The 72,089-nt window shown below is 36.4% G+C and overlaps 2 protein-coding genes and 1 long non-coding RNA gene across 4 annotated transcripts; 2 read left to right on the plus strand and 1 right to left on the minus strand.

Annotated features, from left to right (window-relative positions):
• Positions 1-10,537: 10,537 nt before the first annotated feature.
• LOC126820742 (uncharacterized) lies at positions 10,538-20,533 on the plus strand. The gene is made up of 5 exons (XR_007680119.2): positions 10,538-10,701; positions 11,660-11,764; positions 13,616-13,728; positions 14,981-15,056; positions 19,353-20,533. It is a non-coding gene; the product is annotated as an uncharacterized LOC126820742 (long non-coding RNA).
• Positions 20,534-22,054: 1,521 nt separating this feature from the next.
• LOC126820709 (uncharacterized) lies at positions 22,055-41,239 on the minus strand. 2 transcript variants are annotated; one of them, XM_050548815.2, is made up of 14 exons: positions 40,926-41,239; positions 37,034-37,101; positions 36,030-36,083; positions 35,758-35,864; positions 35,249-35,416; positions 34,672-34,783; positions 34,382-34,465; positions 33,821-33,858; positions 32,762-32,803; positions 29,716-29,902; positions 28,770-28,842; positions 28,242-28,290; positions 26,594-26,684; positions 22,055-24,376 (listed from the first exon to the last, which is right to left on the minus strand). In XM_050548815.2, the coding sequence occupies exons 2-14, from the start codon at positions 37,070-37,072 to the stop codon at positions 24,161-24,163; spliced, it is 1,260 nt and encodes a 419-aa protein (XP_050404772.1). In that variant the 5' UTR covers positions 37,073-37,101; positions 40,926-41,239; the 3' UTR covers positions 22,055-24,160. The 2 variants fall into 2 exon arrangements, with proteins under 2 accessions (XP_050404772.1, XP_055956113.1); XM_056100138.1 differs by lacking the exon at positions 40,926-41,239 and adding an exon at positions 37,940-37,987.
• Positions 41,240-41,289: 50 nt separating this feature from the next.
• Positions 41,290-55,992, plus strand: LOC126820668 (leucine-rich repeat-containing protein 63). Its single transcript, XM_050548799.2, has 11 exons — positions 41,290-41,346; positions 43,324-44,029; positions 44,477-44,711; positions 46,009-46,097; positions 47,010-47,095; positions 48,497-48,580; positions 49,559-49,710; positions 49,987-50,070; positions 50,312-50,456; positions 51,102-51,196; positions 54,493-55,992. The coding sequence occupies exons 1-11, from the start codon at positions 41,308-41,310 to the stop codon at positions 54,677-54,679; spliced, it is 1,902 nt and encodes a 633-aa protein (XP_050404756.1). The 5' UTR covers positions 41,290-41,307; the 3' UTR covers positions 54,680-55,992.
• The last annotated feature ends 16,097 nt before the right edge of the window (positions 55,993-72,089 follow it).

Here is a 72,089-nt window from a genome sequence, read left to right on the forward strand (position 1 = left end):
AAAAACCAAAAAAAAAACCCAACAACAAATAAAGCCCAAGAAAAAAAAACCCCAAGTTGAACATGTATTTACAGATGTACACTTTTGGCACATAAAAGGTGCAACATGGCTTTAAAGAAGATTGACTGTGACAAGTTCATAATTAATACATGCTACAATGTATATACTATATAGATTGTATGAATATAAGGTTAATCAAATCGGATGAAAGACGGTATAATTAATTTTCATTTAGATATTTAATTCGTTGAGCTCGGAAGGCGTTGCCGGATTTCAAGTGTTCGAGAAAACATGGTAATGTGTTCCATAGGCGCGATCCACAGAATTTAATACTATTTTTGACTACATTAAGATTTGGTCTTAGTACAATCAGTCGTTTATTAATGTTAGAGTAAGGAGTGGAATTATATACTATTCAAAAAAAGTAGGGGATATTTGATTTTTAAGTGTTATTAAAGTCACCTAATGAAACTGACGAAGAAACAAATGACAAAATGAAATGAAGTTCACATTCATCGATTTATTCCAAATGATCGTTAGACTAAGTAAGGCACAGACTGACCATTATAAGGGTAAAATGATACCCGGGGTCAAACAGCAAAGTTACCACAGCATCACAACCAAGTCAGTAACGGGTAAATCCTCCTCTGTTTGCCAAACAAGCATTGATCCGACGTGGCATACTCCTAATGAGACGTCTAAGGTCATTTTGGTCCAGATTGTCCCATTCCTGTTGCAACGCAGCAGCAAGTTCTTGGACATTGGCAGGATGTTGTTGACGTTGACGTAACCTCTGTCCAAGCATGTCCCAGACATGCTCGATGGGGGAGAGGTCGGGACTCAGTGCTGGCCAAGGTAATGTGGTGATGTTCTGTTGTTGGAGGTAACCTGTAACGATCCTGGCCCTGTGACATCTTGCGTTGTCATCCTGGAAGATGAAACGGCGGCCATGACGTCGTGCGAACGGCACAACATGGACTGCCAAGATGTTGTCCCGGTAGTACTGGCCTGTAACACGCCCTGCAACAACATGTAAAGCCGTTCTTCCAGCAACAGTGATGCCTCCCCACACCATAACAGAACCACCCCCAAATCGATCATGTCTGATGACGTTAACGTCTTGGAAGCGCTCGTTTCGACGACGCCACACCCTCCTACGTCTGTCCAAAAAATCAACAGTGAACCTTGACTCATCTGAAAACATCACATTGCTCCAGCGTCGATTATCCCAGTGTTGACGATCCCTACACCAACGACGTCTTGCCTGAATGTGATGATCTCTCAAACAAGGGATCACGCGATGACGTCGGGCGCGAAGGTGACCCCTATGCAGTCGATTCCGAATCGTCTGGCCACTCACTCTCACACCAGTGTCTGTTTGAAGACGAGCGCTGATCTGATTTGCTGTGATGACACGATTTCTCAAGGCCAAAGTACGGATAAATCGATCCTGGGCTTGAGTTGTCGCCCTTGGTCGACCTGAGCGTGGTCTGTCCTGTACAGATTGTGTATCACGGTATCTGGACCATAGCCTGCTTATGACAGACTGAGAAACATTCATCGTCCGCGCCACAACCGCCTGTGTTGTGCCGATCTGTAGCATGCCAAGGGCACGTAACCTTTCATTTTGGGTAAGCCGACGCATATCAAAATTTGTTTTCTGGTCACTAAAACAATTAAACTGATGTTTCCACCCTGGAATTCAATGCCACAATGACTGTAACATTCAAAGTCAGAGTCGTGCAAATCTTGGGTTGGACCCCCATGATGATCCCAAGCATCACCTGCATTCCATGCGGTAGCTATTGGTGCGTTTGGGCGTCACATGTAACTGGAAATGTTTCTTCTGTTAGGTTCTATAGTGACTTTTTTCGTAGTCATTTGCATATTTTAGTATTATGCCCCCAAAATCAAATATCCCCTACTTTTTTTGAATAGTATATAACAGTGTTTCAGCGAGGTAGTTTGGGCATTGCTGGTTTGTAATTCTGTGCAAGAACACGACGTATTTATTTAATAGATGCCTGTTTTTCACATTCAAAACATTTATACTGTTATTATTGGCTGCATGAAAAGTTTCGACAGTGTGTCGAACATCGAGAATAAGTTTAAGAGCTGAATTTTGCTGGTGTTGAGTAAGTCTGAAAATTGTTTATCAGAGCTGTCACATATATGTGAACAGTAATCAAAATAGAGTTGAATATTTGATTTGTAAAACATAGACCGAAATTTAATAGGTAGAAGTTGTTTTAATTTGCAAAGTTGAAATAATTCTTGGTTAATGATTTTTGAAACATATTTAACATGTTCATTCCACTGAAGATGGTTATCCATGATTACGCCTAGTAGTTTGAAGTTTGAGACATTTTCTATAATAGAATTATTGATAATTATTGACAAGTTAGGCTGAATCTGTTTTCTTTTCCGTTTAGTAGTAATTACCATACATTTAGCTTTTTGTTCATTTACAAGCATAAGGTTAATTTGGCACCATTTGAATAGGGAATCGGTATCTAGTTGTAATTTAAATTGTAGATCAGATATGTTATTTGCCTCAGTGTAAACCGTAGTGTCATGGGCAAATAGGTCACAGGAGGCTTTGAGTTGGAGGGGTAGATCATTTATAAAAATGTTGAACAGTAAAGGACCTAGGATGGACCCCTGCGGGATTCCATGTATGACGGGCTGAAACGTAGATGTATTTCCATATAGCAAATGTACTCTGGCACCGTTGATGTAAATAAGAGCTAATGAAATTAATAGCATTGACTGAAAGTTGGTACAAATTACATTTATCTAAGAGAATATTGTGGTTAACATCTAAAATCGAAAAATATTACACCAATAAGATTATGTCGCTTCATAAAAGTTTTCAGTCATATTGGTAAGGGCAGTCAAACAAGAATGTTTATTTCTGAATCCGGATTGATAGGTATCAAATTATGGTTATTCAGATAAAGGTAAAGATTATGATGAATATGTCTTTCAAGTATCTTTGAAATTGTTGGAAATATTGATATCGGCCGATAATTATCTGGATCAGTTTTTTGGTCCAATTTTATGAACCGGCAACACAAGTTAGTTGGATGGCTGAATGGTTAGCGTATGCGCGCTGTATCATAAAGTCTGTCGTTGAGTCAACTGGCGTGGTTTCGAATCCCCTGTTGTACGTGATAACGAGTAGGGTTGCCTGTTCAACCTCGTGGGGTTTCTCCGGGGCCTCCGGTTTCCGCCCACTGCTAAAATACCCCTACGCGCAAGTGAATTATTGAAATAGAATTAAACCATACTTTAGTCCCGAAATGACCTAGTTTGTGTCGAGTGGACGTTAAACCCCATTTCTCTCTATATATATATACACAAGTTAAATATATATGTTAAACTATTTGACAGATAATATGATCCTACCTTGAGGAAACGGGGATTTACCATGTCGACACCTACCGACTTAGTAATGTCTACTGAATCTTAGGCCTTGCATACTTCATTAATTTTTTTTAAAGGAATGTCAAATTCGGTAGTTTGAGGTAATTTTGATTTGATGAAGTTTTGGAGATGACAGTCGGTATTAGATTTGTACTTGTTGATATTATCCTTTATAAGTTTGTCAGCTATATTTGAAAAGTGATTGTTGAAGAGTTCGGGATCAATCGGGAGAGACTGGGTCATATTATTATTGCTGTTGGCAGAGGTTTTAATTGCATTCCAAATTTGTTTAGAGTTCCGACTGTCGAAAACAAGGCTTTTTTAAATATACAGATTTTGAATATTGGATCATGGATTTTAGGCGGTTTCTACATTTTTTGAACATGGCTATATTTCCATTCTTCTTGTGATAATCCCTATTGCGCATAATTTCCAATATTTCATTGGTTAACCAGGGTGGTTTAATGGCAGTTTTGACACGTCTAATTTTGAGAGGAGCATGCTTATTTATAATTGGGTTTAGAATTTTATACCATAAATCAAGACACTCATCCGGATTATTGGAGTGAAGTATATTAGCAAAGGCTGCGGAGGCAAAGTCATTCAGGTTATTGGCTTCGTTGAAATTTTTTAATGATCTATAACTGATATAAATGTGTCTTGTTTTGGGGATTTTGATACCTTTTTTGCGCCAAGTAAAGCAGATTGGAAAGTGGTCGGAAATAGAGTATGTGGTGACAACAGATTCAATAATATTATTGGGAGAAGAAACAATGGCATGATCAGTCAATGTAGAAGACCTATTCAATACACGTGTTGGACTTGTAATGATTTGTTTTAGATGGTAATTATCGAGAATATCAGTTCAGTATTTATTGACAGGATTGAGCAGATCATGTTTATATCCCCAAAGACTATGACTTCGTAATTTTTATACGCCCACATTTTTATGTGGATGTATATTGTCGTCGCCTCTCTCCGCCCGTCCGTCCGCCCACAATTGTTTGTGAACACTCTACAGGTCACAATTTTTATTCGATTTCAATAAAACTTGAAATATTAGTTTATCACCCTAAGATCTCGGTTCCTTTTGATATAGGCATGTATCGGACTGTAACTTCATGGATTGTGGCCCTTGATTGTACGAAAAATCACGTTTTTAGCTTGTGAACACTGTAGAGGTCACAATTTTTATCTGATTTGGTTTGAACTTGAAATGTATGTTTATAACCCACAGATCTCGGTTCCTTAGAAATTCGCGCATACCGGACTATAAATTCCCGAATTATGGCCCCTATCGGATTGCAACTTCCTAAATTATGGCCTGTAATTGTACGCAATTTCGCATTTTTAGCTTGTGGTCCTCTAGAGGTCACAATTATTATTCGATTTAAAAAACGTTCGAATATATGACCGTTACACCGTAATGTTTGTTGAGTTCGAATTTCGTGAAAATCAGGCCAAAACTGCCGGACAAAATGGCCGCCCCTTGTTCGCAAATAGTGGAAACATCTGGTAAATCAAGGTTGTGGACCCTCTTGAGGTTACAATTTTGATCCGATTTCGATGAAACTTGAAATACATGTTTATAACCCAAAGATATTGGTTCCTGTCGATATTCGCGCATATCAGATGTAAACTTCCTGAATTATGGCCCTTGATTGAACACAAAAATCACATTTTTAGCTTGCGGTCCATGTAGAGGTCACAATTTTTATCCGATTTAAAAAAAAAACGTGTGAATATATCACCAATACACACTAAGATCTTGGTTCCTTAACTTAACTTCCTGGATTATGGCCCCTGATTGTTCGAAAAATCGCATTTTTAGCTTGCGGATTCTCTAGAGGTCACAATTTTTTTCCGATTTTAAAAACCGTTTAAATTTATCACCATTCCACCCATCCTCGGTTACCCAGTGTACCCATTCCGTTCTACTCCACTATACCCTGGGTTTATCCATAGGGTTTCCACGATTTCAAATTATCTTCCCTGGCCTAGAATGTAGTTACAGTCTACGAACCAACCAGAAAACAGTTTACAAACCAATCGTTTCGCCTTCGTTTTTATAAGGGTAGATAACGATATTCATGTCCATTTACTGAATGATTTATGTAAATAATGTATATATTTATAATTTATTTATATTTAATTGTATTATCAAAATCTGTAGTATGTGTTGTTGATTTCAAGTATGTATAACATCTATATGTTTGACTTTTGTTATTATTATTACTATTCGTTCTTTGTCTGAAATGTTTTATTCTGTTATGTTTATTATTATTGAACTTATACTTGGCAATTTGTTTCACAATAACTTGTCTACGATATCACGTGGACATCAAATTCCGGGAAGGAACGAACGATTCTAAAAATAAAACTATTTTATGAACGTCTGGTCTTCATTAACATAATATATACTCAGCCAAATTAAAAACTTGACACTCGGGATTTTTGGGACTAGATTTTTAATACATGTATTTGGTTTAAGGCAACTATTTTAGTGTTATGTTGTGCACAGACGACCTTGACATCAACAGAAAGCAAGAATACGTCTCGCCGAAAGTCCTTGACATTGATAACGTTCCTGATGTCACAGTACCCCCCAAAATGAAATTCATAGACTTGGAGAACAATCGGAATAAAGTGTTTAGTAACGGTTGTGGCCTCCTCTAGCGTCTCGTACTGCCACACAACGTCTTCTCATGGATCTCAGAACATTAGTAAACATTACCCGAGGAAGACGTCGCCACTGCTCAGCAAGAGCATGTTGAAGGTCCTGCAACGTCAGTGGTGGATTCACTTGCTGACGACACGTCGAATCGTCCCAGATGTGTTCAATAGGATTAAGGTTGGGGCTAAGCGACGGCCAATCCAGGACTTGGACACCGGCATTTTTTAAAAAATTCTGGGTAGCAATTGTTGTATGGGGTCGAGCATTGTCTTGTTGAAACGTTAGTCGAGGCACATGTCTCTGCATAAACGGAAGAAGAACAGGTTGCAAAATCTGATCCCTGTACTGGACAGCATTTAAGTTCCCTTTGACAACAACAAGAGGAGAACGTCCATGTGCACAAAAAGAACCCCAAACCATGACGCTGCCGCCACCAAATCGGTCAACTTCTCTGACGCATACTTGAGCGTAACGTTCACCTCGTCTGCGGTACACTCGGAACCTGCCATCGGCAAATCTCAAAGTGAATCGAGATTCGTCACTAAAGACAACCGAATTCCCCTATCTTTGAGTAAATTATATGTGTCTTGTGGCCCACACAAGTCGGTTACGGCGATGAAGAGGTGTCAATATTGGTCCATTATAGGGCCTCCGAGCTCAAAGATCAGCAGCCTGCAAGCGATTTCGAACAATTTGTGCATTTACACTTCCACCAAACATCTCTCTACTTGTGGAGGTTGCAGTGACAAATCTGTTTCTAAGATGACGTAATCGTATTGCTTGATCTTCCTGGAGTGACGTCACACGTGGCGCTCCCGCCCTTGGGCGGTCGGCAATAGTTCCAGTTTGAAGCACTCTCATTCGAAGATTAATTATTGTCTGGCGTGAACAATTAAAGGCTCTTGCAACAGTGACCACAGACTGGCCAGCATAGAGCCTACATATAGCACGTAGACGTTCTACATTTGAAAGGCGCGGCATTGTCTAACAAAGATGAAAATAACAATTTTAATTTGTTTTTCCAGTTCAAGTTACGTGTGCGTGTTCAGTTTAAGCAAACATGCATCGATTGACCTCACGAGTTTGTGTTTGCACGTGTTTTTCAGGTTTTTCATCCTTATATGCTCAAAAGTCACGTGATCCACGCGACTTTACAATTTTATGAAATTAAAGGCTTCTTACTACTTACTATCGTTAGAAACACTTTAAAATTTATTTGACTTACCAGAAAAAATTTTTTTGTTCAAATTCATCAGTGTCAAGTTTTTAATTTGGCCGAGTATATAATTGGTTGTTAATAATTACGCATTTAGAATAGGACAACTCCTAACATTGTCCGATGAGAGTTACTTACCTTTGCCAACTTCCTTTTCAAATAACAATTTATGGGATTGGTCGATAAAAATAGCACAATCATCAATGGTGGATAACTTGAAAACGTGTCTCCCCCATAGATTAACCCAGGGTATAGTGGAGAAGAACGGAATGAGTACACTGGGTAACCGAGGATGCATTCCACCATACTGAAGGTTGAATTCGTATTGGTGCTTTGGTCATTTTTAACAGAATTATATCATTCATGTTTGAAACTTTTAAAGTTGCATTTTCACTTCTGATGTCATCAACAACAATCTTTAAATCATAATTTAGTTCTTCAAGAAGTTTTATTTCTCCACACAGTAAGGCATTCTCGGTCTGGGTGTTATGGAGACATGAGGTGATTTATTTTAATTCCAATCTCAAATCGGCTACTGTAGATTCGAGAGCGGTTAATTCGTTTGATGATTAGTTAGACGGCTACGTGTACCGCTTTCGATCAATCTATTTATATTTGGCGATCTTTCCGGGACAGTAGACGACTTGGTCTGTTCTGTTTGATTGTTACTGGATTTTCAGTACCGATACCTTGACTTTTAGCATTCGTTTCAGTAGATGAAGGAAGTTCCCAAGAAATATTCCGCAGACTTGCTTCATATACGGAGGTAGTAGAATTAAGTGTCCGGGAGATCAGGCGTACTTAAAGGAGCTAAATCGCTAATACTTGGGGCCTAGAAATTGACCCAAATGGGTCGCAACGCATATAATAATGTAATCTGATTGTATATAAACTGATTTACATTCAATTGTTTCCGTTTTGACTCTAATTTCAAATCAGTTATGTCAAGCGAAATAAGGCAATTTCTAGCGTCTGGTTATTCAAGTCTATTCAGCAGGCTCTCCAGTTGAATATGTCTAGCCTCGTTCTTTCTGGTCACTTGTTGCAAATGACGCTAAAACGCACTATGGTACACGATTCGTGTACCAATGGTAAAATATTTATTTTGTCTTAAATATTGTATATCAGAAGCCTGCCTTTTCCTGGTAAGATCACAACATCAATGTTGATTTGAATTGACAAATAATTCGCATTTTCAACGCGTAAGACTTCGGATGATATTGAGTTAGAGACTTAGCTACTTTAAATCTTGGTTTTCATATGGACTGCCTGGGAAACTTTCCTCTGACTTTTCACTAGCTTGGTCAATTTGATGGCTCAAATTGGAGCTGTAATGCAGTGACTCTTTCACTATCTTACTTAAATCTTCAGCTCTTTCATTACTAATGAGGTCAACGATTTCGGGAAAGTGGTCGGTCTCCGGAGCCATTCACAAGGACAGTGGACGTGGTATTATAGTAATTGATAACATACTTGTAAGGTCTCTTACTTTCAAGCGAGATAATAGTCGTAACTGTATAACTGCAACTATTCTGTTTGTCTACCACAATCGTGGTATTTAAAGAGTGAGAAATGTGGTTTAATTTGGGTCATATCAGGACTTGCCAATAATATGGTGTATCTTTATTTCAATAATTTGATAGTGTGTATGGGTCTCTGGCAGTTGGGTCTCTAGCAGTTGATAAAAAACGGGACTCCATTCCTCGTCAAGTACAGTCCTGGGATCTAAACAACGACCTTGTCCACATTTACAGACCTTGTTTGAGTATTTAACGGAGTCGGCCTACAAATTACTTCATCCCTACAGTTTTTCTATCTGATTAAAATACAGATCTATATTTCGTTTCGTTTCTTTTATACTTTCGATGGCCTACACTACATGAAGATCTGTCTAGTTGTAGAGGAAGGCCCGTGAGGTTCGAGCGACCTTTGACCTTATGATATCAGACATTGATTAATCAATCAGCGTTCGCGTTTCTAGTGGTTTACTCAAAGTCACGTGCACTTCACGCCAAAACCTCTCCGTAACAGACCGTTTCATTGGCTAATTCCCCATATCATCCAGAAAGACCAGAACGCGGGTTATATAACAACTCTTCCAGGTCCTAATGTAGTAAAGACAAGTTAAACGAAACTTTGGACTATAAAAAACGAAACGAAATAGGATCTGTGTTTTAATCAGATTGAAATTCACATCTACCCTGGTCATCGGCGATAATATCATATCATATTCCCATCACCAAATCGTATTTTTGAAGTGGGACGGTCTTGTTAGACAGTACAATGATCCTGGAGAACATAGGCGAACGTTTGCCTCTGACTTTGATAATCTAGCTTAATCTTAGTTTTGAAAGAGATTTTCCATGTAACAAGCACCCGTGATTGACACCAACCAAGGAGCTTACAGGGAAAGTGTGTCAGAATTGACCCATTTGAAATTCAAAATGATTTGCCCCATTCCTTTAGAATGCTGTCGTCGGAAGTCGGGAATAGCGTAATGTCTAAAGTGCCCCCTTTGATCGAAAACGGAAAAGCGATTCGCCCGAATCTACGAATGTTTAATGTCTCTTTAGCATAATATATGTAATTGCAGGGTAGTTTAACGAATCTGAAGCACTGGGGCATATGGACGTCCGGAAAGGTTGTTCCACCCCGACGCGAGGAAATATTTGAATTTAAGGATACTTTAAGCCTAGCTCACAACCCGCCGTACGTGTTTTGACACGTACGCGTGGTGTTTGGTAGCTCGTAGGCCAGCCGCAAGAAATCAGGTGAAAATTTTGTATGTACAGGACCAAAAGTCTCTACGGCTAGTCCGAGATCTACGTTGTCTCACTTAGGCAAGCGACGCACAAGTCTTACACACGGGTTTACTAAAATTTCCCCCGTTGTAGCACGTACGGCGGGTTATGAGCTAGGATTTAGATGAGATTATAGATGTGAACGCCCTGGACTTTCTGTTAAAAGTTGATGTTTACCAAAATATACTACTTTGCATCTCTCAAATATTTCTAGGAAGGAGATTATTGTCCCGACAACGGCCTTTCTGTCTACTCTTCACCGAGCTTCGGCTGTCAGTGGTTCTTTTATGTGCACGACGGGTGCAATACGCATATACCAATACGCAAACAAGACGCAGCCGCAGACTCACCCACTCGACTCACACGGCAGAAAGGTATCAACGAAGTTGTCCGAGTTTGAAAAGAGATCATGTGATGCGTAAACTCGCCTTTCCTTTGTAAGTAAGTTGAGTTACCATCGGACGCTGGAAGTGCACGGATCGAGTATGTGGACAGCTATCTGACAACACGATTGGCACTGATTGAAGCCAGGGAAGGAGTTTAAAATAAACAGTAATAATTCAGCAGTATTAAAATATAATAGGGTATGCTATGTACATTTGTTTTTAAATCCCTAATGGTCGGATAAGCCTCACTTTTAAATCTATTGGTTAGCAAGTAGTGATTGCCAATCGACTGACTAAAACCCAGTTGTGACATTGATAGGTATTGTAAACAAACGATTGGTGAACATGCTCAAACAGTCGTCTAAACTAACGACGTAATTGTCATCATAAGCCCAACAACATGACAGACTTCTAGCACGGGAAAGATGTTAATGTACTGTAGACGTAGTACATGTTTTGATGTTATTTTAAAAAACCGAAGAGACTTTAGAATAAACGGGGCAAGACACTATATCATAATTTTAATTTTTAATCGCTGATCAGTCAATCGTATCCAGGAGACAGACCAAACCATATAAATTTATAAAACGTTTATTTTAAAATACTATTTGGCGTAAGAATCTGCCCATCACTCAAGTCAGGTATACTTTGTGGACAGATACTGATATGGACCTAACTTAGTTTACAAAAAGACAAAAGTCAATATTTTTCATCTCACTTAAATGAAACACACCATTTGTCTTTATATCTGTGAGATCTCGGGTTCGTGGATCTTATTCACAAGAGTTATTGCACTTGACAAAACAGTTTGTGAGATAACGTGTAAGGATATACATGTAGCGTGAAAATTTATTACAGAATAATAGCTCCAAGCTTTATAATTTGCATAGATGTAGCAAGAATATTTCCACAGATAATCGTCAGCAATTCTGAACACAGAGAACTATCCGCTTTGAGAATGTGATCTCAAACAGAGCTAATTGTATGCAGGCAGAGTAAGTTTCGTATATCTGTTGGACTCGATCTATTAAACATTTATTTCCAAAAGGGTTCCTTAACGGTAAAAGTTTTACCATTTTTGTAAATAAATGCAAGCTACGCTAATACTCTTAAGCATTGATACAGGAATGATAATGGGTTGTATTTTTTTTTCTAGATGGCTGCTCCACCTCCCTACCCCGGTTATCACCCTCCTGCAGCATATCCCCAGCCACATCCCGGCTATGCACCTCAACCCTATATGCAACCGATGCCAATGATGGTGAGTCTATCTTAATGCTAAATGAAGTTCTTTTGTCTTATATAATACGTTGTCACAGTTACACAGGGTATCTGTTTATAAAAATGGTTGTATTTAATAGGGTGACACGTGCAGTGAAAATTTTCCCTACAGAAAGTTGGACTCACACGACGAATGTGCACGCTTCAGTGGCTTGTCTCGAAGTGATTTCTGGCTAACCACGCAGTATGATAATAATCAGCGCTAGAGTCTATGAGACTATAAATAGCCATCGCACGTGCAATTCTCTACACATCTATCAACTATCACAGCCGTAAAAAAATCTATTTTTGACGATTCTGAATAGCAGTAATATTTAGCTTTTTGGTTGTTACTGCAGCTTTAGAAATTACGCTCTTTTTATTTTTTAAATTGCTTTATCATTAACTGTACCGTTATGAGTGGCATCTTTTGGTTTAGTACAAACAATATCTCTGAAACACTCGGGTTAGGCAAGAACATGATACTAGCAGTAGCTTCATTTTACTTTTACAAGGTTTTGAAAACAATTGAGTTGCCTAACGTGCGTGTTTCTAAATCAATTTCTTGTTCCAGCTTTCTGTTATGTTTCGTAAGTAGTCTTGATTATCCCGGCCTGTCAACCAAACGTAGAATGGTCGGTAAACTGGTTAATTTCAAAACAAGGGCACGAAACCTATTTTTTACTCACAAGTGCCCGGATGTTATGGCCGACTCTCGTAACCATCTTTCAGTGTATTGTTTATGGATGGTTAAATGGTCATAGCTTATTAAGTACAACATGACCGTTGATTTAGTGACTATAAATGTGCGAAACCGATTTAAAGCTTGGTATATATATAAATATTGTGGTCTAATTGTCGAGATATTTGGAGATATTTATTTATGGCAGGTCACCCTACAGATGTGTAGACCTGACTATCCAGGCACTTGGGTGTGGCGTGGAAAATATCATTTTCTGAGAAATACGGAGCTTCCGATATTCATACAGGACTAGATAACAATATGGACTGTGTTATGATCGTGTCCCATTGTATGTTTGCTGGATTATATATATGTTGTTCGGACGATTAATTAAACATTTATGATTATCTTTAACTCATCACTCTGTATAAGAACAACCATGTTAAACATCGCGCCATTCCCGAGTCTATTTACAGATGTTATCTTGATCAAAATTTACCTGGATTAATGGTATTTTCGAAAGAAAAAACTATGTCGTAAGTTTGAGCATTTATGCTTTTACTTACAGATTGATGTCGCTAATACTATAAACTAGCAAACACATTATGGACTCTTTTGAACGAGTATTGCTCTGTGGGTTGTTGAGTGGTCTATAACGTGTGTCTTCCAGGTCTGTCATCAATGCACTTTCTGTGGTTTTGATCCCCTGCGTGTCGAGGAGTAGTCGCCTGCCAAACCTCGTACTTTTGCTATCGCCTCTCTTGTTTCTGTGGCGTTTTGGGTAAGGCGGTGACTCGCTAACCTGTAGGTCGTGTGTTCTATTCCAGTGTTGGTCGCGAAAGTTCCTAGGCATTCTCGGCGTTGTTTCTCCATATCAGTGGTGCAGGTAGGAGGGCCTGGCAAGGAACAGCGCCCAGTCATTCGGATGAGACCGAAAATCGAGGTCTCGTGTACCCATGTCGTGCACGTAAAAAGAAAATATGCCCGTCTTAATTATCACGGTTGGAGCAGAAAAGTATGAAGTTAAATCCCCTTTAATTTATAAAGACCTATCATGCAAGCAATGGGTGTTTTCACTAGAAATTATGCAATTGTCTTTGTGCGAGTTCAAACTTCTGCTGAGTGGACTTAAACCCCATTTTCACCCTTATTTGCCATACTTTATTTTAGCAGCAACAACAACAACAGCAGCAGCAGCAACAGTCGTCACAACAGAGTACAAGTAACGTTGTTGTTGTCAATTCTGGTCAGCCACAACCCACGAACACTATTATCGTCAATAGGTAGGTTTTAGGAATAACTGCCCCGATACAACGATGCAGTAATGGATCGGGCAGAATATCACATTTTTAGAAAATTCAAACAATGTACAACCATTACGCTGCTTTGTCAACATTCTACTTATCCATAACTTTATCCGTGTTTATGAAATCATTTAAATTTTGGATATGATATGTATAGTGCAACATATCTTTCCTTGTCGTTCACGCTATGCAATAGTTTTGCGTGCTACTGACAAATAAAAGCTCTTGTCAGTGATTAGTAGGACCGAAATATTTTTAGCCAAATGCTAAAATGCAATCTTTATAACCCATTTTATTCAAGGATCAATGTGGGTTGAAGAAATTAGCTTAAGTGAAGGTAAGATTGATACAAGTAACCATTGGTATTTTCTCGGACGATAGAAACATTCTTCATTGATTTATTCGGGTGTTTCTCTTCCCATTCAATTTCGCACAAAGACCCATTTCATTATGCAGTAGTTCGGTGGAGGACCCAATGATAATCTTTCAAGCCCCAAAGCTTGCTAGAATCTAGTTTGGAATTAACATCTGTCAAAAGATGATGACCATCCTGGCGCTGAAGTGACACGGCTTTGCCTTTCATCCAGAGCGACTTTTAACAACTATATGATACGTTAATCATAGAGGCTTTATTATGGCTAGAGACTAATTATCCATAAAAAAAACTTGCATAAAAGCTTTGCGTATTCAACCGGATTCAAACTGTACTGCAATCATGCAATCAATGTTGTCCTATGAATTATAACTCAGATTGAGAAAAACCCACGGAACTGATATTAGTCCCGGTATACCCTCTTGGCTGGGGTAACTAGGACATTGTGTCTAGTTGTTTGGGTGACACAAATTTAATATTGATATGCAAATTCATAGGACATACTATGATCTCTAATAGTTTAAATTTGACGAACAGTCGGCGGGTAAATGTTTCTTCCATGCATGGCACACGTAACCATAGAAAAGACATTAGTGTTGGTAAATGATACAGTTTTCGGGTGGTCATTTAATTAACACAAATGAATTCAAATTTCAATCGATATTAGCCTTGTTTAATCAACAATATGAAAAATGCTTAATCTGGTTAATCATTAACGGAATGTTCTAAAAAAAACCCATAACGCATATAACACGCGAGTCGAAAGGAGTGAAGGGTTAGTTGTGGAGACGTTAAACCCCATTTCATATGAAAAGGGGTCTTCTAATTTCAACTGTTTTTTTTTTTTGTATTATATAGGAGAGGTGTAAATCATTGTCTACATTGTTGTATAACTTTATTCTTCTTCCCATGGGTCATAGTGTGGATAGTATTGGTAAATATAGCTTTTATCTTCTATTATATAGGAGAATCACAACCGTTGCCATGCTGTCCGTCGGTCAACAATTGTCTTGTGAATGCGACAGAGGCTACAATTTTTGACGGTTTCTTTTCAGATTGGTGTGAAACATTATGGCCATGAACCCTGTCGATTTTAATCCTCCCGCGACCTTTCGTTCTAGAGCTATGCCCCCTTTACAGGAAACTTTGTGAACGCGATATAGGCTGTAGTTTGTAACGGATAATTTTCAAATTTGGTGGGAAACACTGGTGTCATGAGAGGGTGAACTCTGTCGATTTTCAGTTTTCCTCAAATTTCCATTACAGAGTTATACCCCTTTGCTGAAAACCTTGTGGGCGGAATAGAAGATACAGTATGTAACGGATACATGAGAGGACGAACCATATCGATATTCAATATTCTGCGATCATTCGTACCAGAGTTATGCCCCGTTTGTCGAAAACCTTGTGAACGCAATACAGGCTGATCAGACAATACAAGCAATACCTGCAGATTTCGCCCAAGGTCACGAGATGCAAACGGGGCTAGGGCACGTGATTCTTTCCGAGGATTGTGGGTAAGGGTTAGGTCTTGGGTTAGGAGGCTATACCTTTTAACGGATTCTCTTCAAATTTGATGAGAAGCATTGGGACATGGGAGGGCGAACTATATAAATATTCATCGTTCTATATTTCATTCCAGAGCTAACACCCCTTATTGCCCCCCACCCCCCTTCGCTTTTTTGCCAAAACAAAACTAGTTTGTAATGGATTGTTTTCGAATTTGATATGAAGCATTGTAGCCATTAAAGGACTAACCCTATGGAGATTCAGCATTCTATCAATATTCAGTGTTCCGTGACATTCCGTTCTGCAGGTCGCGACCTTTGGTCGTACTTTTGTGGTGCAAAACAGCAAGTCCAAATTTGTTCGCAGAACGGGCTTGATATTGGAGAAAAATAAAAAAGAATGGGGATAGCATGCCTTCAGAACCGGTTTCATGCGTATTATTTGTCCCTAAATATGATACATCGCTTATATAAATATGAACGTAGTTGAGGTCTAATATAAAGTACTCGCCTCTTTATTTTCGCTTCAAATGTTATATACTAAACAGCAAAAAAAAAAAAAAAAATTCAGTACGATTTCAAAATCAGAAAGGCACTTTAATCAAATCATTCTAGAAAACGACTTACTAAATGGATCAAAGGAATTTTTTGTGAACAGTATGTTTACACATTAGTGATTAATTCATCACAATTCCAAACATTACGAGAAGGTTTAGAAGCTGTACACAATCTATACATCAGTATCTGGTGTTTCCACCGCAAATGTCAATAACAGCAGCGCAGCGTCTGTACATGGTGTGGACCAGACGATTGATGAACGCCATTGGCACCTGGAACCACGCTCACAGAAAAGCCTGTCGCCGCAATCCATCGGCTGGTCTCCGTACGACGTTATTAAGTCTTCTCTGAATTTCATCCCAAAGATGTTCAATCGGGTTTAAAGGACAATATTGGTGCCAGTCATTATCACATATTATGTGAAATAATTGGTTAAACACGTCCAAATATTATTTTATCACAGAGATCATTGCTACAATAGATGCGTAATCAATGCTTGAACAATCGGAAGTGACGAACGCAAAAGGAAAATACAAGTTATCCCTCTATATAACTGACTGAAGTGACGAGTGATAACGGATACATGGGCGAATTTGTGCTCACTAATAATTCTTTCGAAGACCAAAAGTTGTTATAGGACTAAGAATATATATGACAATTCAAAAAAGTAATTGAATGTTATTAGAAAAGAGAACACGAGAAAAATAAAAACAGTCCGTACACTCGCGTGTGTTTATTCATTCTATACTTATAATAAAACCATGGTAAGAACATGGTGTTCTCTTCTCTAGTGACAGTCAATTTTTTTATGAATTGTCAGATATCCTTTCACAGTCTCGCACAACAACTTTTGGTCTTCGAAGGAATTATTAGTGAGCAGAAATTCGCCCATGTATCTGTTATCACTCGTCACTTCAGTCAGTTATAAGAAGAGTGGGTCAGATTGCCCCAAATCGTGATTGGACGGTTGATAGGGGCATGCCACGACGAATTGCTGAATGTCTGAGGATTGGTGGAGCAATTACTCATTAAGACAAAAATCAAAAACGTACATTTTCACATTTGACGGTGTGGTGTGTCCCTTTGCGAGTGAAATGGGGCCGTCAGATAAGCCGCCCATATGAACTGTTTATGTTCATGTGTAGGCAATTGGCCTGTTATTAACATACACTGGTTACCTCTAATAAAACAGCAGTGCATTTCCGCAGTTTCTGAATATCCCCTACCTTTTTTGAAGAGTATATAATCAACGAAAAAGACATTTTAGCAGAGCATTTAATATTGGCAGCGTTACCCCTCCATAATATTCTGGTCCTGCCATCTGCAGTTGATACGCAATACCGACTCTCATCTGTGAACAGAACAGTTCTCCATTGCCTGTGTCGCCAGTTCTGGTGTTGTTGGTCAAACTCTAGACGTTCACGTCGATGGCGAGGGATAAGGATCGGTCCTCGGTAAGTGTCAGCGGCAATGGATATTCTCTCTGGTGAGACGTCGGCGCACTGTATCGGTACTGATGGGTCTTCCGTGTGTTCCCACTGTCTGACGTGCTGTCTCAGATGCCTGTGTGAAGGAATTCCGCAGGTGCTGTCGCACAACATGGCGGTCTTGTCGCCTTGTGGTAACCCTTGGTATACCAGTTCGGGGGCGATCATCCGAGGTGTTGGTTGCCTGAAAGCGTTGCTGAAGCCTGTAGATGGTCCGAACATTGACCTGGAAGTGATTGGCAACGGCTTGGGCAGTGTGACCAGCGTCGAGTCTTCCAAGCGCCTGGTTCCTCTGAGCTGTCGTGAGTCGTGGCATACTACTGATGTTGTAGTGTGAATGATTCAACCAGGTAAGGGGGTGCATTTTATAGGGCTGGTCTCGGTGAACAGCATGAGTTACATGAAAACCATGGAGAGCACATTACCATCTCAGAAGTCAGGTTGTGTATTTGAGAACATTTCCTGGGTTCAACTCGGTGTTTGGGAAGGAGCCTTGTTGCTTAGGTAAAGTTAGAGATGTGGTCACAAATATACAATAAAAACATTTGGCAAGTATCATACAATGCGTCTATTTAGAGTAACATATCAACCTGACGTTTCTTTTGCTGCTTAGTATATAAACTATTATTTAGCCATTTATTAACATGACAAGCCCCTAATCAACTTTCTAGAACATCGGATGGCAGAGATATAATTGGATTAGAACACTCGCTAGATTTAAAAATAAATTTAACGATAAATTGGATAATCGAGACTAAATCTTGTTTGTCCAGTACCGTTGCTGCAATAATAAGCAATCTAAGCTACATCGTCAAACGGCCATAACATCACTCAGAATAAATAATTTGAATAAAATTTTCAATATATTAATTTTTTTCTTTATTTTTGAACTAGTATAGCAACAACGATCAGCGCTTATCTAACACTTACATTATGCTTCTTCAATGATGTTTTAGAAAGAAACTTTAGTTTACAAGTGCCTTTGGCTCATAAGGAGGGTTGGATGGCCGAATGGTTAGCACGTGCGCGCTGTATCACAAGGCCTGCCATTGAGTCAACTGGCGTGGTTTCGAATCCCCGGTTGTACGTGACAAGGAGTAGGGTCGCCTGTCAAACCTCGTGGGTGTTCTCCGGGTCCTTCGGCTTCCTCCCACTGCTAAAGCCCCCTACACGCAAGCGAATTATTGAAATAAAATTAAACCATGTTTTTCCCGAAATGACCTAGTTTGTGTCGAGTGGACGTTAAATTCCATTTCTCTCTCTCATTGGCTCATACTTGTTGATGTTTCAAAGCCATTTAAAACTTTCATTAATGGATTGTGGTTTAGTGATTCAAAATAAATCCAGTTAATAGTAAATTGGAATATAGTTGTTTACACAAGATTTAATAATAAAAAAAAAGGTCAGTTCTCTCATAGAAAAAAAAAACACAATTGTAGATAAAGTACAATTTAAAGGGAAATAACTAAGATGAAAAACTAAGGCAGTTTCACATTATGCTCGTACATATACCATAGTCAAATTTTACCTATAGTAATAACCATATAGTTGCTATTTAAATTATGTCTTGCTAGAATTTAGATATTTAGTAATAACCATGTAGTTGCTATCTAAATTATGTCTTGCTAGAATTTAAATATTTAAGATACTTAACAATTTTTGTTTAATCTTTTTCAGTGTATAACCGACAGAGACTAGCAAATGTTTAACAACTGTTTAGTTCGAAGTGCTATGAAGAAATCATATTTAAGCTCTGGAATTCTCAATGTGTCCAAATTAGTCTAAAAAATGTGTGCACGATATATTTACCAGGAGATATTTATTACTTATATCGCAAGTGCTAACTGATGGACTTTATTTAGAAGAGAAATTTTGCTAAAAATATTAGAGCAACTGCGATCATAGTGGTCTCCAAAAGTTTGTAAGGAACAAAATATTCGAAGTTGAAATTGAAACAAATTTTAAACAATATATATATATATATATATTGTGTGGTTAATAGCAATTCTGAGGTAGCTGGCTCAGAAATTATGTCCATATTTTCGTGTTGACATTGAAGCATTGTTTAAAGGGCTAATCCCGATAAAATTTTTGAGAATAAAACTGCTTAATTGTATGTTAAATTTCCTTAAAGTCCTCTACCTAAGGCCCGAGCAACTAACTTAATAGTTGTGATACGATTTCAAACAACATAAACCTGTCAGTCTTCACCTGGAAATGGAGACCGGCGTGTCCCAAGCTGTATTATGCGGTGTCTGGATAAAAACAGATTTTTATTTCATAAAAATAATGTGTAGGTGAAATTTACCTTTCATTACAGCACATGGGTAATTCTCTGTATAGATCTCTCAAGGAACGGGAATCGATTATCAGGTCACCTAACGAAAAAATTGACCCGAAATCTTAAAAGGGTTACGTGTCCGGATAAGCAGTTTTTACGTTCACATCCAAACGACTCAATATTTTGAGCTGAAATTTTAAGACAAGGTAAATACAACATTCCTCTATATTTTGGCGCTTAAATTTCATACGTACTCGGACTTTCATTTTTGAGGTTCTGTTCAAATCAAATTCCTCTATATTTTGGCGCTTAAATTTCATACGTACTCGGACTTTTATTTTTGAGGTTCTGTTCAAATCGGGATAGTCCCTTTAAACAATATAAATGACCTATATTAATATTGTAACTTTTCCAAGGGTTTAATGAAATGTATCTACAATCTCTATTACATCTGTGTATATATGTAGATAAATATCATAGTAAATCTTAAGTATGTTAAATTATTATACATACTTCTATTTAATACCTCCTGTACATTTTCCAACCATGTCATTAAAATTCTTAACACGAACTTCAACGGTGTTGTTTTTTGAATAAGTTTACAGCAGGACTATCTTTTTGGTCATGGGGATCACGTGGCTAAGTGGGTAAGACGCTAGCTCGCTAGCCTGGAGGTCGGGTGTTCGATCCCTGCATTGGCCGAGAAAGTTCATCCAGATTTTCCGGCGTGGTTCTCCCTTGTCAGTGATGCAGGACGGAGGGGCTGACAAGGAAAGCTGTCTAGTCGTTCGGATGGGACGAAAAACCGAGGTCCCGTGTACACATTGGCGTGCACGTAAAAGATCCCTTGGCAGTTGGAATTCGATATAAGAGTAGGCCGTAGTGCCGCTGTCCGGGCAAAATTTCCCTCATAACACACTGTATGGCGTATGCCCGTCTTCATTAGCCCAGGTTAGGAGCAGAACAGTAGGACGTTAAACTCCATTTCATTTCATTTTTGGTCATACTTACTGGTCTAGATGTAATGCTTTTAGAATTGACCATACCACTAAAAATAGTCTGCAGTTCATAGTTTGGGGGATTTTTTTTAAAAAATATATATAAGGACCTCACATTTTAAAATAGAAATTAATAACGACAGTTAAAGTCCATAAATGATTCCTTTTGGCCAAGATAATCTGGAGTAAACAATCGTAAATATAAAATGGAACAAAATTTTTGTGTAATTTTATTTTGACAACATTTATTTGTATACTGTTTAAATGCCAGCAAATAGAATTGTCTTCCGTAGAAAAAAAAAACAAACATAAAATATACTATCTATACGCCAGCACATAGAAAGATCTACAGTACAAATTCAATATATAAGTAGATAACATTTAACAACATAACTAATACAATATAATAACCAAGATAAAATGATAAAAATCTTGGAGCAATATATAAGGCAATTAATGAAAGGTAAGTGGATCCCAAACATAATACATTAACTTCTTTAAGTGGCATTGAACAGTAACACACTAAACACTATTTATGGAATAACAATTACTGGTTTATTAACAAGCAACATTTCGACGATGATACTCTCGTCATTTGCTTGATAAAGACGAGGGTATCATTGTCGAAACGTTGGGTGTTAATATACCAGTAATTGTTATTCCATAAATAGTGTTAGTGTAATAATATACTAATGTCCAAGAGAAAGTATACACTGCATTTTGTGCTGCACCAACCAAAGTCGTTTTTCCATGGTATACGTTAATTGGGTAGAATGTCAATTTGTTTCACATTTTTATTTTGCTTAGAAATGTTGAGTTTGGACGCAAGAGAAAAACTCAGTAATGCTTTATCAAATGTTTTTAATCCAAACAAAAATTAGTCATACTTTTAGTGTGTATAGTTACTTTCTTTTGGACATCAGTATTTATCACCCAATAATACATTCTACAGTCCATATCGCTTGTGTGATATATTTCATAATCTACTGCAATATCTCCTTAGGAGATATCGCTTCACATGAATTTGATTGGTCAGTTGAAAAGGAACTACTTTTTTATTTTCAAAGAACAGTTCATTTTTTATTAAAAGTAACTTTTGATTTTTTATTAAAAATGGACTATCTTTATTTAATTGACCTTGATGAAAACACTGGGTCAATATAAATAATTTGGAATGGTTGAATTGCTGTCAAACAAATTATGTATCACTACCCCGTAATGTAATCAGATTCAGTAAAATTGAAATCTATAGCAAAGAATTATATTTATTTATTTGTGCAGGTAAGAAAGGATTGGGTGATAAATAAAATCTCCTAATCATCTTTTTTGATATCGAAAAAAATCAACACTCCTCGATAAAGTAAAAAAAAAAAAAAAAAATCGGCAGAGCCTCGTTTTATTTACTTTATCGACTAGCGTTGATATTTTTTGATATCAAAAAAGATGATAAGGAGATTTTATTTATCACCCAAAATAAAATATGAAAATATTCATCTAAGATAAAGTTGCATTATCACTTTCACAAACATAATAGGTAAATACATTCTTAGAACAACCCACTGTTCAAAAGCAGTTTCCCTCTCCTTACAAGTATGCAACACTAGTTAATCTGCACTTAAAATGTGGAAAAAATTAATTGGCGTCATTGATTGACATAAAATGAGAAAATAGCGATTTTTCATTATGGTGCAATACATATCTATTGTAATTGTAAGAGGACTGTAAATCAGTTATGGATAATGATAATTTTCAAAAGCAATTAAACTAATGGAAGTTTGTTTAGCATTACAGCAAAATAATGAAATGAAATGAAATGAAATGAAATGAAATGGAGTTTAACGTCCTACTGTTCTGCTTCTAACCTGGGCTAATGAAGACGGGCATACGCAATACAGTGTGCTATGAGGGAAATTTTGCCCAGACAGCGGCACTACGGCCTACTCTTACAGATCGAATTCCAACTGCCAAGGGATCCTTTACGTGCACGCCAATGTGTACACGGGACCTCAGTTTTTCGTCCCATCCGAACGACTAGACAGCTTTCCTTGTCAGCCCCTCCGTCCTGCATCACTGACAAGGGAGAACCACGCCGGAAAATCTGGATGAACTTTCTCGGCCAATGCAGGGATCGAACACCCGACCTCCAGGCTAGCGAGCTAGGAAAAATAATGACTTGTTTGCAAAGTAAATAAATTAATGAATATATTAATGAATTCCAATATAACATGCCAGCATGGAACAAGTATAAACATCATAACAAATTTTAAATGGTTCAATATTAGTTTAAGTATAAATATTTTACCAAAAAAAGGTTATTTGAAAATTATGGAAAAGGGTTATTTGAAAATTTTGAAATTCACCTATTTGTTCATTTCTTATATAAAATATATGAGTACATGAGAGATAATAATTCAAAATTACATTTAGTGGAGGTAAAAATATATTCAGGTTATGTACTATTTTAGGACAAAAATTAAGATAACTGTACTAAAATTCACCCTTCATCATACCAAATTTCTAGTCCAGAATGACAATGCCTTGTAATTATTGTATTAATAGGTAAGATAAATACTAAGGCGGGTTGATATTGGAAATGTGAACTTGGACTAGTTTAGATACAATACTACAAGTATAAGATTAATTTTAACCAAACTCATGAATGTGACAAATTCAGGAAGCATTGCTGAATGGTACCAAGCTGGATGTACCTGAACTACCTTCACACTCTCAGAGTATTTAACACGCTTTGAAGCCGACGTCTGAGACTTCCCATACTCTATACGGATGTGAATCAAGGCACAGACATATTGTGACTAAAGTCCCATGTCCCAAAATGAGACCTTTTTTGCTTCTAAAGGTCATTACAGTGAAACCTATGGTGATCTGAGCTTGATCTTTGACTCTCTACATGTGTTTTGATGCTAAAACTCAGGATTTTAAAAGATACTACAATATGATTTTTTTCACAAAAAGTGGTGAAAAAAGCAGTTTTTTGTGAAATTTATTACTATGTTACAAAATAGAGATGTGATATTTTTGTCTTGTGAATATAATACCAATATCTCGACTAGTCCAAATGTCGTATTTTAAAAAAAATTGGGAAAATCAACCTGCCTTAATAAATACTGGATAATATGGACAACACAATGATTCAAAATTACAATCAGTAATAAAAATATCTTAATTACTGTGCATCAGTGTCCAACTTAGCGTTTATAAACATGGTCTCCGGATCCAGAATCAATGGTATCTGATAAAGATGTCTGATGAAGATGTAACACAACAGATTTATCAGCTGATACAACCTTTGTGATACTACCAGGAGTATTCTGTTCATTTAACAAATATTGTGTCAAATCTACACCTAGTACAGCTAATTGACATAGATGGTCACATGTCTTCTGGTTTTCAATCTCTTTTTTCTGTAAAAAAATAATATAATTCATACATCCATTTCTTTAATATATCAAAATGTTATAAACAATTTAGGTACCAATGGTGCATGATTACTAACTATTAACCAGCGGCTGCCAGGCAGGATACGCCCACATTTTCGAGAGATGGATAGAGAACAAGCTAAAAAGAAAGTGATTTTTTGTACAATCAGGGGCCATAATTCAGGAAGTTTCTCTCCAATATGCGCGAATATCGACAGGAACCGAGATCTTTGGGTTATAAACTTACATTTCAAGTTTCATCAAAATCGGATAAAAATTGTTACCTCTATAGGGTCCACAACCTTGATATACCATATTTTTACGCTATTTGAGAACGAGGGGCGGCCATTTTGTCTGTCAGTTTTGGGCCGATTTTCATGAAATTCAAACTCAGCCGTCCTTAGGGTGTAACGGTGATATAATAATATGTTTTTTTAAATCGGATAAAAATTATGACCTCTATAGGGTCCACAAGCTAAAAACGCGATTTTTCGTACAATCAGGGGCCATAATTCAGGAAGTTACGGTCTGATATGCGCGAATATCGAAAGGAACCGAGATCTTTGGGTTATAATCATACATTTCAATTTTAAACTAAATCGGATACAAATTGTGACCTCTACAGTGTTCACAAGCTAAAAACGTGATTTTTCGTACAATCAGGGGCCATAATCCATGAAGTTACAGTCCGATACATGGGTTATAAACTTACATTTCAAGTTTCAACAAAATTGGATAAAAATTGTGACCTCTATAGGGTTCACAACCTTGATATACCATATTTTTACGCTATTTGAGAACGAACGGCGGCCATTTTGTCTGTCAGTTTTGGGCTGATTTTCACGAAATTTGAACTCAGCCGTCCTTAGGGTTTAACGGTGATACAATAATACGTTTTTTAAATCGAATAAAAATTATGACCTCTATAGGGTCCACAAGCTAAAAACGTGATTTTTCGTACAATCTGGGGCCATAATTCAGGAAGTTACGTTCGGATATGCACGAATATCGAAAAGAACTGAGATCTTTGGGTTATAATCATACATTTCAATTTTAAACTAAATCGGATAAAAATTGTGACCTCTACAGTGTTCACAAGCTAAAAACGTGATTTTTCGTACAATCAGGGGCCATAATCCATGAAGTTACAGTCCGATACATGCCAATATCGACAGGACCCGAGATCTTATGGTAATAAACCTATATTTCAAGTTTCATTGAAATCGGATAAAAATTGTGACCTGTAGACTGTTCACAAACAATTCTGGACGGACGGAGGGACGGACAGGGGTGACGACATTACAAGTTATATTTATTTTGCTTTCACGTGATATATAAAAAAAAGTGTAATTGGAAGCATAAAAAATATCACAAAACTATGGTGTTTTTTCATACTCAATGTAAATTGTCTGTCAAACTTTAAATAACTGATATATTAGCTTGAATCCAGTACCATTTTGTTTTTAATTGATGATTAATTTTCTCTTCAACATACATTATGCAAGAGCTCAATCTGCTTATTGCAGGTCTTTCTTTAGGCCTGGAATGTTATCTAAATTATTAATTAGACATTAATTAAATTATCCAGACCATAATCAACTCTCGATGCCATCGCTAACCTGCGATATTTACTGGATTTGAATACATTTTGAGATGGATGATTTAACGTCAAAATGGATAATCGAGACTTTGTTTTTTTATCCTACCGACTTTATAAATGATTGAGACTATACCTAAAATTCAATCTGTAATATCTCGGTTCAGAGTGGAGCAATTTGACTGAAATATTTAGCATATTCTCTTTACGTCATCTATTTTTGAACTATTATAGCGAGAACTGCCAGCTCTTTATCTAATCTCCCACAATGCCGCTTTAATCAATCTAATTATAATTAGCAGTAGATAATATATGCTTCAGGAAAGCATGTACTAGGCCTCTGTCTACGGAACAATAGTAGTGTTGACCTGGATTAAACAGCCAGTCAGTTGTCTGGATAATAAATACCATTCAAATGACTGCAGAATTTTCTGTTTTGATTGGTAGATTGATCTGGAGTCAGCCAATCACAACTCGAATGTTACTGAACAAGCCATATAAAGAAATCTACTTAGACTAAGATGAAGTACCGGTAAAATAAAATGGACCAAAATGTTGGTATGATATTAATAAAACTGTAACCTAATAAAATCAAGTCTACATACGTATAACTCTGCTGCCCAATCTTTTTTCAATTTCTGTAGTTTGTCATCATGAATGCGTTTTTCCATCTCTAAAGTGTGAGCATTTTGAGTTCTAAAACACAGTTAAATAAAGAACATATTAAACATTATTCATATATTAAATATTCTGGTATCCTAGTTTGAAACGACCTGGATTCAGAATTGTTTCCATACCATAAGTAGGGTGACCCACCATAAATAAATATCTCCATATATCTCGACAATTATGCCACAATATTTATATATATGCCAAGCCTCAAATCAGTTTCACACAATTATAGTCACTAAATAAACGATCATGTTGTACTTAATAAGCTATGACCATTAATCATGTATAAATAATAGACTGAAAACTGGTTCCAAGAGTCGTCCATAACATCCAGACACTTTTGAGTAAAAGATAGGTTACGTGCCCTTGTTTTGAAATTAGTCTCGCTTAACCAGTCTATCGACCATTCTACGTCTGATTGACAGGTCGGGATAATCAAGACTACATTTTTACGAAACGTAACAGAAAGCTAGAACAAGAAATTGAATTTAGAAATAAGCACGTTAGGTAGCTCAACAATCGTTTAAGAAGCTTGTAAAAGTAAAATGAAACTACTGCTAGTATCATGTTCCTGCCTAACCCGAGTGATTCAGAGATATTATTTGTACTAAACCAAAAGATGCCGCTCTTAATGGTACAGTTAATGATAAAGCGATTTAAAAAATGAAACGAACATAATTTCTAAATCTCTGTAATAACCAAGAATCTTAATTTAACTGCTATTCAAAATCGTCAACAATAAATTTTTTACGGCTGTAATAGTTGATAGATTTGTAGAGAATTGCACGTGCCATGGCTATTTATAGTATCATACTGTCAGAAAGTTGGTCTCGGCACGGCGAATGTGCACGCTTCAGTGGTAGTCTCGAACTATCAGCGGTGGACTGTATTTCTGTGAGTACATGGGTCACCCTACCATAAGTATCCAATTATGAGTCATTTGCTAGACAAAACTGTTATTGTCACAACTAGAATTGCCCCCTGGTAGGAATCCAAAAAAAGACTGAGTAGAACTTGTTATTTTGAAGCCTTTTCTCTCAACTCATCAGAGAAATGTCTTGGGTTAGTATGTTTGCTCATTCAGATGGGGTGGTGGATGGCTGAATGGTTAGCGTGCGCGCGCTGTATCATAAAGTCTGTCATTGAGTCAATTGGCGTGGTTTCGAATCCCCGGTTGTACTCGGCAAGGAGTAGGGTCGCCTGTCCAACCTCGTGCTTTTTCTCCGGGTCCTCCGGTTTCCTCCCACTGCTAAAGACCCCTATGTGCAAGCGAATTATTGAAATAAAATTAAACCATGTTAGTCCTGAAATGACCTAGTTTGTGTTGAGTGGGTGTTAAACCCCATTTCTCTCTCTCTCATTCAGATGGGACATTAACATGAATAATAGTTTCCTTGTCCCCACAACACCACTGTCTGGTCAATCTGTCTCTTTTGCATTACACATAGCATATTGGTCCAAAAATGTCCTGTATAAAGTTTTCCAATAAACATAAAAGTTTGTTTACAATTTATAGAGGTACCAACCCATCAAAAAAACATCAAGTACACTATCAGTATACTATATCGGTAGGGTACTTACACCTCCATTTCTTGTTGATGTTTTAATTCTTCTAACTCCATTCTTTGTTCTACAAATACAGATTTTATTAATACATACTTTGTTAGAAATCTGATGTTTTAAACAGATATAATAATACAATAATGTTGTTCTTATTCTATACAAATTTAAAATAACTATAAATAATGTAACTTTAGTATTTCTATTACTTCTACTGTGTAACTTTTATCTTTCTACTCTTTTCTATTATTGGGAAACCTCAGACATCTTTCTACTATCTCTATCTGGAAACTTAATTATGACAGAAATTACGGTACTTTCTATTATCTTCCATGTCTATTAGGAAATGACAGTAGCACAGCCATTTTCCTATTGGGAAACTTATGACATAAAATGATAATATTCCCATCTTTCTGTTCGGAAATTTATATGAAAGGATAGTACCCTTATTCTATTCAGAAACTTGACATGAAATAGTAGTACAGCCATCTTTCTATTGGGAAAGTTATCTTCTGGAAAAATATAATAATTGATAATCTTATGTCTGACCTTGCTTCATTCTTTCCATCTCATTCTTTAAGTTTAAATCTACCATTTCTTGTTGCTGTCCCTCTTTCTCAAACTAGATATAACACAAAGTAATGATATATTACATTTGTCAATAGAAGAGATACAATATTAATTGTCAATATATAGAAGAGATATATAACATTTTGTCAATAGGAAGAGATACAACATTTGTCAATAGGAAGAGGAATAACATTTGTCAATAGGAAGAGGAATAACATTTGTCAATAGGAAGAGAAATAACATTTGTCAATATATAGAAGAGATATTACATTTGTCAATAGGAAGAGATATAACATTTGTCAATAGGAAAAGACATAACCTTTATCAATAGGAAGAGATATAACATTTGTCAATTGGGAAGAAATATAACATTTATTTTGTCAGTAATAGGAAGAAATATAACATTTGTCAACACCTTTTTTATAGACACATACATTTCTCTGCAGTTCTATGCAAACCAGTTTGAGAATTGTATGACCATAAACTAAATATAGGTACAACTTTGGATTGTGTGATGTTTAGTGCTTAAATGTATGCAATATATTAACTAAAATCACAGTACAAGTTTTGTGTATGGTACTCCCGATATTAAAAACTGTCTAAAGTTATTCATTATTAAAATTTTGCTCAAAATCAAAAATAGTTATACAGTAAGATCACCCACTACACTCGGCTTATTTCACAGGACAATTATTTGACTTCCAGGGATTTTTTGAATAGAAACTAGGGCAAGTTTACCAACTTAATTTTTATTCCTTTGAATGGATATTTTTTATTTCTGAAAACCGATATAACCCTATCAAGTGCTGACCATGTGGAATAATGTACAAAATATTATGATTGTAGTATAACAATTGTTACTGGCAGTCAAGATTTGGGATGTTTTAGTGTTTTTTGTCCCACAACAATGTAAAGCTGAATTTACCTCTATTTTTAGATTCGTTCTTCTTTCAATGGCCCAATCATGCATTGTTTGTAATCTGTCATGTGTAAAATATCCACGGAATACAACCTTAGTAACAGAGTAGCCAATAGCTTTACACCTTTCTAATAACTGTGGATAGCTATTCAATTCATTCAAGGCATCAGATTGGTTAATAAAGGACATGTATCTAGAGAAAAAAAAAAACAAGTGAGAAAAATTGAAATGTAGTAAAACAAAACATGTGAATAGGTTTATCAATAGAAAGATTGGATAAGTTTCCGGGCAGTCAACATAAACAAGGGTTGTCGCATATTTTTTTCGTTTCTTGGTAATGAAAACATTTAGAGCAGACTAGAAATTGATTAAGAGTAACATACCATTAAGAAATTATCAGAATTTGTTTGGCTTCTAGTTCTGCCACATGCTAATGTTTAGTATACAAAACATTTAAAAATCATGAATTTAGCTGTTCAAGTTATCGGAAGTGAATAGACTACGTTGTCTCATGACCGTTAACACACTGTGTATAAATATAACTTTAGCCCATAGAGTGTGAACAAGAATGAACTCTGGCAGTAATTATCAGAAATTGTTGAAAATCCATAGACTACTTCATCTCATGACATTAAACACTGTGTATAAATCTAAAGTCAACCAGAAATTAAATTGGCCACTAAAGCGTCCACAAGCAATGGGGACAAATAAAACTTGATTTGTAGCACTGTAAATGACTGTCTTCAATAACAGTCAAATTTACTGTAAAACAAATAAAGCTGTTTATCGACATTGGAGAGGATTTGTAATCCCTTGTAAATTACAATATTGTGAAAACTGAATCTAAAGAACTATCAGTCAAGAGTGTTTCAATTCCATCGAGTATTTGAAAAGATATGATGAATTGAAAATTTCATTCAGCAGACAATATGAACAAGCCAGCACTGCTGAGAGATAAGTGGGTAAAGCTTTTTGATGGGCCTCTTTTTAAAACTAATTTAATGTGTCATGTGGAGACTCATAATTTTTGCATGTTGAAATTAATGCTATCTGTTGTATCTTCTTTCCTAAAATTATTATTACTGGGTGCCTTCTTTTAAGTTCAACAAAGAAATTATATACATGTACAAAATAATTATATACTAAACAGTAAAAAAAAATGTCAGTACGATTTCAAAATCAGAGAGGCACTTTAATCAAATCATTACTAAATGGATCAAAGCAATTTTTTGTGAACAGTATGTTGACACATTAGTGATTAATTCATCACAATTCCAAGACATTACGAGAAGGTTTAGAGTCTGTACACAGTCTATACATCAGTATCTGGTGTGTCCACCGCACGTGTCAATAACAACAGCGCAGCGTCTGTACATGGAGTGAACCAGATGATTGATGAACGCCATTAGTACCTGGAACCACGCTCTCAGAAAAGCCTGGCACAATCCATCGCCTGTGGTTGGTCTCTGTACGATGTTATTAAGTCTCCTCTGAATTTCATCCCAAAGATGTTCAATCGGGTTTAAAGGACAATATTGGTGCCAGTCATTATCACACATTATGTGAAATAATTGGTTAAACACGTTCCAAATATTATTTTATCACAGAGATCATTGCTACAATAGATGCGTAATCAATGCTTGAACAATCGGAAGTGACGAACGCAGAAGGAAAACACAAGTTATTCCTCTATATAACTGCCTGAAGTGACTATAAGGGCTGGTTAGTGCATAACGTTGACAGCGTTCTGCTGTAGAAAGTCCTGAGTAACTTTGGCGGTGTGGGCACGGGCGCTGTCATGCTGGAAAACATTTTTTCGATGACGTGCGAAATGTGGTATGACGTGGGGTCTGAGAGCTCGATCGATGAAGCGCACTGCTGTGATACCGCCTCCTCTGGTTCAGGCCGATTCCACCCCAAACCATTATGCTTGGACCTCCCCATGAGTCTCGTTCCATGACACATTGGTCAGAATAACGTTGGCCACGTTGACGCCATATTCTGGTCCTGCCATCTGCAGTTTATACGCAATACCAACTCTCAACTGTGAACAGAACAGTTCTCCATTGCCTATCTCGCCAGTTCTGGTGTTGTTGGGCAAACTGTAGACGTTAATGTCGAAGGCGAGGGGTAAGGATCAGTCCACGGTAAGGTCTACAGCAATGGATGTTTTCTCTCTGGTGAGACGTTGCAGCACTGTATCGGTACTGATGGGTCTTCAGTGTGTTCCCACTGTCTGACGTGCTGTCTCAGATGCCTGTGTGAAGGGATTCTGCACATGCTGTCGCACAACATGGTGGTCTTGTCGCCTTGTGGTAACCCTTGGTTTACCAGTTCGGGGGTGACCATCCATGGTGTTGGTGGTCCGAAAGCATTGCTGAAGTCTGTAGGTGGTTCGAACATTGACCTGGAAGTGATTGGCAACGGCTTGGGCAGTGTGGCCAGCTTCGAGTCTTCCAAGCACCTGGTACCTCTGCGCTGTCGTCAGTTGTGGCATGCTGCTGATGTTGTAGTATGAATGATTCAACCAGGTATGGGGGTGCATTTTATAGGGCTGGTCCCGGTGAACAGCATGTGCAGCATGAGTTACACGAAAATCATGGAGAACACATTACCATCTCAGAAGTCAGGTTGCGTTTTTGAGAATATTTCCTGGGATCATTTCTGTGTTTGGGAAGGAGCCTTATTGCTCAGGTAAAGTTGGAGATGTGGTCACAAATATACAATAAAAACATTTGGCAAGTATCATACAATGCGTCTATTCAGAGTAACATACCAACCTGACGTTTCTTTTGATGCTTAGTATATTACCGGATATATGTTATCCACAACATTGATTAGCCTATGAAATAGTTTATTGATATGATTATTATTTAGAGGGGTGTTAATGCCAATTTACTTCTGGAACAAGAGACTTGATTTTGTTCTGTTACAGAGTAGACATGTTTATTGAAATTAATGTGAGTGATGTTATTTCACAATTAATGTATTAATTACTTGCTTGTATGAATTTCTTATTTTACAAAATTAAGATGTACTTATATATACTTACGTTCTTTTTGAAGCAAAAGCTACAACATCAGCACTAAGACAACTGAAAATAAAATTATTCTATATTTAGCTGATTGACTAATAAATTATTTGTACCCAAATATGAGATAATTAACAGCATAATTCATATCTAACTCGATCAAAAACGAGCAACATTTTTTTCTATACTGTAGCAAGTATGAAGAAATACGTCAAGCCGATTTATACCAAGCCTTCTCAGCAAATCCTGAGATTTCCTACAATTTTCTTAATCTCTTTAACCACCCAAAATCGATTGCCAAGGCACTGGCTTTATATGTGTTTTTAACTTTTGATAAGAGAGCTAAATCAAATTTGGTGGCATCTACATGTAACTGAAACCCCTTAGATATACATGTAGACTGTTTGTATGAATGTATTGTGTTGTCTATGTAATATGTATTATTAAATGTATATATATGACTATGTCTAAGTGTATATGTATGCATGCTGTCCATAATGGACGTTTTGATGCAATAAACATCTTATCTTATCTATTTCCTGTAAACTAAGGGAGGTTACTCTACAGTGTACATGCCCCTGTTCAGCACATGCATTTAGGATCAATCGGTCAACCCAAAACAAAGGATTAAATTAAATCATTTAACATTTTACACACATCTAGGGTCAAAAATAATCCAAATATGCAGAAAAGCTTTGCTCAGTTTCAGATGTACAGTCTCAATGTATGTTTTCTTTTAAAATCTTGTCAAGGTTTAACAAATACCATTCTTGACTGAAGAATAGAATAATGTATGCTCTATTTTGTTGATGTTGGTTTAATCATCAGAAATTGATCCTCATGGAATCAATCAGCTGATTGTGGCCAGAACATGGGGCATGTAGTTGTACCTTCCAAATAAATCCAAATAAGAAATAACACAATACTGACCGTCTTCTATAGTACATTATATGTACATGTACTGTATATGGCACTATAAGTTCTATCAAAAATATATATTGTATACTATGTATAGCCATATGTTTTAACAAAACCCTAATTAGTAAGTAATAAGAGAAAGATAACACTAGTTATACTAACTTGATAAAATCAGCCATAGGATCTGTTGTTGAATTTAGCTGTAAAAAAATGGTTCCATACAGATGACTGTGTATTGTAACATCAACATGATTTTATTTTTATATCTTTACTAGCAGAATAACCGACATCGCCCGGGGACCAAATTCGCTTGGGGACAAATTCGGCAGGGGCCCAATTCATCTGGGGATTAAATCTTCCCGGTGATCAAATACAATGGCCTAAAACATTCACAGGGTCATGCTGGTTAATTTGATATCACATATGCGGTGGTGGAGTGCGGTGATTCACCAAGGGCCCAAATTTGATTGCCTAAAACATTCACAGGGTCATGTTGGTTAATTTGATACATTGAGGTGGAGTACAGCGATGGAGTGTGATGTGTGAACATACATACACACACATACAAACAGACATCTTTGATTTTCTTTATATAGATAAATTACCGGTGTAAAGTTGGTTTGAAAAATGATCTCTAAATAAATTGAAAATCTGGCTTTAGTTTACCCCATGTATTTTCAGGAATAACAAACAGACAGAAGTAAAATTCAAAATCATAATTACCATCAAGTCAACATCAGTCAACTCATAAAACATCATCAGTTTAATTCTAATCAAGGCATCATCTGATGTTCTTACTTCATCTACCTATAACACATGTATATAAACATATCATCTACCAATAATACATGTATATAAACATTATCACCTATCTATAATACATGTATATCAGCATTATCATCTACATGTACCTGTAATTCATACATATCATTATCACAATCTACCTTCCTATAATACATGTAAATGCATATTATCATCTACAGCTATAACACATAAAAATTGTTTCCACTTACATTATAATAGAATTGGTCTGGTATAATTTTGAGTTTGTTGAATCTGTGAGTACCAGGAATCATTCTGGTCTTACTCTTTGGATCTGTTCCATGCCATACAAACAGATGAAGCCTAAAATTATGAGTATTTTTGGTATAAGTAATAATATTAACTTCCAATCCAAGAACTTTTATTAATACGAAATGGATATAAATACACTTTGAATCATATAATCCACAAGGTTCAAACATTTGAAAAAAGAGAGAGAGAGAGAGAGAGAGAGAGATGTGGTTTAGTGTCTACTTGACATAAAGTAGGTAATTTTGTGAGAGAGAGAGAGAGAGAGATGTGGTTTAGTGTCTACTTGACACAAAGTAGGTAATTTTGTGAGTAACATATGGTTCAGTTTTATTTCAATAATTCGCTTGCACATCGGGGTCTTCAGCTGTGGGAGGAAACTGGAGAGAACCCACAAGGTGATACTACACCTTGTAGAGAATCGAAACCACGACACTTGACTCAATGACAGACTTTGTGATCTAACCATTCCGCCACCTAACTCCCCAGTTTGAAAATAAAAGTAGTTAATATAATTACCATTCATTAGCGGCTGGCATGAATAATGTAGGACCATAAAGAACATAACGATTAGTTTCTTTCTCTGTTTGTTTATAAACCACTAATGCTTCATTAGCATCTAATGATTCACAATTATTAACTTCCACACGGCTATGCTCTATTGGATTTAAGAACATTGCATAGGGTCTGAAAAAATAGTTTTTTTATTAAGTCAAATGTTTGTCTCATTAACAAGTTATCTGTATAATTCTGGGACTAAAACATTAATTAATCATAAGACCCGTCATAGTGAAGTCCAACTCAACCATGGCAAATCAATAGCTATGTATTGAAGCTCTCATCTATCAAGGAAATATATATCTTACAGATTAAATCCATCATAGAAGTCCAACTTAACCATGATGTGGCAAATCAATAATTATGTGTTGATGCTCTCAAATATCAAGGAAATATATCTTTAAAGAAAATATTTGATAATATCCTGTTATGATTTGCATCAATTTTTAGTACCAGATTAGGATACTTACCCTTGAAAATGATTAACATTTCCATCTTTATAAATAATGACAAGATATTGGTTTTGATCTGCCGAAAATCTTGTCAATCTATTGCATTTTTCCCTCCATAAAAACAACTGAAAAGATATATCAACATCTTGCAATATACAAAACAGTCTTTTACATCACAGATTATTGTATCTGTTGACTTTAGCGCATCAAAATGTGGATAAAATATAATGCCTAAAAGTATGTTCAATTAAATTTTCATGTGAGTATTTAAAACTATTTATAAAATTTACCCTTTTAGGTCCACATTCAATCCTTGCTTCACCACCATGATTGTAAACCAATGCCTGGAAGGTAAAATAAATAGATAAAATATGATTAAAATTTTGAAAGCAAACATGTGGGATACCTTGAAATTCTCATGAACAAAACAATACTAACAGGTAAGATCTGATGTTAAACATACATTATGCAAGAGCCTGAAATGTTATCTAAATTATTAATTAGATATTAATTAACTTATCCAGACAATAATCAACTCTCGATGGCATCGCTAGCCTACAATCTTTAGTGGATTATGATCCGATTTACTGCATAACTTTCCTTCACAATTTAATGATTAAATGGATAATCGAGACAATGATATTTGTCTACCGACTTTAGTAATGATGATCGAGGCTAGGCGGAAATTTCAATCGCTTAATTCTCAGTTCATAGAGGATCAATTTGACTGAAATTTTCAGCAAATTGACTTTACATTATCTAGTTTTTAACTATTATAGTGAGAACTGCCAACTCGTTATCTAATCTCCCATAATGTATCTTTAATGATCAGCTTTATAATTATCATTTGCACATATATGTGGAGAGAGAGAAATGGGATTTAACGTCCACTTGACACCAGGACTAACACATAGTTCAATTTTATTTCAATAATTCGCTTGAGCTTAGGGGTCTTTAGCATTGGGAAGAAACCAGAGGACCCAGCAAAAATCCACAAGTTTGGTCAGACAACCCTACAAGTGGGGAATAAAAACCACGACACATGACTCAATGACAGACCTTGTGATTTCACGTGCAAGCGATAAACCACAAGACCCCCCCTCCCCATTTCTGCATAGGTCCCACATCCCACACATGTTTCGACAAACTTTGACTATCCTACACCGTAGTGTCATAAGTCACAATAAGTCACAGCATACATTTCAACTTTGCTGACTTAAATTGTACTTTTCAACAATTGATGTTCACACTAAATGACACAATCTAGTACCTTGTTGTAGGACTATAGACTTACCTGTTCACCAACTTCCAGTATCTCCCAACCTATTGTCATATTGATAAAAACAGCTGTATACAATTAATCTGAAAAAGATACAATAATAAGCTTACCATACTCTACTTAAAAGGAGTGGATAATAAACCATTTTGTATTTTCAAACGGAAAGTTTATTTATTCAACTCAAGGGCAATAACTCTGTAATTTTAAATAACAATAATAATAACAGTATATTAATAAATGCATTGATTCAAATGCTAACCCCATCATCATCTGAAGTTTTTGTCAAAATTTAATAGGGATAGGTTTTGTACATAATTTCCAAAATTTCAGAATGATCTACATGATGTGATAATTTCCAAAACCCTGGACTGTAGGTTTTGTAAATGTACAAAAAGCATGAATTTTGTAGACCTTTACTGACCCACTCTTGAGCTCTCCATGCCATCATTCTCAAAATAGCCATAAAAAAAAGAAGTTTTGGCAAGTAATAATTCCTCTAAGAATATGTATCGGGTACCGGTAGTCCTACTGCAAATATGACAAAACAATATTTCACTTTCTAACAATGAGCCTTTAGCTATAGTCCTACTTTTTTTTCTAGAACCAGGTTGTAATGATTAAGTAATGTGTGCTATTTGGGAAATTTTGCTTGGACAAGTTCATTTATGTATGCCAAGGACGCCAAGGTGTACACAGCTGGGTTGGGTTTCTTTTTGTCCCACCCAAACTCCTAAATGCTGTTCCTTGTGGACCTCCATCCATCCTGCACCACTAGTTCACTACAAGAAGGGGAAACCCCACCAGACAATCCTGAGGAACATTCTCTGCCAAAACTGGGCAAGTGCTTGCTCAAATTGCCTTTAGGAATAATAAAACAAAAGGAAGAAAAAAATGATTTGCCATTAGTTCTAAAATACCTACTGTTTGTAATAGCAGTCGGGGATCATCATGTGGATTATTGATTTGGAGGCACACCGCCTCACCTTGGGATGAGTGTCAGTTGGGGCCATTCTAAAAAATTTTGAAATTCACTTTTTTAAATGATGTCAAGAATGCTACTACAGGGAAAAAATGCCCGCTTTGATCGCCTGGCAGGTGGGCCCTCCATCATACAGTCCATCTCTGCCCATCTCTGAGCCACTCAGGGGTTCATGCTCAGGGAGGCATGGACCCTTTTAATGACCGTGGAGCCCCCATGAATTTTGAAAAATGAACCCCAAATATGTGATTTTGTGGCATATCTGATTATAATCTCTGTCAAATAATATATACTATTCAAAAAAAGTAGGGGATATTTGATTTTGGGGGCATAATACTAAAATATGCAAATGACTACGAAAAAAATCACTATAGAACCTAACAGAAGAAACATTTCCAGTTACATGTGACGCCCAAACGCACCAATAGCTACCGCATGGAATGCAGGTGATGCTTGGGATCATCATGGGGGTCCAACCCAAGATTTGCACGACTCTGACTTTGAATGTTACAGTCATTGTGGCATTGAATTCCAGGGTGGAAACATCAGTTTAATTGTTTTAGTGACCAGAAAACAAATTTTGATATGCGTCGGCTTACCCAAAATGAAAGGTTACGTGCCCTTGGCATGCTACAGATCGGCACAACACAGGCGGTTGTGGCGCGGACGATGAATGTTTCTCAGGCTATGGTCCAGATACCGTGATACACAATCTGTACAGGATAGACCACGCTCAGGTCGACCAAGGGCGACAACTCAAGCCCAGGATCGATTTATCTGTACCTTGGCCTTGAGAAATCGTGTCATCACAGCAAATCAGATCAGCGCTCGTCTTCAAACAGACACTGGTGTGAGAGTGAGTGGCCAGACGATTCGGAATCGACTGCATAGGGGTCACCTTCGCGCCCGACGTCCTCGCGTGATCCCTTGTTTGAGAGATCATCACATTCAGGCAAGACGTCGTTGGTGTAGGGATCGTAAACACTGGGATAATCGACGCTGGAGCAATGTGATGTTTTCAGATGGGTCAAGGTTCACTGTTGATTTTTTGGACAGACGTAGGAGGGTGTGGCGTCGTCGAAACGAGCGCTTCCAAGACATAACGTCATCAGACATGATCGATTTGGGGGTGGTTCTGTTATGGTGTGGGGAGGCATCACTGTTGCTGGAAGAACGGCTTTACATGTTGTTGCAGGGCGTGTTACAGGCCAGTACTACCGGGACAACATCTTGGCAGTCCATGGCCGCCGTTTCATCTTCCAGGATGACAACGCAAGATGTCACAGGGCCAGGATCGTTACAGGTTACCTCCAACAATAGAACATCACCACATTACCTTGGCCAGCACTGAGTCCTGACCTCTCCCCCATCGAGCATGTCTGGGACATGCTTGGACAGAGGTTACGTCAACGTCAACAACGTCCTGCCAATGTCCAAGAACTTGCTGCTGCATTGCAACAGGAATGGGACAATCTGGACCAAAATGACCTTAGACGTCTCATTAGGAGTATGCCACGTCGGATCAATGCTTGTTTGGCAAACAGAGGAGGATTTACCCGTTACTGACTTGGTTGTGATGCTGTGGTAACTTTGCTGTTTGACCCCGGGTATCATTTTACCCTTATAATGGTCAGTCTGTGCCTTACTTAGTCTAACGATCATTTGGAATAAATCGATGAATGTGAACTTCATTTCATTTTGTCATTTGTTTCTTCGTCAGTTTCATTAGGTGACTTTAATAACACTTAAAAATCAAATATCCCCTACTTTTTTTGAATAGTATATCTCATAAACCGATTAATTTAGGCCAAAACCCCGACCTGCAAGTAATTTGCAACCATCTACCTGTGAAATTATCCAATCGGCATATTTTTAATTAACGTATTATCATTGTATCGCCAAGACCAGCTATCATCAAATTTTGCTGAGGCCTTAAAATTGAAATTTTTTTGGGAGTTACGAACCATCGGCAGACGTTTCTGGCGTATCACCACAAACAGGGTGCAGGTGACTTAATAATAAGTAAATTTGCGGGCGACAGTGTCGGGTTAATCCGATGAAATTTGCGGATGAAATTTGGAATCCCCATAGCAGGATTCCGAATTCCGGCCCACACCCAGCACACCCGGCCTAGAAAGTCTATTATACCAGCCCGCTGGCCCAATCCGCCCCTGTTTTATACTGACTTGCCCAATAGCCCACTGTCGTAGGCCCCTGTATTGTGATTATGTTCACTGTTCACTAGAGAATGATTTTCTACGCTGGAAAACGCATTTGCAGAGCTGTCCAAATTTCAAAATTTTAAAGTTGAGGACCCTGGAGTCCCCTCCATCCAGGGCCAGGGGGAGAGACCCCCAGCTGCCCCCCCCCTCCCCTGGACCTCATCATTACGTTCATTGTTCAGAGTTCGCTATAGAAACGCAATTGCGACCGTCCAATTTTCAAAACATTTCGGGGCTAGGGGTGAGAGAACCCACCGATTGCCCCCGCTAAAAAGTTCACTAACCCTCCACAGCCAGCAAGCTGGCTACTAGATAACAAACCTCATCTCTCAACAAACACATCAGTATATCGGATACAAACCAGCTTCATTAATTTAAACCCGAATATTTGGAATAAGGTGATATATAGTTGTGTCACTAGGGCTACATTGGACCATGTAAGTTTAATAAGTCATAATAGTATAAAATTATTTCATTTTTAAGATGTTACATGTATTAATATAAAAAAAATTGAGTATGCCACGTTAAACTGAAGGCTCCCAATCGTCGTAGCTAAAAACAAACACATTATTAAGTTTCAAACAACTAACAAGTTTATCTCAATGATTCTCAACGTTTTTAGCTACGTTCTCGTAGCTTGCTGGCTACGGACCTACTGTCGAACATACTGATACAGGTACATCATATTTGGTTTGCACCTACTTACAGTTACACACTGGTTGTTTTTTTCTTCAGAATATAATTTTCTCTGTAGATCTGGTGATTGTCCTGTAAATTCAAAATTGTAACTCTGTTAGTGTTTCCACAGTGTTTTATATCTGTATAGTCTAGATCTACATCTGTAAAATTACGAAACATATAAACATGTATTGTCAAGTCCGTGTTTGCTTATTCTGCATGATAAGTAAGGCTAAATATATTAATATAGATACATCGTGCACTAAAACATGCCAAAGGTTCTATTTATAAACCATAAAATTATTTATTTCCAAAATGTCAACAAAGTAAATGGGTTCCACGTCACGAATATGTGCGCACCGTACTCGTAGTCTTTCTCCACCAGTCTTCGTCATAGTTACAGCGTCAAAATGGCGACGTCCATTAAAAGTAAAAGTGACATTTTATTAGTAAGTTGAAATTATATGTGGTAAAATGTCGAATAATCATATTTGATATCAAATCGAATAATTTACTGCTTTCTTCAAATGGCTGTCCAATCCATTTTTTATGATAACCGTCTTTTCACGCCTGCAGTGTGTGCCAGAAAGAGCTACTAGTACTAGTACTACAGCTAGGACGCTAGGTTATTTCTGGACTAACATATATTATTATGGTACAATATCTAAATTATTTCAATGATTTGCTTTCACGTAGACTAGGGATCTTTGCTGTAGGCCTACGTTGGAAACCAGTTGGCTTTAGGAACTGTCTGGGATCCGACGCTGCCCATTGTACGTCGCCATGGCTCTAGCCTAATTTAGTAATTATATTATAAATTAGGCTATCCCTCCCTATATTAAGCTGCGTGCAATTTGAAAATTCCGGTCTTCCTCACCTCTGTTCTAAAGCTATTTTGGAATCCTTACCTTCTATATTTCACTGTGAATGTGATTCTTTATTTTTCGCCAAAAGGAATCATTTCTCGCCACATTATACATAGCTACCGGTAGGGAGAGCGATGCACAGTAAGCCATGGGTCATGCACATTGGGTCAAAATATTTTGGTTTTACAATGATCTACATAAAAATGGTTTCAATTTAGTAACTTCTTAACATCACTGTTAAATCGAAAATATGACTGGCTTCAACTGAGTACATAGTTTGATTCTCTGTAGGACTTCACTTCTGGTCAATTTACTAAAAAAAAAGAAATCATGTCCACTGTGCCCCGCTCTCGCCTACACAAATTTATAATAATTCAACACTATTTTAAAGTAGAATTTTGCGATTAAAAAAACATGCTGTCTGCGCATGTTCAAGTCTCGTAATGTCTGATCAGTTCAAACATATTTTGTGTATGTTTTTCAATCACAAAATTCTACTTGAAAATAGTGCTGAATTATTAATTATAAATTTGTGTCATGTGGCAAGAAATGATTCCTTTTGGCGAAAAATAAAGAATCATTGTAAAAAAAAAGTAAGGTAAATAAATATTCCAAAATAGGTTTAATAGGAACAGATAGGAATGGTCAGCAGACAGCATCCAATAAAAGACCGTTCTTAAAGGAACCAGAGATCATGGAGAAAACCAACGATTTTGGACAGGAGACCCTCTATAGGATATAGGCCTACCCCTAGTTTAACTGCCTGTCCTTGTCAAAAGTAAACGATCCCATATTGGTATATTATACTTATAGTGATTCTTTTATTGGTTGAAATCAGTTAAATTTTTTACCATGCTTGCAAGAGATCTCAGATATTTTTAGCTACTGTACCGGTAATCACAGTGTCAGTCAATTACATCTCCTTGTTTTTGTGACTAGCATATATCAATCTGATTAAAATACAGATCTATATTTCGTTTTGTTTTTTCCTATACTTTCAATGGCCTCTATTACATGAAGATCTGACCCTTTTGTAGTGGGAGGTTGCGTCAGGGGTCATACAAGTGGCTTTTGACCTATGATGTATCAATTTAACCTATCAGCGTTGATGTTTCTAGAGGGATACCCACAGTTCCGTGCATAAAATGCCTAGAACTCGCTGCAACAGACCGTTTCATTGGCTAATCCCTCTTCCAGATCCAAATGTAGTAAAGGCAAGTAAAACGAAATTTTGAACTGTTTTAATCAGATTGAGCATGTATAGGTCTACTTGCAAATTTCTACAATGACCCAAAAGTGCATATATGATATTATGATAGTGATTCATTTGTAGATTTAAATCCATCAGAAATATTTATCTTAGCTTGGAAGATCTCAGATATTTTTGACCACCCCACCACTGATTTTAGTCCCCACCACCACCAGTTGTGAGTAGCTATCAACTACCAGTGCATTTTAAATCTAATCTCTTGCTCAAATTAACAATTTTTTTTTTTCTTACTTCTTACCTGCTTGACTGATTGATGTATTTTATGTTGGAATTCATTATTTATTTTCCAGACAACCGATATACCTGGGCCAATAAGTCACAAAAATATGGGACATAAACTTTTACGACGACCAAGAGCTCCAGATCAACCGGTTGTTAAAGAATCAGAAACATCAACTCCATTGAAGTTTGTTGAACCAGAAACGAGTTCACCAAGTAAATATTACCCAAATACGTCTGACATAGAATCGAGAACGGAATCACAATCAGCAGAATACACTAACAGATTTTCACCTGTGTCTCCTCCTCCACCATCAGAGACTTTACCAACTAGATTATCTTATCCAGCAAGAACATTTATATCTCGTGAAAGTCACGTAACCTCTTTTATAACAAAAGATGATACCAAGTTTATATTGGATCCTATTTTTCGTGGACGAACAAGTCTTGGAACGTATGTGGATGGTAAAAGTTTGGTTAAACCATTCAAAACTAGAGGCCCTGATCCATTTCCTCTTCGGCAAACCAAACAATTTCCACCAGTTTTCACAGAATTTAATACAGATGATATCCACTATCATCAGCCTCCTGCTTTCACCTTGGAACATTTTCTCGGACAGGTGTCCAAAACAGAAAAAATTCCCCTGGTTAAAGTGAAGGAAATTATGTATTCCACTTACAATTATAAAAAATTAACTAAATTATTGACAGATCGTTTTATACATAGAACAAAACCAGGAGCTATTAAAGCAGCCAACAAATATATAACACCAGAAAGTAAGTGGACTTTAAGCCTCCTGTTCTCTTTCTCAGATATTTCTTTGTCATAAATGAAGAGTCACGTGGAATTGACACATTTATTTTTTATTTTACAAAAATTAAAGACAGTTAACTTCTTAGATATTAAGGGTCCAAAAAAATGAAATGATGTTTATAGACCAACCACCAAGGTAATGACGATTGGCATACACCATGCAGTGTGCCATGATAAAATGTTTGCCCAAAATGTGACATTTTTGTCTGGTCCTCATCCAATTCTGAACTGTTCCTTGCCAGGCCTCCTTTATTGCACCACTGACAACAGCACCTGTAGCGTATTTTATATCTTCAGACCTTAAATACTAACAAATATATGTATAGGAGTTAATATATTTTAAATGCAGTATTTTTATCACATGCCTTTCTCTATAATTCTCACTGATTTGATTTCTTTACTTGGTTTAGGTCAGAATGTACCAGCATATGAACCAAGAGTACCACAAAGACAGTTATTGATAGAAATGGCTGCCATGATAAAGAAACATGTGAGAGATGTGACTAACACTGAAGTCAAGACACTGATTAAACCTATGCCCAAATTCTGTCCATCATATGGCAGTGAAATGGCACCACATACAGAGATTATTTTATATGAAGATAAATCAACAGATCGTATTAATCTACATAATAAAAATAAACAGTGAGTCTATGTATGGCATCATCTTAAACTTGGACTGTGGCGCTGATACAATATTCATCCATTAAAACATAACATAGAAAAACAAAAAAAAACAGAAATTTTTTAATAACGTGTAGAATGTTAAAAAGAAGACTGTAAATTTATTCTTACCTAAATCTTCTGTCTTTCTTATTAAAGATACATTATGGGAGATTCGATAACGAGTTGGCAGTTCTCACTATAATAGTTAAAAACTAGATAATGTAAAGGCAATTTGCTGAAAATTTCATTCAAATTGATCCACTATGAACCGAGAACTAAGCGGTTGAAATTTCCGGCTAGCCTTGATCATCATTACTAAAGTCAGTACGATAAACAGCATCGTCTTGATTATCCATTTAATTGTTAAATCGTGAAGGAAAGTTATGCAGTAAATCGGCTCATAATCCACTATAGATCGCAGGCTAGCGATGTCATCTAGAGTTGATTATGGTCTGGATAGGTTAATTAATGTCTAATTAATAGTTTATATAACATTCCAGGCCTAAAGAAAGACCTGCAATAGGCAGATTTAGCTCTTGCATAATGCATGTTTAAGCCTATATGGCTTATTAAAAAGTAAACATGCCTTCTTAAAAACAAGTAATAAAGTAAAATTTGATTAATTAAAAAAGCTCTGATTTAAACTTTGGTTCCGATTTAAGATTCTTCTTAAACAGATTAAAAGCTTTTGTGTGTCCTGATATGCAATTCCATCCACTTTATAACTAATATTCACTTGGCTATATGCTATATATACAATCTGATTAAAACACAGATCCAATTTCATTTCGTTTTTATAGTTCAAAATTTCGATTTTACTTGTCTTTACTACACTTGGATCTGGAAGCGTTGTTATGTAACTCGTGTTCTGCTTGAAATGAGGGGTCAGCCAATCAAATGGTCTGTCGAATTGAGCGTTTGACCTTTTTTGCGCGGAACTGTGGGTAGAAATTAGCGGCAATAGAAATCAAAACAAAGCAAAAGTAGATAAAAAATACATGGCGGCCGCTAATTGGTTAATCGAATGCCTGACGTAATCGGGTCAAATGTCGCTTGCTTGGTACCTGACGTCATAGAACGTGAACTCCCACTATAACTTGTTAGATCTAGATGCATGTAGTGTAGGCCATCGAAAGTAAAAAAAACGAAACAAAATATAGATCTATATTTTAATTAGATTGGCTATATATATAGACCGTGTGGTCATAAGTTTTAAGACTTTGGGGGGTATTTTTGTTTCTTAAGTAACTTTTTGTTTTCACCTGTATTTTATTAGAGAAACTGAACTGCCAGAACAAGATGCTGTGTTCCATTCAGCAAGATCACAATATTTCCAGGGTTCTGGTCGAAGCAGATCACCATTTAGTAAGTCTGATGTTTAACAGTTCATGCACAGTAATTGCAGGGTTGGTAATAAGTGGCAAATGGTCGTTTGGGTTTCAGGGAGAATGCCATGCTTAGAAAACGGGCGAACAACCCTTCATTCCCATGTAAATCGGCCTGTTCTTTTCGTATACGACAAGGCAGGCAGTGGGTGAGTGTATAGAAGGGGTATTCCAATCATGTGATACTTGATGACTCAATTTTAATCCCTTGTCAACTACACAGCCGTTTTAAAAATGGCATCGCCCACAATGAAACCGGAAACTGTGAGACATTGCATTAAAGACGATTGTTGTGGAGATATCATTATGACTTCTCGGATGAGGTGAACGATGACAATAAACTGACAAAACTGATATGTAGTACGTACAACACTGAAATACGACATGAATCAAGCTGACGGGTCAGAGTTTTGACTCATTGCTTGCATACCGGTAGCCTACGTTGACAGGGTTAACTGCATACATGGGCGAAAAAATTGATTCATATTCATATTTTACTCCTCAATTCCTACAGGTTACCACAGACATTCTCATGAATAATACAATACATAGCACTAGAAAACTTGATGGGTTACCATAAATCATTTTCAGGCAACCTGTTAGGTTACTATCCTATATTTTGTGGTAACCTGTAAGCATCCGGCCGTTAATTCCAGCCCTGTAATTGTAAAATATCATTCAATGAAAAGCTATCAACCTACTTCAATAAATTCCACCATATTGTATTTTAATCAAAATGTAAATCTGCACCAAACTATTAGAAGTATTTTCATCGTCTAGAGTTACCCACCCCTTTTCTAAAAAAACCTTGTAGGTGTAGCTTTGTTACCTGCTACTTTTCTCTTGTGATTTTCATGACATGCTAAAAGTATTATTTTCTGTTAATTTGCAGACGTAGCTGGTGAAGGAACCATAACTCCATCTGAACTAGCTATCCTAGATTCTTTAATCAGTGGTGGCTCTGCTCTAAGCTTAAAGGTAAAGAAACTTTTTTTCTAAGAAGGAGAAATGGCAAAATGGTTTTATATTGCTACATGTGTTGCTCTCATCGCTAGTCCACCAATACAACAATTTATTAAGTCTATTCCTTTCTATATGTGTACCCATGTAATTCATTGAACATTTCAGCGATCTGAAGAATATTTTTATACGCCCACATTTTCATGTGGATGTATATTGTCGTCGCCCCTGTCCGTCAGTTCGTCCACAATTGTTTGTGAACACTCTAAAGGTCACAATTTTTATCAGATTTCAACGAAACTTGAAATATAGGTTTATCACCCCTAGATCTCGGTTCCTTTCGATATTGGCATGTATCGGACTGTAACTTCATGGATTATGGGCCTTGATTGTACGAAAAATCACGTTTTTAGCTTGTGAACACTGTAGAGGTCACAATTTTCATCCGATTTTGTTGAAACTTGTAATGTAAGTTAAAAACCCAAAGATCTCAGTTCCTTTTGATATTCGCGCAGATCGGACCGTAACTTCCTGAATTATGGCCCCTGATTGTACGAAAAATCACGTTTTTAGCTTGTGGACCCTATAGAGGTCATAATTTTTATCCGATTTAAAAAAATGTTTAGTATATCACCGTTACACCCTATGGATGGCTGAGTTCGAATTTCATGAAAATCGGACCAAAACTGACTGACAAAATGGCCGCCCATTGTTCTCAGATAGGTAAAAATATGGTATATCAAGGTTGTGGACCCTATAGAGGTCACAATTTTTATCCGATTTTGATGAAAATTGAAATACATATTTATAACCCAAAAATCTTTGTCCGTTTCGATATTTGCACATATTGGATTGTAACTTCCTGAATTATGGCCCTTGATTGTACGAAAAGTCGAGTTTTTAGGATGTGATCCCTCTAGATGTCACAATTTTTATCCGATTTAAAAAAACGTTTGAATATATCACTGTTACACCCTTATAAATGATGGTTGAGTCTGAAATTTGTACAAATCGGACCAAAACTGCCGGACAAAATGGCTACCCCTCGTACGCAAATATTGTAAATATATGGTAGATAGGTTTTGGACCCTCTAGAGAGAGGACACAATTTTGATCCGATTTTGATGAAACTTGAAATACATGTTTATAACTCAAAGATCTTGGTTCCTTTCAATATTCATGCATATCGGATCGTAACTTCCTGAATTATGGCCCTTGATTGTACGAAAAATCCCTTCTTTTTTTAAGCTTGTTCTCTGTCCATCTCTTGCAAAATGTGGGCGTATCTTGCATGGCAACCACTTGTTTTTTTATTCTTTACTTTCTTTTTTTCTGAATATTTTGATTTTAGAATAATTTTGTATTTTTGAATACTCACAGCTTCAGATTTAACCTTTGATGGTAAATTATTTATTTTAGGCACATTTTATCAGTGAATTACCAGATATATCTCCTATGGTAAACACTATCACGTATCTTAACTTGTCCTTTAATGATTTCAGGGTAAGTACAGTCATAATGACCAAAATGTTAAACCTTGTTTCCCCTACGAGCAAGCGAAATATTTGACATAAAATTGAACTATATGTTAGTCCCGAAATTAATTATTTTGTGTTAAGTGGATGTTAAACCTGATTTATCTTTTTTTATCTCTAAACCCGGTTTCATTTTATAGCAGAGGACATTTACCTTATTTTTATTACAATATATGTCTCTAATAATAATATTTACAGTAAAGGAATAGAGTTTAACATTGTCTCAACACAATATTTAGTCTTTTTGAGACTAACATGCAATATTATTGTGGAGAATTTTGTCTGGTTGGCAGTGTTTCTCTTTGAAATCCAACTGTCATTGACATACACACCAATGTGTACACGGTGGACCTCAGGTTTTCGCACCATCCAAACAAATCCAACAGTTATGGGTTCTTTTACGTACACACCAATGTTTATACAGTGGACCTCAGGTTTTTGTACCATCTAAACAAATCCAATTTCATGGGGTCTTTTACGTACACACCAATGTGTACACGGTGCACCTCACGTTTTTGTACCATCCAAACAATTTCAACTGTCATGTGTTATTTTACGTATACATGTGTGTACATGGTGGACCTCACGTTTTTGTACTATCCAAACAATTCCATGGAATTATCATGGGTTCTTTTACGTACACACCAATGTGTACACGGTGGGCCTCACGTTTTTGTACTACCCAAATGACTAGGCACACATTACAAATGGCAACTGGGATTGAAGAATCCCAAAGGTTCTTTTCAGCTTAAACCCAGGACATTCTAGTCGAAGGAAAGTCCCTATCTACTCAACTGCCACAACACCAATATCTTTAGTAATGACTTTTTGCTATCTACATTCTTATAATCTTAAATGCAAATAAAAAGAGTTTGGTTATTAAAAAAACAAAATTTTTCAGGAGCTCTAGATTGTATTATCGAATATTTATTAAATAATATTTCAGACAATACCTGAAGAGGTATTAGATATACATCAACTACAGATATTAAAGATGAGAAATAATCCTTTAATGTCGCTACCATATGATATTAATAGACTGAGAAATCTGAGAACATTAGTGGCTTCTTTCTGTTTAATTACTTCTTTACCCCACAGGTAAGTATTATTCTTCTAAAGTTTTATTATTCTGTTCAAGATCTGCCAGAAATTGTAACTATATAATACACATAATTTAATAAAAGATATAACTGTTTCAGTAAAATTGTTCAACACATGTTTCAGTGATTTGTGTAATCATCTTAGATATTTTTATCCAAACCTTTCTCTGGGTTAATAAGACTCACATATAATTCATTTAATGACTAGTAAAATTAAACAATTAACTTCCTGCAGAAATCAATGATGGTTAAGTTAATTATTTTCTACTTTTAGTTTTTTTGGAATGAAGACATTAGAACATGTGAATTTATCTTATAATAAACTCTCCTCTATTCAAAACAATATCAGCAAAATGAGGTGAGTAAACCAATGTTTGCCCATCTCTTTAAACTCAATGGGATTTTAAAGTATCTTTAATATTCATTCATATATACAACCTATTCAATTAGGCCATATAAAAAAAATATAATGGGGAGGGAGTTTCTATTTAGATATGCCTACGTTTGTGTGTGGACCACAGTTTTTAACAGATATTTTCAAATTTGGTGAACCCTATCAATATTCAAGGTTCCTTCATCTTCCATTATTCATATTTCAGATATTTATTGGAGTTAAATCTAGAAGGTAACCAATTGCCAGCCATGCCAAGTGGAGCTTTAAAACTCAATTTACAGTATCTTAATGTTAAAAATAACTTCATGCATCCTTTATTCTGGAAGGAAAATACATACAATGAGCCACAGGTTAGTGTACTAAGATAATCTTTAAGTTCACATTATCGAGTATGTAAGTTTTTGTATTTTTGTAAACTAAAACAGTGGAGGCTATTAAACTGATAGAAATTCTGCTCTTTGATCTTGATGGTACTCTCTTGCATTCAGCCACATTATGACATGTTAATTAGGTGTCGCTGTGTTTTAAACACAGAAAAAATAAAATTTGTGATAATGATAAAAAAATTTTTTTTAGATTAGTTACTCACCTTTCTAGGCATAACATGGTAGAATGCATGAAATTTGGGATTTGGTTTATTGATTTAGAAAAATGCATATAATTTGCTCATTAATAAATCTTTGCACATTTACTTGTGTAAAAAGCTCAATTTTTCTTAATAGAGGTTAACTAATTTTGTTAATTTAGGAAAGATATGTTATGTATTTTATTAGAATGAATGTAAGGATTGTTAATTAATTACGTGATATTAACTTCTTTAATTCCATCAATGTTTTAATGTAGGTTATTAGTTGTCATTTAAAAAAAATGACCTTCTCCATGTCAATATGTTTTCTGTATTCTATCAAGTCTAGGGGTAAAGAGTAGGCAAGTTAAGACAAAAGTATTTTCTTGTCATTCTCAGATTATAACTTGTTAGAATGTCTTTTTTCCAGAGATTAAGTGATATATCATCACTTGTTATTTATAATAGCGGTAGATATAATCTAACTAAGGGTTTACCAGATGCTGTTGTTGGGGCATTTCAAAGGTAAGTGTTCAAAGATAAACTATCTCACCATTTTGGAATACCTACCCAATACCACTTCTCTAAAGCGTTCACATAGGTAACAAAGTACTATATATACTTTTTATTAGAAACATATTAGATCATTGGCTTGTTCACAAAAAACTTTAACTAAAATATTTTAAAGGAGCTAAACCTATAACTCAATACTTTCCATAATGTTAGAAATAAATAACACAAATTAGAATTCCATATTGATGCATTTCAATTAATATTAATGTTATCTTGATGTAAAAATTTGGGATACAAATTTCCAAAAGACAGAATGAAAATTTTATATTCAATGACAATACACAAGTCATGTATTCTATGCATGTGTCAGGTGACATTTGTAATGAACAAAGAAAAACATATCCTACAAGACAATGCAGAAGTTATTAGTAATGGCTGATTCACGATGACGTTTAGAAATTGTCCACGTGACTTAAAGAGGGTCACATGGATAATTTTCAATGGTAATCGTAGACTTGATTGTCTACCTAGCAAAAATAGTGAGTATTGCCATTGGTTGATGGAATCTAGAGTAGTGAACTTTGATTCCAATTATTTTATTCCAACCTGATTCTCACCTTGGTATTATTATTTACTGAAAGAGAATCAGTTTCAGACGAGTTATTTGCCCCTGAGTTAGAAATTGAAATCAGACCAGTTATTTGATAATCTCGCTTACGAACATGGACGTAACAGACTTTAGACATATACTTAGTCATAGCTTGATGTTATTTTTGAAATATTTTCCATGTTCAGTTTCGGTGTTGGTCGTGAAATTCCATCAGAATTTTTTTTAGCATAGTTTGTCGTGAAATTCCATCATAATTTTTTTTAGCATAGTTTCCCCTAGTCAGTAATGTAGTCGTGCTGATGGGACAGAAAACAAGGTCCTGTGTACACATTATGTGCACGTAACAGTTGACAAAATTTCCCTGATAACACACTGCATGGCGTATCTCTGTCTTAATTGGCATTGTCAGTAGGAAGTTAAACCCCATTTCCTTTCCGAGTTTCAACTCTTCTTAGCCATCGAGTTTCAACTCTTCTTAGCCATCGAATAGAAAGTATCATTAACATTTATAATTAATTCATAGAAAATGAGCTAGTTCAGCAAGTTAAATTAACATCATGATCAGAAAGTTAAATTTAGAACATGTAGTTAAATTTAGTATAAGCTGGGTAAATAGAGATTGGCTTGTTAAATTAAGGCAATTAAGATTTGTTTGTTGAATTAGTTTTATCTAGTTAAATTAAGATCAGCTGTTAAAGATACATTAGTTAAGAGCTAAATCTGCCTATTGCAAGTCTTTCTTTAGGCTTCAGATGTTATAGATATAATCAATTAGACCTTTATTTACATGAAAAGCTCAAAATCAACTCTGTAGACCCTCGGATGGCTTGGATACAGCTTGGATTTCCAGTCGTCCATTTAATAATTAAATCAATAAATTGCTAACCAAGCAATGTTTACCCTTATTCACTGCCTGAGACTGTCGATGAAAGGCCTGCCAATTGAGAGTACTGTATGAGAATGTTACTTAATAATCAAGAATATGTTGATGGTTAGGTGGACTTATTGTCTGTCAATCAAATGATCGGCACAGTTGATGCTTATTTCTAGTCCAAACTTCCAACAGTGACAACTCAGTTCAGAATAAAGTAATTTGACTGAAATTTTCAATATTTTCTTTTTTTATCATCTATTTTTGAATTATTATAGCAAGAATGGCCAACTTTTTATAAAACTCTTAACTAATGTATCTTTAAATATGAATTTCTTTAACCTGAAAGGTACATAATATACACTCTATTGAATACTGCAGGGCCCGGTTCCTAGAAAATTCTTAAAGTAAGCACAATGTCATGCTTCACTTTTTCTTACGTATGAAACTTATAAAAATACGATCCCTAGAAAATTCTCAAGACCATTCTTACGTAAGCACAAGTCAAGTATAAGTCTAAGCACATTGTGACTGGTAAAGTTTACCATAAACGATAAACTGAGACTAGGATGCTCTTTAACGTCATAAAAACAACTTTGGTATGCGAATTACATCATAAATTTGTCGTCTGCTTCATTGACGTCATATATATATGGTTGATTTAGATGCATTTGACATATCCCCTATACACATATAAAATGTGCCACAAGATAAAAAAAACCGCAGACACATACAAACTAACTGAATAATTGTGAGAGTGCCTGATCTTAAAGTAGCCTGTGTGTTTGTAGCCTATTGTTTACTAATTAGCAAATAAATAAAATGGTTTCAGGGTAGAAGCAAAATTTTCTATAGGCCCCCTAGCATTCTTAATTTCTTCTGGAGAAGGATTTTCTCTGTCTTGTAATTGTCTCTTTGGTATCAAAAGGTGTCGGAAATGCAGTCGAATAACTCTACGGTCAGCCATCTTTTTCAAGCAGAAACAGACTTAAGGTTGGTAAGCAAGCCGTATATCTTGCTTGGGACTTGTGCTTAGATTGACTATGTTTAAGAACAAAGTTGGGCTTAAGTTTTTTCTTGGAACGCATAATAACGTTCTTGTGCTTACAATGAAGTCTACTTAAAATCTTAGCACAAGAACTTTCTTAAGAATTTTCTTGGAATACAAAATAAGGTAAGTTTACTTAAATGCAAAGTCTACTTAAAATCTAAGCACAAGAACGTGCTTAAGAATTTTCTAGGAATTGGGCCCTGGTACCACCAATTATAAAACTGTGTGCATTGTCTTTAATTTTTTTCACACTATATTGAGGATTTATTGAATTCTCCCAATTGATCTGTTGTATTGTATTCATTATTTGAACCGTTCATTGACCAGCCAGCTTAACTAGAAACATTTTCTGACTGTGATTTTATTTTTCTCATTAAAAAAATAAGTTTTTGAGATAGTTGACATGATTAACCACAAAGGAACATATCTGTACAAAGACAAGTATTAAATAGGACATTAAACCAAGTCTAAATAAGTTGATTGTTCCCATAGATTTTAATATCGGCTGGATTTAACCCTATACACAAGTTCTTACATTTTTCTTATAATGAATCAATGGTCAACTCTTTGATCTTATTAAAGACAATTACTGCTGTCTTTTGTTGTCTTTTTGTTTACTCAAACGGTATGCATTGTTTAAATTGTTTTGTCCCCAGTTGATGTCTTGTCATGACTTCATTATAAAATATCACAGCTTAGTGAATGAAAGTACACAGTTCATTATCGTTTTATAGTATTTTCATCTTTTATAGTTTTATGTCTATCTCTATTTTCAGACCAGCTAAATGTGATTGTTGCCATGGTGCTATGTTTGGCTCCGGAATGAGAATTATCCGACCCGTCTCAAAACTTTTTGGAATAAATAATTTACCATTTTTATTCCATGCCTGTAGTGTGTCTTGTTTGAACTTTTTCAAAGATAATACAGACACCTTATCTCAAATATTATATGGAGAGGAATAAAGCATTTTTTTTTTTATTAACAAATATTGATTTACATTTTGAAAGCTGCTTTCATGTACAAATAAAATAATTGAAAATGGTCATATTTAAAAAATTGAATTGCTTTGGAATTGAAATTATTGTTATGATTTATTTACTTAATGTAAATGTCACATGCTGTTCTTTCAGCTAATGATGTACAAAATAAAAGGATTCAAATTAAAACTTTTTTCTAGTTAAAGATGCATTATGTAAGATTTCAATAGAGACCTGGTGATTCTTGCTATAATAGTTCAAAAAATGAATTTTACCTTTAAATTTTAAAATAGTGTTGGTGTTTAATCCAAATTTCGGCCATCCTGTGGTATAGAGAGTTGATTATGGGCTTGTCATGTGAATAATTATAACATTTGAAGCCAGAAAAAATTTAGCTGATCCATAATGCATCTTTAAAACTCCAATTAGAGAAAATGATAAATGAAATTGTCCTAGTAATAAAAATATCAGAACTTATTGATCAAGACAAGCTGAGACATGTTACGGAATTGGTCACATTCGCATTTCAGTTATTGATCAAACTATTTTTTTTTTTTATGAAATGACACATTCTATGCTGACAAAAAAGAATAATCTTTTTTAAGCATACATTATGCAAGAGCCAAATTGCCAATTGCAGATCTTTCTTTAGGGAGAGAGAGAAATGGGGTTTAACGTCCACTCGACACAAACTAGCTCATTTCGGGACTAACATATGGTTCAATTTTATTTAAATCATTCACTTGCGCGTAGGGGTCTTTAGCAGTGGGAGTAAACCGGAGGACCCGGAGAAAACCCACAAGGTTCCACAGGCGACCCTACTCCTTGTCACGTACAACCGGGGAATCGAAACCCTGCAAGTTAACTCAATGACAGACCGTATGATATAGCGTGCGCGTGCTAACCATTCGGCCATCCAACCCCCCCCCCCTTTCTTTAGGCCTGAAATGTTATCTAAAGACATTAATCAACTTAAGGAGACCATGTTCAACTCTCGATGCCATCGCTAGCCTGTGATATTTAGCAGATTGGAATACATGATGATTAAGGCTAGGCTAAACTTCAAAAGCTAATATCTCGGTTCAGAGTGGAGCAATTTGACTGAAATTTTCAGCATATTCTATTTACGTTACCTATTTTTAAACTATTATAGCGCGAACAGTCAACTCTTTATCTAATCTTCCATAATGCCCCTTTAATAAAAGACTTTATATATGTCAAGCGGTTTTATCTGTACAATAATTGTATATTATAGGTTTCATATTGTGATCAATCTTATTAAAATCAAATGTCAATTACCCTTTTTTTCTGTTTGTTACTGAAACAACATTGAAATCTGAAATATTTTCTTTAAATCAAGTGTTCAGGTCATGTTATCTTATTGACTAATCATAATATTGTCTATATTGATATAGAGGACTTCATTTTATGGTGAATTATATAATGGGAGTTTTACAAGTCATGTTTATACAATAATCATCTACATATGGATTGGTGCTGGAGTGGAGTAGGTAGCTTTGAGCCAGTCAGTCTCTAATGCCTATCTCCCCCACAGTTTCTTTTCTTTTAGCTATGGATACTAGTCTCTTCGGCAAGGCAGTGCCATGGTCTGATGAGGAGTCTTGATGGCGAGCAGTTTCCCTGTCATTCTTAAGAATGCAGACATGATCCCAAAATATGTTTAAGTAGCATTGATGTGATTCCATTGGTCAAATTATACATATTATGTAACATATAAAAAATATAGTAAAAACATGTTTAGTGTTGAATAGTGCAAAGATTGTTATTTGGTACAATGGCTCATGAAAGCTACCACTACCAGTATAGGCTACAAGTAGCAAAAAGAGGCAAGATATTCTAATTTAAACAAGCCAGCAGTGAGGCTTATGTCCCCCGCCGAAATCCCCAAATAAATAGATGACACTGTTAATTTATTTATCGCGCATGTATTTTTTTCAAAAGTATCAAGCAATCAAACTGATTATCAACTAACACTAAGTTTCACCACTCTCTATCAGATAGAATCAAAGTTATCTTGTCCTAAAGCATTGATCAATGAAATTGCTTAGCTTTAGCTCGAAATGTTAATCATTGAACTCAGTCAAGACATTCACCTAATGAACATCTACATCAAGTTTAAACATTCTACCCCAATCAAAGGCAGAGTTGTTATGCTCCAAAGTCTTGACCAGTCAAATTGCTTATCTCTCCCTACCCTTAGCAGAAAATTCTCATCATCGAACTTAGTCAAGGTAAATGATATAATGAATTTATACTAGGAGTTTCATCACTCTCACTTAATTAGAACCAAAGTTATCGTGCCCCAAAAGCATCAACCAATCAGATTGCTTAGCGTAAGCAGACAATGTTTATTATCATCGAACTAGATCAAGGCATTCAGCTAATGAACGCCTACACCAAGTTTGAACATTCTACCTCAATTAAAGGAGAGTTACTGTGTTCCAAAGTCTCGACCAATCAAATGGTTCATCGCTCTGCTTACCCTGAGCAGAAAGTGCTCATTATCGAACTTAGGCATTGCTGTAATGAAACTATACTCCAAGTTTCATCACTCTCACTTAATTAGAACTAAAGTTATATTGTGTCCAAAAGCATCAACCAATGAAATTGCTTATCTCTGCGTACCTTAAGCAGAAAATGCTCATCTTCGAACTCCGTCAAGGCACTAGCCTAATAAACAGCTACACCAAGTTTGAACATTCTAGCTCAATTAGAAGTAGCTACGAGAACGTAACTAAAAACGCTGAGATATACTGATGTGCTTGTTTTTAGCTACGATTGGATGCCTTTAGTTCCAAGTGGCAAACTCAATTTCTTTATTAATGTATGTACCATCTTAAAAATAAGTTAATTTTATACTATTAGTACTTATTACACATACGCAGTCCAATCTACCGAAACAACATTCATTTATCAGCAAATATTGACAATAAAGTAAATCAAGCGTTGTTTTTATCAAAATTGATTCGGACGTTCATAATTACTCTGATCAGATTATTACTTTGATTGGCTATTGCACACGAGGCCCCGCCTTTATGTGTTACAGACGTAAATTTAAAATGTCGGAAAAAGCAATCTACTGTCGCTTTGATTTAAAAAGAGGGGATTTGTACCCGTTTCAGGTAGGATTATATGCTTAATTGTAGTTGGGTGTGGCAGAAATATTATATATAACAATAACCAATCGTTGTTTTGATTTAAAATATTGTCAATTTTGTTTACAAATGCCGGGTGCGAATCGCTCCCGCATGTGCTACATTGAAGGCAATATGGCATCATCTCTTATCTCGAAACATGGAGGGTTGAGAGATTAAGGTTTGTTATCTAAATTAGAAGGAGAGTTATTGCGTCCCAAAAAGTGTGACGGACAGACAGACAGACGGATGAACCCATTTTAATAGTCCCCTACTTTCTTTAAAAAAGGCGGGGACGATAAAGGCACAACAAGCCAAAACCAATTAAGATTGGTCTAGTATGTAAAAGAAGGAATTAGTTTTACTTAAGTTGGCTAAAACACATAAAGATGGTTGTGTGAAATCAAAGTAAACTAGCATATAAACAGAACACAGTTTTTATGGGATAAAATCACTAGTTTTATTCCAAAAGCACGACGTTTCGACAAATATCCTCTTATCGTTATCAAGCACAATGACATTTAGTAAACTTGAGGTCAATATATACAAAATTCATAGTGAAACCATCAACATGGATTAAAATAACAGTAATAAAAAGAATTTAAGAGGTAAAGAATATTTAACAAAAACAACAAGGTAATTAGCTTACTGAATAAACTCTAATACATGAGTGTGTGTGTGTGTGTGTGTGGGGGGGGGGGGTATTAACTAGTATGAGGCCCTTCAAAGGTGCCATGAATAAACCGGGTAAAGCTGATGAGGCACAGATAGTGAGGCCGTATGCATGAAATTAAATATGATATGGATTTATAGATACAAATATAAAAATACACAAATAATGGACATGTTTGGGAGTATCTATAATAGCGAAAACTTAACAATCAAAAGGGGAGATTTTAATACAACCAAGGGTGCTAAATTACCATAGTTAAAGATACATTTTAAAAGAGAGTTGGCCATTCTTGCTATAACAGTTCAAAAATAGATGATGAAAGAAGAATATATTGAAAATTTCAGTTAAATTACTTTATTCTGAACAAAGTTATCACTATTGTAATTTTTGACTAGAAATGGGAGTCAACTCTCTCTTCACCGTCTCCGAGAATGGACGATCGTTTGATTGACAGGCATTAACTCCACCTACATAATCTCGATTATCAAGTAACGTTTTCAATGGCTGTGGCTTGAGACGGGGTTGCAATTCAATTCGTATCACATTTATTTTTACTACAAATTAAAAAGTTGGAAAGGAATGGACCAAATCAATGAGGCATAATTATAGTTGACTTCTTGTTAGCCTGCGTGTACTCTTGTACTGTAGCCTAACTGGTAGGCCTGCGTAACTCCCGAACAGTGATCCAATGGAGCTGCAATTCAACTGGGGTGATGTTAGCTGCGATGTTTATCAATTTCTATAATTTTTCTGTAAACGCAAGTGACAAAAGAGCGTAGCCTATAATACCGACATCCAATCTCTCATTTTAAACACAACTAAACATAATATCAAGGCCGTATACATGTATATCGAACTTTCAATCTAAAATTATTTCCGGGACTATGACGTCAACGTAACGGTTAATCTTCGCTTACGACGCCATTTAAAAATTTAATCAATCAACGAAATCCTGTTTAAATCCAAGCCATCCGTGGGTCTACAGAGTTGATTTTGTGCTTGTTGTGTAAATAAAGATCTAATTTATATACTGAGCGCCATGGAAAACGCATCACTTTTTTTCCCAAATATTTTATTACTAGGTGGTTTTGTATGTATAATATTATGCAATACTATGAACTATTGTTTCACACAATGCTCCGAAACGCAAAAAATATCGGCCCGTGTGCACAAAAAAAAAATTGCACGAGATGCACATGAAAAACACAATATTCACGTGCAGCATTGTGTGTGAACCCTTTAAAAGCATGTTTTCAACTTAATGTGCAGTACATGAACTGTAAAACGTCAATCTGTCGTAATTTGTTGTTGGACGTGTGAAGGAATCGAGCTAGAGATGCCGAGACTTACTGAAAATCAACGGAATGAAGCCATGGGAATGTCCAGGGCTGGCATGTCTACACGTGCTATTGCCAGACACTTCAATTGTCATCAGTCCACTATTGTAAGGTTGGTGGAACGTGTTCAGGTTACTGGATCAACACGTGACCGTCAACGTCCTGTTCCACAACGCGTTACAACCCAGGCTCAAGACCGCTACATCCGGGTCACTCATCTGCGTGACAGATTCCGCCCAGCGACTCGAACAGGTGCAGAAGTAGAAATCCGTGCACGACGACCTTATGTTGGAGCTATCCTCAGGGATCATCACCGCCCGTGGCGTTTGATATGGGCTCAAGGACACCAGACATGGAGAAGAGTAGACTGGCAAAGTGTGCTCTTCAGTGATGAGAGTCGCTTTCATCTTTATCACGCTGATGGCCGTCAACGTGTGTGGAGACGTCATGGGGAACGTCTTGCAGACTGCTGCGTCTTCAAAACGAATCGATGGGGTGGGGGAAGTGTAATGGTGTGGGGAGGCTTCACATTTCATCACTGGACCGCCCTACACATTTGCAGGGGTCGCGTTAATGCTGTAGCCTACCGTGATGATGTCTTGGAACCAATTGTTCCGATGTTTCGAGCGCACCCACAACTTCAGCACTTCCAACAGGATAATGCACGTCCGCATACCGCCCGTTTTAGTATGGACTACCTGGCTGCTAACAACATCAATGTCTTGGACTGGCCAGCCATGTCTCCGGACATGGCACCGATAGAACTTGTCTGGGATGAGATTGGACGCCGTCTGTATCGGAGACCACAGATGCACACCATTGCTGCTTTAGAAGCTGCTCTTGTCCAAGAATGGAACAGTTTGCCCCAGGCCTTCTTTCAAACATTGGTAAATTCCATGCGACGTCGCTGCACAGCGTGCGTAAGAGCCCGTGGAGGACACACGCGCTACTGTCATCTGTGTCGTACTTTTGGTTTTGACCCCTCTGACTTTGTACCGTTGATTACAGAAAACATCCATAAGTGTACAAATATGTTGTTATTCATGTGTTCCCATTTGAATATTGTTCACAATAAGAAGCAAAATAAATAAGATATGTTTACAGGATCATTTTGTTATACGAAAAACTAAGTGATGCGTTTTCCATGGCGCTCAGAATTTCTAAGACATCTGAAGCCTAAATAAAGACTTGCAATAATCAGATTTAGCTCTTGCATAATGTATGTTTAAATTATATTATGCAGATTAATAACATCATCTATATGTCCTGGGGATGTAAACCCCTAAGTCCCTGTTAAGTTCAGGTAAATATCTTCTGATGCTTATAGCTTCTAGGATCTTCCTAGTTTTCTTGTTCTGTTGGTTGGCGGTGAGTATTTGGACCTTATTCCATTCAACTCGATGTTGTGGGTGGTTCTGTAGATGTTCTGCTATGCCTGAAATATTAGTGGCAGCTTTGGACCTATTTTTTGTTATTCTTTTTTCAATTGGTCGTTTCGTTTCCCCAATATATGTTTGATTACAGGAACAAGTCACTTGATAGACGACTCCTTTGGGTTGAATCGGGACAATTGGTTTCAGCTTACCCGTTGGCTTTGAGTATTTGTTTCAGGGTGGCGGGGACCGAGAATGTGGTATCGATGTTTGATTTATTTAGTAGATTGCTCACTTTGTGTGTTAGATTACCATAAAAGGTTATTCTGATGGGGGATTTTTCAGGTTTTTGACGATCTGTCCTGGTGGTTTTTATAGTTTTATTGATCTGCTTATTCACTAGTAAGGAGGGATAATTATTTAAGTTACAAAACACATGGCGTAAATTGAAAAAAGAATAACAGAAAATAGGTCCAAAGCTGCCATTAATAACAATTCAGCCATAGCAGAAAATCTACAGAACCACTCACATTCCAAATACTCACCGCCAACCAACAGAACAAGAAAACCAGGAAGATCCTAGAAGCTATAAAGGTCAGAAGAAATTCACCTGAACTTAATAGGGACTTAGGGCTTTAAATCCCCAGGGCATATGATGATGTTATTAATCTGCATAATATAATTTAACTATGGTAATTTAGCACCCTTGGTTGTATTAAAATCTCCCCCTTTTGATTGTTAAGTTTTCGCTATTATAGATTCTCCCAAACCTGTCCATTATGTGTGTATTGTTATATTTGTATCTATAAATCCATATCATATTTAATTTCATGCATACGGCCTCACTATCTGTGCCCCATCAGCTTTACCCGGTTTATTCATGGCACCTTTGAAGGGCCTCATTCTAGTTAATAACCCCCCACTCATGTATTATAGTTTATTCAGTAAGCTAATTACCTTTTTGTGCTTGTAGTTTTTGTTAAATATCCTTTACCTCTTAGATTCTTTTTGTTACTGTTATTTTAATCCATGTTGATGGTTTCACTATGAATTTTGTGTATATTGACCTCAAGTTTACTAAGATAGCTTAAACATGCATTATGCAAGAGCTAAATCTGTCTACTGCACTCTTTCTTTAGGCCTGAAATGTTATCTAAATTATTAATTAGACATTAATTAACTTGTCCAGACTATAATCAACTCTCGATGACATCGCTAGCCTGCGATATTTACTGGATTATGATCCCATTTGCCGCTCGACTTCCTTTCATAATTTAATCATGAAATGGATAATCGAGACTATGTTTTTTATCGTACAGACTTTAGTGATGATGATCGAGGCTAGGCCGAAATTTCAATTCCTTAATTCTCGGTTCATAGTGGATCAATTTGACTGAAATTTTCAGCAAATTGCCTTTACATTATCTAGTTTTTTTTTAACTATTATAGTGAGAACTGACACCTCCCATAACGTATCTTTAAAACAAAATATTATATCACTTTTGATTATAATATGAGACCACACATATCTTTTTTAATATAGAATAGTATAAGGGTATAAAACTTCGACTCTGTATAGCACATCCTTGGCAAGATGGCATGTAATGAGATTAGTCTTTAAGTAAAGTGACTTTTAATAGTTTGAAAGGGGCATTATTTAAGTCCCAAATCTGCCTATTGCAGGTCTTTCTTTAGTTTTTAAATGGTATATAAATTAATAATTAGAAATTTTTTAACATTTTACTCCTATGAGCTTTCACAAAGTGCATGCTACTGAGGAATACATATTTTCACATTAGCAGCAATTTTATTACAAAACCAACCAAGCATAAGTTTAAAAACATACATAGTAATACATTGTTCCTAAATATTGTAACACATACATACATATATGAACACACGAGGACATATATCCAATATTTATAATCATGAATAACACACAGCCCTTAAGCGGCGGACACACTATCTTCAATAGAAGGCTTGATCTCGCGTTAACTGCAAACATCTTCAAGGTGTAAAACTCGCAGTCGTTGCTTCAGGAACATGCGGACACACTAGCCGAATCAATCGGCGCCGAAATTTGCCTAGTGTGTCCACTGCCATGCGGCCGAATGATTCGCCGGTGTGTGAAATAGCTTTATTCAACGTCCGCTTTCACCGAGGTGAAATCGCGGAATCAAGCATGTTTGATATATTCGACTGAATTATATTCCCTAGTGTGCCCGCTTCGCCGGATTGCGATTGTAGAATTCATTAGCCGATCACCACTCATATCGAGAGGTCACGCACGTGATTGTTTGAAGACATGGTTGCTGCCATGTTTACTCATTTGACGTGAAAAGTGATGCAATCGAGTGGTGAATCGGACGAAGGATTCGCCGTCCACTCATTCGGCTGAAATACGGCACCGATTGAATCGACTATAGTCTGTCCACCGCTTCAGTAATGATACTGCGTGTAGCGGCGTTCAAAATTAGGTCAAAGGCTTGCGCCGACAGGCAAGGACTATCACAATAAGGCCAAGGACGTCATAAATGCTAATGAGGCGGGTCAAGTTCAAAATCAGTTCTAAAAACAGGGCCCTGTTTCACGAAATTTTAACTAAAGATAAAATCCAAATTTTAGTAGATACTTCAATTTTGATTGGCTAAGCACTAAAATCAATCTAATATTATCCAATCAAATTACTAAAATTTGGATTTTATCTTAGGTAAAATTTTGTGAAACAGGCCCCAGATTTCTAAGAAATCTTTAAAATAATCAAGTCTCTTTGCCATCAGGTGACTCTGATTTTAAGTAGATTAGAACGGTTCGGCCATTTAATGTAAAAATGGAGAAGCAAGACCAAGCCTCGAATAACCATCTCCGTGGTTACCCCAATAAACAATCAATGCAACATCTTGTCAAAACTACAAAATTGATAACTTCGCTCAGAATAAAGTAAATTGAATGAAATTTTCAATAAATCCATTTTGCATTTTCTATTTTTGAACTATTATAGCAAGAACGGCCAGTTCTTTATCTTAATCTTTCATAATGTATCTTTAAGCATTAAAATATAGAGATATATAACCTGGTTTACATGTAAACTGTAGTAAGATTATAGATGCGTTATGTAAGAGCTAAATCTGCCACAAATTGTATATAAATTATTACATAGACATTAATTCATTCACACATTCACATGAAAAGCCCATAATAACTATCTACTGTCTGAACCGTCATAAATTTTAAACGGGTTTCTTCGATTGTGCACAAACTACTTAATAATTGTTATTAAAAACTCGCTTATGTGTTCAAATTCACCTCCGGTTAAATAAAATCCATTGCACAATTAAATATCCCAACGAGTAAAAAAAATTCTCTCTTGAAAAGTCAATGTTTTTGGTTGTATTTTCGGCTGTGTTCATCACAACATTGCACACGTCACGTGGTGAGCTAAACCATCGTAAGATGTTAAGGGGGGGGGGGGTGTAAAGGTTGATAAATTTTGACAATCTGTGTTGCAATCACAACAACGTGCGATCTTTCCGATTGTTTGATTTTAGGCAACAAAATAGGAACTGAAGACAATAACATTAATTCGGAAACAATTAATTGTCAGTCTACTAAATTATATTCACAATGAATATATCACTGATTACACGGATACTCGTAAATATAATTTTGCTTTTCACATCATCATCAAACCATAGTTGTAAATATCCTGTATATTATGATATCATTATAAATTATATTACATCCCTGTCAATTATAGGCAAGTTTGTGGCTAATATTTATAAATAAACACACTTTATTTCATAATTTTAATTTATCATCATAACTATGGAAGGGTATCGCTGCCTATAGTAAATGCTCTGCTACAATGTCTTTTCAAAGTTTTATATATCATTACCATATGAAATATGAAAAAAAGGGTCACCGCTTATCAATAAATTCCATATTTAATTCACGTTGCGACTTTTCATGTCAATAATATTCCTGATAAAATTACGTTATTTTTGTTTATTCGACAGATACTGAAATCGAAACATTCTTGACAAGAATAGTTCAGGATGTCTAAACATCATTTATAGTGTTTATAAAAAAATGTATTTAATACAAAAAAATCACTCGTCAAAAGAGACATCGCAGATTGCGTGTATTATTAGGTCTTGTGTGTTATTTATTCAGAACGTTGGGAAACCTCGTGCAAGTTTCACGCTAAATTTAACCAGTTTCACTGCATTTGTGTTGCATTGAATAACTAGAATTCAAAGCGTTGATTGGCTGAGGCATGATCGCGATCTACAAAATGCCATCGGAAATCTCCATGGATTTCAAAATGGAGTTGTACTTCTGATTAATACATTGCCCTGTCAATTTTAAAACGATGCCGGGATTTTCGGAAATTAATTGTGTTACCGAGACGCACGTTTATAAAATTTTGAACAGTTTTTGCACAACGGAAATAATATACATGTACGAAGAGAAATAGAAAGAAATGTAACTGTCTGTCGGCAATTAAACCGATGTGCGGTATGATTTGTTGATATAAATAATGTTTGGTATATATAAAAATAAAATAACGTACTCAATGATTCAATGGCCTGGGCTATTTATTTTGCCGAGAAAAATGTAAAATACATCGGCATTTACGAATTTACGTCGACTACAGCAGATTGCCGAGGTAAATTGACAGGAAATATTAAAGATATTCAAAACGGTGAGATTCAAGGACCGTAAAACGAATGTCCTTTTTGTTGTGCACCTGTGTTCAAAAAAAAGAGCCAACAGTGAGGCTGATGTCCCCCGCCGAAATCCCAAAATAAATAGATGACACATATTAATTAATCGCACATTTATTTTTTTCAAAAGTAACAAGCAATCAAACTGATAATCAACTATACACTAAGTTTCATCACTCTATATCAGATAGAATCAAAGTTTTCTTGTCCCAAAGCGTCGATCAACGAAATTGCTTAGCTGTTTAGCTTTAGCCCGAAATGTTAATCATTGAACTCGGTCAAGACATTCACCCAATGAACATCAACATCAAGTTTAAACATTCTACATCAAGGAGGTATACATTTCATGGAAAGTAGGAGCAAAGAATTAGGTGTTACGTTCCAAAGTCTTGACCAATGAAATTGCTTATCGATCCTTTGCCTAAGCAGAAAATTCTCACCATCAAACTTTGTCAAGGTAATGCTATATTGATTCTGTACTCGTAGTTTCATCACTTTCACTTAACTAAAACCAAAGTTATTGGCCCCAAAGCATCAACCAGTCAGATTGCTTATCTCTGCTTACTATAAGCAGACGATGTTTATCATCGAACTCCATCAAGGCATTCACCTAATGAACGCCTACACCAAGTTTGAACATTCTACTTCAACTAGAAGGAGAGTTATTGTGTTCCAATGACTCGACCAATCAAATCGCTTATCGCTTTGCTTACCCTAAGCAGAAAATGCTTAATATGGAACTTAGTCAAGGATATTGATGTGATAAAACTATACACCTTAGTGTCTTCACTCTCACTTAATTAGAACTAAAGTTATCGTGTCCCAAAGCCTCAACCAATCAAATTGCTTATCTCTGCTTACCCTAAGCAGAAAGAGCTCATCTTCGAACTCCATCAAGGTATTGACCTAATAAACACCTACGCCAAGTTTGAACATTCTTACTCAAATTGAAAGTGTGACGGACAGAGGGACGGAAAGACAGACAGACAGACAGACGAAAGGCGGAGGACAATAATCCCACCCTACTCTCTAATCAAATAATTAATACAAGATGGAAACAAAATAACGGACTACGGGCGTATTTATGTTTTTAAACTCCCCAACTCATTTCTGCATGGGTCCTAGAGCAATAGCTTATTCGAACACAAAATTTGAGCCAGACACCGTTACGATAGAGAAGCCTTGCTGCCACCCCTTGTACAAAATGATCTATCCCGTTAAATGACGTAATTAGCTTCCATTTTTGTATTTCTCGATGATCAAAGTTTGTGACGTTTTCAATTTTACAATAGAAAACTCTTTTATTCGTTGGGATATTTAGTGGTACAATGGATTTTATTAAACGGGAGTTGATTTCAAATACACCGGTAAGTTTATAATAACTAAAGTTAAGTAGTTTTTTCATAAGCGAAGAAATCCGTTTAAAATTTACGACGGTTCAGACAGTAGATCATTTGATGGCAGAGATTTAAATGGATTTGAACACCCGCGAGAAAATTCACTATAAAATCAGGGCCGGTGGAAGCAATTGGTGATTTGGGGGGGGGGGGGACTACCGTCCTAGAACTTTAGGCGAGGGTCCAGTAGCCGCCTAGGCCCCGGAAGCTCCCAGTGGTCTACATCGTCGGAGAGGCTCCCTAACCAATTTTTGGCTAGTAAAATTACTCAGCATTGAAGTTTTTATGGGGATTTTTAATCCTTCATCATAGAAAGCACTGCAGACGATGGTGATTTCCTGTGATGCTGAACTGGACAAATATCATCTTCAATAGAAGGCTTGATCTCGCTTATCAAGGCCTTCACGTAATATCCTGCATATTTCGGCACTGATTTTCATTGGTTACAGGCCCAGCTTGTGAACCTATCAGATTCCTCGATCGTCGTGAATACCAAGTCTCGCGCTTTCAAGCTAAAATGTCTACCTGTGATAATCAAGTTGCAAAGTTCATGGTTCGTTCAATGTCAAGGTCTCCGTGGAGGTCGCTATGTCATAACCTCTGATTGGGCGCTACTGTTCACGTGTCTGTGGATAACGTAGCTATAAGTTCGGGAATTGTGAAGTAATCTAGCAACGTCCAGATGTTGTAAAACTCGCAGTCGTTGCTTCAGGAACATGGACAAATATATGCATAATAATACCAAGGTTTTGGACACTCTAAAGGTCACAATTTTTATCCGATTTTGATGAAACTTACAATGTATGTTTATAACACCCAAAGCGCTTGGTTCCTGTCGATATTGGCGCATATCGGACAGTAACTTCTTGGATTGTACGAAAAATCACACCTTTATCTTGTGGTCCCTCTAGGGGTCACAATTTTTATTGATTGTAAAAACCGTTCAAATATACCAGTTACACCTTTACGGCTGAGTTCAAATTCAAAGTTCAAATGGCCGCTCCCCTTTACCAGCACCCGAACGGAAATGGCCCGGACCATTGGCTATTCAATATGGTGGCGCCCATATCAGTTGTTTCGCCTGCTATATTTTCTGCTATTTACTCATTTTGAAAACTTTATATTGACGATGGGGATAAAGAAATGCCTTTAAAACATTTTCTTACAAAGCTGACTCCATCCGGGTTAACTGGTAACATGGATCATTTCACAAAGTTTTTTGTCGTGTGCCTATATATATTCTCTAACTTCCGGGTGTTACCATGAACCCTGAAAAAACGGTCCATGACAATTATGATATTTTTTAAACAAATCTACACACGTGTCAGTCGTTTCAGCCATATTTGAACTATCTTGACCGTCCTCTATCGCATGGTACGGCTGGTCACAGCCAGAGGTTAAATTAAATGTCATTCGCATGCAGATAGTTCGACTAGAGTATGGAAATGCGTGCAACCGAGGTTCGCCCTGTCGTGGACCATCTAGAGGTCACAATTTAATTCCGAATTGCGCTTATCGGACCGTAACTTTCTGGATTACGGACACTGATTGTACGAAATATCCCGTATTTAGCCTGTAGCAATTTTTATCTTATTTTCAAAATCGTTCAAATACATCAACGTTATGCCATGGTTGAGACCTAATTTCCTAAAAATCGGGCCGAAACTTCCCGTCAAATGGCCGCTCCTCTTTATGCAAATAGTGTAAAAGTATGTAATACCAAGGTTGTAACAATTTTTATCCGATTTCGATGAAACTTAAAACGAGTGTTTAAGTATCACTAGTTCTTGGGTTAGTTCAAGTTTGGTGCGCATCGGTCCTTCCGTTCTGGAATTATGCCAAATGCCTTTTACGCAAAATGTTAAATATGGATAAAGTTTGTGGACCTCCCAGAGGCGATAATTTTTGTCCAATTCATGAGATGAAAATTAAACTATGTGTTGAGGATCAAAAGTTCTTAGATGAGTTTCACTTTGGTACGCATGAAACCTTCCATTCTAGAGCTTTAGCCCCTGCTATAGAATGTTATAGATTAGCCAATAAGTCATAGATACAACGGAAATGAGATGGAATGAAATATTCGACTGCTCAGTAAAGTTAACTAATCGCGACCCTCGCAACTGGGGGCTCTTAACCCAGGGATCAGCATAGTGAATAGCGGGCTTTTTTTCTTCTGAAAGTCTACGTTCTACTTCTAGAAGTCTCGCTTCTAATTTAAAATCAGGTCTCTTCCAGTTACGTCTAACTGAATAGTTACTTGCGTGCAATATCCCGGAGGAAAGAGTACTTGCGGTCGAATTCCCCACTCAGCCGGGCCTCAAAATGGATCAGTAATTTGAATAATATTTTCAATATATTCATTTTCATTATCTATTTTTGAACTATTAAAGCAAGAACGACCAACTCTTTACCTAATCTTACATAAAGCATCTTTAACGGAGAGCTAAATCTCTGATTTAGATCAAAACAAAGTTTGTTAAACAAAAATCAACACTGATTAAATTAAATCAAATTAAAGATGTCTAATCATTTTAAAGATATAGATTTTCAATGTTTAGGTATAAGTATTACGGTCACCTGCAGATTTCATCAAGGTCACGAGACGTAAACAGGGTCAACCCTAAGCCTAACCCACAATCTTCGGCAAGAATCACGCAATACATTGTTCCTAAATATTGTAACATGTATACATAAGAACTCGCGATAACATATATCAAATTCTATTACAAGCATGAATAATAATCTCGTGACATTAACGAAATCTGCAGGAGGCCTTAATATATAGACCTGGCCGTTTTCAATGATTACTTTATACACAATCTGGAAACGTCGCACTTTGGTCATCGGGCCCTAAAAATATAATAAAAACATAAAATTTATACAATAAGAAATAAAAACTCGTTTAATAATATTATAAATTTCTTTGGCCAGGCGAAAACTTGTGTCACTACAGGGTTGAATCGTGACTATCCTTCAGCACGGCACCAAAACAAAAAAACACTGCAACATTATCTTTTTTTCGAAATAGATCAATTATCGATTAATTATTAACTCTGGAACTATACTAAACAGCAAGGAAAAACCGCCAGTACGATTTCAGAATCTAAAAAACGACTTACTTAATGGATCAAAGCAATTTTTTGTGAACAGTATGTTGAGACATTAGTACGAGAAGGTTTAGAGTCTGTACACAGTCTATACATCAGTACCTGGTATTGTCCACCGCGAGTGTCAATAACAGCAGCGCAGCGTATGTACATGGAGGGGACCAGACGATTGATGAACGCCATTGGCACCTGGAACCATACTCTCAGAAAAGCCTGATGCAATCCACCGGCTGTGTTTGGTCTCGGTACGACGTTATTAAGTCTCCTCTGAATTTCATCCCAAAGATGTTCAATTGGGTTTAAGTCCGGACTAAGGGCTGGCCAGTGCATAACGGTGACACCGTTCTGCTGTAGAAAGTCCCGAGTAACTCTGGTGGTGTGGGCACGGGCGTTGTCATGCTGGAAAACGTTGTTTCGATGACGTGCGAAATGTGGTATGATGTTGGGTCTGAGAGCTTGATCGATGTAGCGCACTGCTGTGATGACACCTCCTCTCCCTGGACCAAGATTTTGGAACACCACAGGACCCACTCTCTGATTCAGGCCGATTCCACCCCAAACCATTATGCTTGGACCTCCCCATGAGTCTCGCTCAGGGCTGTCGGTAATTAATCAACTGAGTACTGCTAATCAAAAAGTCCAATTTTGCCAAATTTGATTAGCAAATTTAAAAATTAATTAGCAGTTTTTCAATTTCACCATACAACAACTAAATAACAAGATATTATTTTGATTCGCAACAAATGATTAGTTTTCATTCTTAAATTGTTTTAGCACATGTTGTGACAGTTTGTGAATGTGATGTAGACTTTTGGTTAGGTCTTTGCCTGAAGCCAATTCTTGGCAGTGGCTTCCGAAGCCCCACTCATTTTAATTGTCATTTCTTCGTCACAAAACAATTTCGTCTGCTTTTTATCGCGCGTTACTATTTTTGTTCAATGGACACATGAAGAAATTAACCAATAAACTCGATTAATATAGACACACGCGATATAAACAATAACATTTTACGGGAATTCTTACTTTGATTTCTCATTTTACAATACGTTTACATGTATTTATTTTTTAACATTTCATTTACAATACGTGGGGAATACACTGGATTTATTAAAAAAAAATTTCAAATTGAATACTGATATAATTACTCGAAATTGACATGTCTCGCAACATGAGTGGTACTACTTGATTCCCTATTTCCGGTTTGATAGTCCCTATTTATAGAGCTATATCCCTGTATTATATAGCATAATGAATTGTGTCTGGGTAGTTCGAGAAGAAACTATCAAACGAACAATTCGGTTTTGTTTATAAAATTGTATTTGACATTTTATACACGTTGAAAGTGTTGATAAATCCTTCTAGTCTTCAAAATATGGATAAATCTTCGTGTCAATATCCAAAATGACAGTGTAGAATATAATTTTTGATTAGCAACGGACAAAATATGTATCGCAAATTGCGCTGCGATACTGGTTGTCGGCAGCCCTGGTCCCGTTCCATGACACATTGGTCAGAATAACGCCGGCCACGTCGACGCCATATTCTGGTCCTGCCATCTGCAGTTGATACGCAATACCGACACTCGGCAAATCTCGACAGATTCCGGTACCCTACATCTAATCTCGG

The sequence above is a fragment of the Patella vulgata genome, chromosome 1 (assembly GCF_932274485.2).
Source record: "Patella vulgata chromosome 1, xgPatVulg1.2, whole genome shotgun sequence".
Lineage (NCBI taxonomy): Eukaryota > Metazoa > Mollusca > Gastropoda > Patellidae > Patella > Patella vulgata.

Excerpts from the sequence above, each read along its gene's own strand:
- LOC126820709 (XM_050548815.2), bottom strand. The coding sequence starts at position 37,072 with ATGACAATAGGTTGGGAGATACTGGAAGTTGGTGAACAG. Across the intron at positions 35,865-36,029 it reads TTGAATGTGGACCTAAAAGG|TTGTTTTTATGGAGGGAAAA; the intron begins GTAAATTTTATA and ends ATATCTTTTCAG. Across the intron at positions 34,466-34,671 it reads CAGACCAATTCTATTATAAT|GTAGATGAAGTAAGAACATC; the intron begins GTAAGTGGAAAC and ends CATGTGTTATAG.
- LOC126820668 (XM_050548799.2), top strand. The coding sequence starts at position 41,308 with ATGGCGACGTCCATTAAAAGTAAAAGTGACATTTTATTA. Across the intron at positions 44,030-44,476 it reads CAAATATATAACACCAGAAA|GTCAGAATGTACCAGCATAT; the intron begins GTAAGTGGACTT and ends TACTTGGTTTAG. Across the intron at positions 49,711-49,986 it reads ATTACTTCTTTACCCCACAG|TTTTTTTGGAATGAAGACAT; the intron begins GTAAGTATTATT and ends TTCTACTTTTAG.